We start from the raw sequence: 72089 nt of genomic DNA on the forward strand, positions 1-72089 counted from the left end.
GGGGAAAGACGACGAAAATAAGAGGCAGCCAAGCAAGACCTTTAGGGCAGACTCGTGGGGTTTATATGGACCCCCCTGACGGCCCAGATCGACGGGGTCGGTTCTCATCCCCCCGACCGAGTTGCGCCACGTGTCGACCTCGGAAGCCGAGGCACCGTATTCACTCCGGTTTAATAAATCGGATACGAAATCGAAGCGTTGTCCCATCGGATCTCGGGGCCTCATCATGGGTCCACAGAATCAAATCGTCCTGAGGAACGAGCGGACGTAACCCCCGCTCCCCTCGTTTAATAAGATCTGGGACACGTGGAGCCCCGATGAGGCCTCCACTTCTTCGGAATTATGATCTAGTAACATGAAATCGAAAGCGTCCGACCTCGGGTCGCGCCAAACCCCGTAACGGCACACTCATTAATGAGCCAGAAGCGTCGATTACGGAATCGAGACATCGCCTCGACGAGCTCGAGGTCCCCCCTCATTAATCCGCCGTAAAATGATCTTGGCGATTCAAGAAGCATGATGATACGAGCCCCATCATTAGCTCACCGAATAAAGCAGCCTCGAGACGAGGGCGCATATCTCACCATGAAGACTCCGGAAAGCACAAGGGGGCGGGCGAGACCTTCCCCCCAACCTTAGTGACAGATTTTACTTCCCACGTCCGAGCCCCACAAGCCGCTCGAACTCGGAAGTCGGGGGGTAGTGTTGGGGGGAATAAAGTTTCCCCCCAAATGACATAAATGCCCCAGAGAAGCCGTACAACCTCCGACCCCGGACAGCAGAAGTCGGCGTCCGACCTCGGAACGCTCGGCCACGAGACGACCGACCCCGAGACCTCCGACCTAAGAGAAACCCCGATGTCCGAGGACCGTACTCTAACATCCCTCCGGCATTTATTGCGCATGGCCGCTGTAATTTTCCGGCACACTCAACAATAAATGCGGATCTCCGGCTTACTCCACCATTAATGCGGATCTCCGGCTTACTCCACCATTAATGCGGATCTCCGGCTTACTCCATAATAAATGCGCGTAGCTCCTGACATCTACGGATCCCCAGCTCTCCACGGCAAATCGACCCAGCAGGGTCTAGTCGACTATGATAAGTCTCTGATCTCGGCCATACCGCCAACATCAGTGCAATGATTCGCCTGACCGAGCACCGACCTGAACAACATGCCGAGCCATACTACGACCTCTCCCTGTTACATCACAGGTAAACCGACCCCCGCATATAAAAGGGAGCCTTGGCCTCTCAAGAGGGAGGGAACATTGGTACCCCAAAAATTCACTGTTTATCTTCCTTCTCCATACTATTTGCCCCCCTCACTGACTTGACCGTCGGAGGGCCGGCGCTGGAAAACCCGGCCACCGGTTCGTGTGCAGGCACCCAGACAGAGGACGCCGCCCGCCGACGGACCACCGCCCCGCCGTGAGAACTCACATCCGCTCCCTCTCTTCGACCGAAGATTGCCCCCGGGTCCAATTTCCAGCAACAGTAGGCACTAATTGTTGGGACGAAGGCTGCACTTACTTATTTTGCTTTTGTTTTTGATATAATTTTTGGTTGGACTAGATTCATTATTGAGTTGGTGGATCAAACTAATTATAAAGCAACATGCACAAATACACGTGTATCACGCTTTTTTTTCTTTTCATCTGTCATTGTGCATGTTGCTTTGCAGTTAGATTGGTCCACCAGTTGGGCAGTAGATCTAGTCCACTAGCTGGGCATGTTTATTTTAACTCAATAAAAATAGACATGCAACAAAAAATAATTAAAAAATTTATACATACTAATGGTAAATTTGTGATGGTATATTTGCAAAAAAAAAAATATATAGCTTATAGGATATACATGTAAAATAATAAATTTATAATACAATATATGCAATTTCAAATATTTATGATGGCATATATATTAAAAAGAATAATGTATAAAGATGCCGATGTAAATAGTAATTTTATAAATATATGTATACATATGGTTGTAAAAAACTCTTTTGTATTTCAATCCGAATCAAGCCGACCGATAAGCCCAGGCTGTTGGTTCCTTTCAGCTTTTGAAATAAAAATAATTACTTATGTAAAAAAATAAGTACCAATGCCCATCCCCAGCCAATTGCAATACTTTGGAGCGGTTAACTTCTCTCAGCTTTTTTTTTCTTTTATTCCTGTCAGTACTTGAGAGTGCTTTCACGTGACTTGCTGTGACGTTGTGAACAGCTAATCAGTACCGTACCCAAGCTGTGCTGCTGACACGATACCCATATCCGTCCCCACGGAACAGCAACTATGATTTGACTTCCTTGCGATCAAGAACGAGGCCTATGACGCCAAGCATACCCAATCAAGTACGTGGGACCCACTATGAAATGAGATACACCGAAGGAATCCTATTCATGGCACGACATCTGATCCTTTCCGACCCCGTCTCGGTACCACGAATCTTAGTACGTGGGGCCCGATATCATCTTCCATGCAAGTCCCCACCAGCCTAAAGTATTAGAATTCGGTGCATAAGACTTCCGGTTGGCTGTCCCTGGCCGACCTCCAATGAGGACCCTTTACGTGGTCAAGAAGCTGTCCTCTCATGTCAATTTGCAAAGAGTAGTGCATGAGGTGGTAACCAACCTAAGAATCCATTGACTTTGACTAAGAAGCCGACGACACTTTCTTCTCTCTAAGGAATCTTAGATTAATACACAATATGTCTAATTATTTATTGTCCAAAAAAGTTGATAGATTATTATATTATATCTTGACATTTCTAAGGTTCAATTATCTCTAAATTTAAACCAAGTTTCTTGACCGTTGGCAGACAAAAGTGTAATCCATTTGCAAAGAGATCGAGTGCGTATTGATGCCTAATGCTCCTGTGGACTGGGTCCAAAAGTTTTTTTTAAAAATAAGATGCAAAGCAGACGCAGTATTTCTAGCTATCCAAGAAATATTCTTCAAGAAAAGTCCTCTCCTGGCTTCCAATACGAACAGGGCTTTTTAGCAAGAAGGATATTATATGGACTCCAACACAAATTCGAATATCCATGCCATTTGAAATCATTGGATGGAGCACTTATCACTATTTGAATTCTCTTAGAATGGAGCCCGAGCCAAAGATGAAGACCTAAAGATCTAATGATAGGCTGCTTACTATCAAAAGTTATCAGACAGTTAACTAATTATCATTTGAAGTTTCCGATGACAGCCATCTCACTATCGAAATTAAAGATATTTCTTTTAGAAGCATTTTTTTTAACTAAGATTGCTTAATTTGGATGCTTTAAGACTCTAATTGTTGAGTTTTGTTCTAGTTGCATGAAGCATCTGAGTTTTCTTTGATAAAGGGGGCTTAGAACCCATAAATACCCTTTATTTATTCTTATCAATCATTGAAGCATTGCTCAATTTTTACTTAAGATTCTTCTAAAATTCTTGAGTGGTGAGAGGCTACTTGAGACCCAACAATACAAAGGCACGATTTGAAAGAAGGCCTTGGTGGGATGCTAGAGTTTTTTTGCCATGGTCCCATGAAGTTTAGAGGTGTGAGGTTGATAATCTAGTAGGGAGATAAGATATGAGGTCTTCTAGTTTCTTTAGCTTAGGTCCATTTTTTAATCCATTAGCCTTATTTACTTCCTTTAGTTCTAGTTATTAGTTTAAGTTTGTTTCTAGTTTATTTTTCTACTTCTAGTTCTAGTTTATGTTGTAGCACTTTAATCTCGCATGAGATAAGAAATCCTATAAGTTTCCTTATCAGATTTGGTCTCAAAGCTTGCTCTTTCCTTTTCCTTTCAATTTAAGATTTAAAGAAGTAAAAAAAGAGAGAAAAAACCAAAAAAGTTTTCTTCAACTCCATTTTCAAATCCAATTCCATTAGATTTAGTAGCAGAGCTGCTTAGGTTTGGAGTTTTTCTTATTATTACTACTTTTTCTTTAAATCTTTGATTGTGATGCATGCATTCATAAAATAGGAATCTGAAATCTTTTTCAAACTTCTACTTTGCTTCAAAGTCTTACTTTGATTTCAAATTTTAGCTACTTTCAAAGTCCTACTTGCTCTAAGATTGTCTTAAATTTTAATTAAATTCGAGTTTTCTAGTAGAAATAAAGTGTACTACATAGAGTTGGACTCTAGATCTTAATTGTTGATTTAGTTCACTAGATGAATTAAGTCTCAATTGATTGATCAAGTTTCTTCTTCTAACAGAGGTTTAGTATTGTCAGGATTAGTTAGTATCAACTGCTACTAAATTAACTTCATGAGAGATTTCTTCCTAACGGAAGAGAGTTGTTAGGCAGCTCCTCCTTTGATTGTTACTTTACTGCTATTGAGAGTGTGAGGATAATCAATATTTTTTTTATCATGTCTAAATTATAGTAGGCCATGATTCTATCAGGTTTAACCTAGTAGTATCTATCCTCACTCCTCAATCACTTGTAAGCATCCCTCTTCCCGCACTCTTCTCCTCCCCTATCTTGCAAGCTGGAATTCAGTGAGATCCTAAAATTTGGTGATAGCAGGAGGAATTTCTCTCCAAGTACAAGCCTCTTCTCCTACCAATAAATGTTTGCCTCTTACAAAATGTACAAGTGATCAATAGGATCCACCTTGAGAGGGAGCAATGATGAGGGGATGCAATCATTCTCCTCCACCCCCGCCCTACCCTCCTGCCCCAAATAGGTGAAGTCCGATGGTGGGATACGCAATAGGATTGCCTCAAACTTATTAGATTTTAAGACCTAAGTGCGGGAGTGGAGAGTAGCTCGGTGGTTGAGCTAGAAAAGAGGCCCGGAATGTAGGATCGGAAGCTTGCGAATGATAGGAAAAACATTAGCATTTTATGAATGACAGGAGTGACAAATCAAAATGGAACTATGTAATTTAGGATAGGTAAAGGATTTTGTAAAACCCTTAAGAGGCTAAGGTATTTTCATCAAGTGGAATGATGTAGTAATGATATTGGATAACACATAGGGTGCGGGATTACATTAGTTCAATCAACTAACTTAAAGGACAATTAAGAAGTCCTAAACCCAAGGAGGGAAAAGTGCAACTTAGGCAAAGTTGAGGGGGGTCAAATTACTCTATACTATCTGTATTTTGGCTTCTCTCCTTTGGATTCCTCGATTCCTCTGATTGAGAAATTAATGTTACACCTAGCTACATGTTGCATCCATACCTAAATAAAAAAATAAATGGCTCAATTATATATAGTCTCTCCTATTAGATCAATTGTATTTTAGTAAATTTTGGCTCAAGAGATTAGCCAAAAATCTTAGATCTTCTAGATATGAATATGCAAATGGGTGTCATGTTGGTTCATTGGAGCATTTCTTTTTCTTATGCAGGATGACTACAAGATGGATGGGTCCGCAAACTTTTCTAGCCATTATAATAATTCATGCATAGATCTGAAAGTAGATTTTGTGCCTCTCAGCTTGCCTACATGTTAATATTTTGCCATGTGCTTTCGTTGTAACATATATAGTGCATTATACATGTTATATACTACTCTTGGCCCAGCTTATTTTGTACAAAAGAAGGCTTAAATATTACCCTAGCTACTTAATTGCACATGTATACTGCAGGAGAAAAATTAATATCTGGAAGATCTTTAAAATAATATATCTCTATAATGGTAGCCATATTTGTAGTGCTTGTCCAAGTTGCGAGGGAACTAGAATTTGGAGACTTACTCCTCAATCAAGTTCTAAAAAATTCTAACACTATTCTTCAAAATTTATGAAGTAAATAAAAAAATTTCCTGAATTTTCCCTTTTCAAGTTTCTCTCAGTTTCCTCACTTCTAAAGATTGCAAATTAGAATGTTTTCTAGTACCAAAATTAACAAAAGAAGAGAGAAACTCAATTTTTCCATAATCATGATATAGCTAAGGTATCAGGGCAACTTTATTTGCTCATCCACAGCAACGATGTCGTTTCTAGACTATTAGCAAATATCTTTTGGTATAAGGAAACACGTCAAGATTACTAAGAACATAGAAAAAGCCATTTATAAATTAATATTCAATGTCATTGACAATTCTTCTAAATTTTGCAGGGAACTAGCAATTGAGGAAGCATCCTCCACCATTTTCCCCTTCATTTTCTTGTTATTCTCACATCTCCCCACTTTGAGAAACCAAATGGAATTTTTCTTTTAAAACTGTAAATGCCAAAAATCTTGCATGAAGAACGCGTTTTCTAGTAGCAATGAAGTTGAAATCTTGGAGGACAAAATTAGGTGCCACTCACACACACACGTCACAAGTATATAGGTGTCATTTTCGCCAAAGGAAAAAAAGAAAAAGTATATAGATGTCAAGGGCTTTTTATTTCAAAGAGAGAAGAAATCCATACCGACTCAACTAGGGGCCACATGAGTTCAGACAGCTCCCTTACAACTAAGGAAAGAACTCGATTCCCAGTCCAACTTGGCCAAGTTGGACGGAATGGGAGCAGTTGTTCTGTCCACGTATAACAGTAACACCAACGGTCCTCTCGGCCTTCCCCTCTCCCTAGTGGTGGTCCATGCATCGAAGCCCCCGCCACTTCCATCAGCTAATCCCAACCCAGGAAACCTTTGTCTACTTCCTATATCATAGTTTGAACCGGTTGGATCGCCCGTTCACAACAAGGTTTCAATAGTGCTATTACCGTAACAACTCGGAACCTCATCCAAAATGGCCAGCTAAAAAGTATTATTTGAGTTCCTTAATTATATATAAGTACCCAAAATTTACCCAGCGAATAACCGATGTAGAACTAAACACACGCTCGCACGGATCCTCACATAACCTCCCGTTCAAGCCATGACGTCCTCGTCAGATTAAGAGTTCAAATCTAATCACAAACACCATGATCGGCTCGTTATCAGCTCCAACGAATTTGTGCTACAGTATCCCCTAGTTCACGTAGGTTATAAGCCGGGTCTGCTCTGATACCATTTGTAACAACTCAGGACCTCATCCAAAATGGTTGTTCGAAAGGTATTATTTGAGTTCTTTAATTCTGTATAAGTACCCAAGATTTATCCAGCGAATAGCCGATGTAGGACTAAACACACGGCTGCATGGGTCCTCATAATTACTGATTGTTATGATGATAGTAAGTTTTGTTATTTGTTTCATTAATATGATTTTAAATTGTTTAATATTCAGATAATATCTATTATAAGTTATACGAGTCGTTGTAAAGGTATTAGTACAAAATGATGAGCAATAAGAAAAAGTTAATGATGTTATTGCTCAAATTGCCATTGTTTAACAATTTTTTTAATACGATACGAACTATTTTGAGGATATATTTGATAAAATTTTATATTTTCTTCAGGAGAAAAATTTATATCTTGAATATAAAGATTGAAGAAAATAAAGTACAAATGCCAAATCATAATTTCTGTTAACGTGATAATAGTTAGGTAACAACTACTCCTTTCTATTATGAATATGTATAAAGCAACGAAACCGTCCTCATAATCTTTGTGATAGCTACCAGTATTATCATATCCATTTATTTAAAACAATCTTTTCATAGAGTACCTACTTAATTATCAATTTTATAAGAAAGATTACTTTTCTTGTTTTTCTTATATAAAGAATAAAGCATGTTGAAGGGTTTCTTGATGATTTTATCTTTAAAACTAAGTATGAAGTGGATGGTAGTTTAAGTAAATGTACTACACATAATGGAAGCTTCTAAAATTGACCCAGTAAAGCCAAACTTTAAAAGTACAATCTTGCAGGATCTACATGCATATAGTCCCATAGATATAGTATTTTTCCTTCTCTTATGTCAAGCCAGCAAAATATTTGGTAGTTGCATCCAAGTAACTTGAGATTGATTACCACCTTCATCATGATTTGAGACATTAAAAGTATTTGAAGAAAAATTATTCCGGTATAGCTTGTTATTTCCAAGCCCATCAATCAAAAATAATTCCACCAAACTTGTATCTATTTTTTTTCTTAAATACGATATCTTTTACTTCTCTCAAAAATTTTTCTAGCTAATCCCATCTCTCTCTCCCCTCCCGCGCCCACTTCTTTCACGCGTGTGCATAACATGTGAGAAAATACTAGTTATTACATATATTAAATGTACATAAAACTAATACTAGATGCTAGTAAATATGTAAACATCAATTTTAGAAGGATATACATACAAAATTCGATATTTAGAAAGATATCTATGTAAAAAATTTTATTATATTTAGATCTAATAACCAAAGTTTTCAAAAATTTCTATATGCATACCAACATTAGAACACTAGATCTGATCTTTTTCTTATGAAATCAATAATCAAATAAAAATTCTCGCATAACTCAAAAACTGCAGCTCAGAAATTCATTCAATTGGCGTGGTGCACTCTAATTGCTCCCTTCAAACTGGCATCGTGAAATGTGCCATTGAACGAAGCAAAATGATTGGTGCAAGGCACTCTAATGTTTTTTTAACTGAGTGGCAATCCACTTCTTTAAAGCATGGTTCACACAAGCCGGTTCGGGTGAACCGGGGAGAAGGTGAGAGAGGAAGGAGGCTCCTGGTCAGAGCGAGGTCTATAAAATCCGCGGCTCTCTTGATGATTTGAGTGCGGTCTCCTGGGAAGTCCTCCGCTTTATTCGATTTCTTCGTTCTTATTCGTCCCTCTTTTTAGCTTAACGGTGTTCGGAACTGGGAGAAGGGTAAAAAGAAAAAGCATATTCTTTGCCATCTCGAGTCCATTTTTCCTGAAGGCCAGCCTCCTGACCTGAAGCCGGAGAAAAGCCTTCCCCCCCCCCCCCCCCGCCCCTTTTTTAGGCCATTTTGTGACAAAAAATCTTTGAGTTTACCCTCAGGAGATTCCTGAATCCCGAGATCTCAGTTAGATCCAGGTGTTCAGTTTATTTTCGATGTTTTGTTGCGATTTTTCGGGATTCTGCCAACGGGTTTTGATTGTTCTCCAGATTTCTTGGTGTTTTTGGCATGTGCCGTTGTTGCTATTGCAGAAAAAATATGTTTTTTCCTCCCTTTTTCTCAATTCTTTTCTTCTCTCTGTATTTATTCTAAAGCTCTGTTTGAAGAAGATTCAAGCTGGATTTCTGTTCAAAGTTGGATGCTTTGTTCTAATGATTAGAGCAGATTAAGATCTTTTCGTTTTCTAAAACGAAAAATTTTGTGGCATTGGATCTTGATTATCTTCATTTTGGCAATGACTTCATATTGATTTCTTACAAATAAAGAGTCTTCGAGAATAGACATGAAGATGTTTGGTTTCTTTTTGGTATGGGTTGTTTCTCTTTCTGGTAGTATGCATGTTTTTTCTCACACTTGGGACTATAGATCTGGCTTTTTCCGTGTATCCTCTGTCTCTTTTACGTGCAAAAATTATGCAACTTCTTTGCTTCAGTATATGTATGTTTGAGGATATTGTCTATTTTATATTCATTGTATCTGTTTATGCTTGTGAGCTCTATTAAGGGATTGCACTTGCTTTTGTTTTAATTGGTTTTAGCTATGTTTTCCTTTTTGGCAGGGTAGAAGATTGATTTGAAGAAAAGGGACATCCTTTCATGGTGATTTGATTTTTATTATTTGCGGTTGTGCTGCTTTCTCTGTTATGATGGCTTTGTGCTTTAAGACCTATGTCCTTGTTATGATCTGAATATTTGTCAAATAACCCTCTGGGCTTTGGCTTCTAGATATGTGGATCAAGGAAAGTTGATCTGTTTGAGATTTTTTATCAGGGGGAAGAAGCACCCGAATACCTTCTAGATGGACTTGATAAATTTTCACCTCTTCGGTGTGATTTAGAATCCCAAGGCTATCAGACAGCTACGACCGTAGGCGACAAGATAGTGAGTGAATGTGATGGATTAACTCTCATTCTTCATTAGCTTAATGTATATGGAGTAGTTTAAATCTTGCAAAAAATAATTGTTTGTATTTACATGCTCAGTATGTTATTGGAGGATCTGATGATGGAACCAAGTTGTCGATGAATGTCAAAGTTTTTGATAAGTTAACAGGAATATGGTGAGATTTCCTTGTCGTTCATTGTTCTCAGCTTGTATTTGGAGTTGGAATACCAATTTTGCTTGAATTGATAGGTCGATTCCTACCGTATTGGGTACGAAACCTGTGCCATCTAAAGGTCACTCAGCCGTTCTTTTTAATAATGATCGGATATTGATTCTTACGAGGGACTCTCCACTGGATGACTGCACCTGGTTTCTTGAGGTTTGAATTCTTCAGACTGTTTTCTCATATGTAGGAATGTAAAACCTCTATTACATTTGTGATGCTTATGAGATTTTGTCGGATGGAGCCTTTCATTCAATTTTTATAATGCATCACATTGTTTGTCGTTTCTTCTAGAGGAAACACAGAATTTTAACAAGCACAGGATCCTTTTTTGTTCAGAATTTTGTCTTCATTGGTGTGTGGACATGTAGTCTGTACTGGTAATTTCATGAGCGACCACTCCAAGGGACCAAATACAGAACATGATGCTGATTAATAATCTGAATCATTCTTCAGAACTCTGACTGCTTGAGTGCTAGTATACATGATGAAAAATGGGTTCTTAAGGGATTGAATTCCACATTCACAAACAATATTATCAAAATGGCATGTGGGGCATATCTTATACATTTGGTGTGGGTCAAATCAATTCAGAGTTCATTTGTATCCAACACTATCACCAGTTAATAGGTTTATGAATGCTGATATCTTTGTATTAGTGACAAGGATTTGAAGTTTTGTGCCAGAAGCTTTGTCACATGACAATCTCCGATGTCTTTAATCTACATATAATATATAATACAGTTGCTTTTTTTTCTTTCTACATATTCAACCTTCTTTGCTTATGAATTTCTTTTCTATTTGTATAATCTGGTAGGTGAGCACCCCTTTTGTTAAAGAGAAGAATAAGATACTTGGCACAGAGGTGGTTGCCTGGAGCAAGGGGGTCAGAGGTGATGGCCCAATGCCAATTGTCATCAGTGGCCCTTCTGGAGTTGGTAAAGGTACCCTAATATCCAAACTTATGAAGGAATTTCCATCAACTTTCGGGTTTTCTGTAAGTCACACGACACGAGCTCCAAGAGAGAAGGAAGTAGATGGAGTTCATTACCACTTCACAGAAAGAAGTAAAATGGAGAAAGAAATAATGGATGGGAAATTCCTTGAATCTGCATTAGTTCATGGAAACCTTTACGGAACAAGTATTGAAGCAGTTGAAGCAGTTACAGATGCTGGGAAGGTATTATCAGATCCATTTACTCTAATTGTGAATGCATATGTGCAAAAGACTACTACATTTGCTGCTTCTCCTTCTTCTCCTCCTTTGCTTATTCTCCTTGCAAGTTGGATGTACTTCTCATTTGATTTTGGGCCTTTTTATCCTTGTGAATTGGATGTACTTCTCATTTGATCTGGGGGCCTTTTCAATTACAGAGATGCATTCTTGACATTGATGTTCAAGGTGCTCGATCTGTGAGGTCTAGTTCTCTGGAAGCAATATTCATCTTTATCTGCCCCCCATCATTTGAAGACCTTGAGAAGCGCCTTCGTGACCGGTATGTTAAAAACTCTAAAAATCTTTGAGATTATGATTTTGTTCTTTGTAACTACCAAAATCTTCTAATTGTTACTCCAAGGAATCAGGCTATCTAATGCTCTCATCTCGTTAACATTAGAGGAACTGAGACTGAGGAACAGGTACAAAAGAGACTGAGAAATGCGAAGGCAGAGCTTGATCAAGGAAAATCTCCTGGTCTTTTTGATCATATCTTAGTGAATGATGTTCTTGAAACATGCTATAAGAATCTTAAGGTGCACTTTACCCCTTCAAGTATATGTAGCTACTTTTCACTTATTTGCAACCTGGATTTCTCTTGTTTTTAACGTTTAGCCAACCTCCAACTATTTGTCTCATCGAATTACATTTTCATGTAGAAAATACTTGGTTTGGATGAGACTGCTGATGCTTTGTATCAACAATGTATGTTCAATCTGGTGCAATTTTTCGTTGTATTTTGCTCTTTTGAAATTACAATTACTAATATATTTTGTATCACACAGCTATGAAGAATCACAAGATCCCTTTATGTTACTCCATATCTAAAACAGATCAAAAATTTCTGATACATGGTGGAAGTAATGAGCTGGGAGCGGCAACCCCTACCTCGTAAGCTATTCGATTCTGAGCTTTTAGTATTGAATTCCTGTTGAAGGAGTCTGACTCCTTTCCTCTGTATTTTGAATTGGATAGGTTCATGCTCGATGCATCCTTGCTTAAAGGAGGTGCTCCTGGCCGGACGAGAGGACTGAAAATATATGCTATTGACCCATTAACTGATAGTCTAAATTGGATTGAACAACTTTAGCAACCAAAAGAAATGAAAAACCTAATCAAGATATATGCATCGGTACTGGCTATCTCAATTTTAGATCAACTTGGCCTAAAGTTATAAAAGTTTACACTCAGACGTAGAGCAATGTGGTTGTCGAGTTCAAATTGCATATTAAATAGGTACTGCGTGATTTGTACTATTGTTACAGCAAAAAGTTTTCTGGAGACATTATTTTATGTTCTTACTTTGTAGGTGAGAACTAAATTTATTATTCTCTTCACTGGGACATAGGAGACAATAAAATGCATGTCTTAATCTATGCTATCTCCAGGGGTCTGTTCTTGATGCATTAAAATTTCTTTTAGTACTTTATAACCACTTGGTGCTTTGTTCTTAGTGATGCTATCTTGATCTTGGCAATTGAATTGTTTCAGTTGGTGGTAAATCTTTTAAGCCATTAATTTGCATCACATGTTCTTGTTTTATATATTATTTTGTTCAATGTATCAACGGCCAACTTTGAAGAATTTAGGGAGCCACCAGTTCAAAGCATGATATGTTTATATTATATATATATATAATTATAATTATAAGGGGTGAAGAATGTCTGAAACTTCAGTAAAATGTCATAGATAATACAATGAAACGAGTTTGGTAAGATTTATAATATGGTAATACCCAAAGAATTACTATTTAACAATTTTATTGTCAATGAGAAATGTTATTTGGCCTTAAAAAGAAAGAAGAAATTGAACAGTGCCTAGCATTTTAGGCCATGGGTTATATCATTTGCAAAGTTGTAAAGGTTACCATGTCAGCATCCAAGGTGATATACGATGAAACTGAGATGCCTATATGGATGTTGATATGGAAACACAATTTGATCAGCCCCATTTGAAACAACAGTAGCAGCTAATTAATCGGCATAATGAATGAAGACATACAAGACTTTCAAGTGAAGCAGAGATTTAAGTTGTGTAGCTGTAAAATTAATAATAATTGTATGTTACTAAATCCAGTGATCAGGTTCCTAGTGAAAGTGCTATCTTTCACATGGTATCTCAAATCCAGTTATATGATTGGGCCTATCTCCATTATCCTTGTAGGCAATGAGGCTTAATTTTCCCTGTTACACTTCAGCTGGAATTTTTTTCATTGGCTACTGTTGGTACTTGAATAGCTCCACAGATAGCTATCAGACCAAAGCCCTCATCAAAATCTTTTGCCCTAATTTTTTTTTTTCTAATTAGATGCATCAACTAAACAACATTAAGATATCAAACAAACCTAATCTTTGACCCTGCATTCTTTTTCCACAAAGTCTGCCCTAGGACCGATCCAAGCCCAACGCTGGACTATTTCCCTCTCTCTAGCTTTGGATTAGCTGCCAGTGTTTTCTCCTAAATAAGTGGATTGGGACTGCCGGCCAACAGGGACACGAATTTTCGTTGGTTCTGTATGTCATCAAACTTAGATGTCTGCATCAGCCTTTCACATGCATAGTTTGCAGAAACCTACCACCATTTTCGGATAAAGGAAACCTACCGTCGATTGCCAAGTAAATCCTGCTCCAAAAATGTGGGACAGGGTTTTGCAGAGGGATTAGAAAAAGGATTACATACCAACAATGGTTATGTTGTGAGAGAAAAAAGAACTAATACTTAAGAGATGCACCATCCAAAATCTTTTTGAACCCAGAACATCTAGTTGAGCAAGGAGGTACGACCACTGGTTTAAGCTCTAGTTAATGCCAATGATATGTTATTGGAGGAAGGAGAAAGAACCTCAAAATAAGTTCTAAGATACAAAAGATAATAAAGCCCAAAGTTGAGGAACACTAATCAGGCAACAGGGCTCCATCTTCTCGGACTTCTCACGCCATCCATGCCTTCACTGAGTGCACCCTCTTGCACCCTTTATCCCAGCCATAAGTTTTGAATGTAACCTTGCTTAACTTCACCGCTCGCTGGGTGCTGAATTAGTAGGCCAGCACCTCAGAATACACGAGCTGAACTTAACTTGCAGCAGATGAACCCTCAACAAACAACCATCAAAGAATACATAGCTGAACTTCATGTCAACTTGCAGCAGCTGAACCCTCAATGGACACCCATCAACCACCAAACGCCAGCAAATTGCCCATGAGAGCATACGCACGAGATATCCAAAATCACCGGAGACTACATCTCATAACAGACGAGTGAATATAGAAATGTTTGCATGAACAGTTGAACGTACCATTGATTCGGATTGCTGTAATCTTCAAACCAATAAGGTAAAAAAGGGGGCATGTTCTTGTTTGTTACAGTTACTAATAGATTACTTCATTCTACCATCCCTTTTCATAGTACAAGTATTTAACAGATATGAGAAGACGCTAAAACAAAGAGAAGAATAAGACCAGCTGCTGCTCTCTCTCTCTTTGCGTGCTTCCTCCCACAACACGAAAAGAAAATAAAGAAAGAAAAGCAAATGGAAAAGCCAAGAATGAATTGCCTTTGAACATCAGACCTACCAATGACATCCCTCTTGAATTGGCTCCATGCCTCCAGCTTGCCCTCTTGCCTTCACCTAAATCAAGCAGTGGAACAAGTAGAGGAGACCCTCTCAAAAGTACCGCCAACATAATCTGGGAGTGAATTAAACTAGAAAGTGACTTATCTATATCAGAATTGACTAGGAAACGCTGGAAACACTAGCCATGCTCACAAGGGGTAATCACTGGATGGCGACAGCCCTGTTCGGAGGCCGATTCACAAGGATGCCACCACGCTGCTGTCCCGAGCAATCCCCTTCCTCCACCCTCTCACCTGATTTGGAGTGAAAAGATAACTGGAAGCCAGACTGCTGTTGGTAGCCATCATTACCATTAGCATACGCCTGTGCTTCACAAATACCTTGCACTACTGGCCTTTTTATTTCATTCGTGTTGCTTCCTGGACAGCCGGAGGGCAGAACTTGGGAAGCGGAGGAGCTAGCTGACTGCGTTGGAAGTGATGCACCTGCATTCCCCCCATTCTCAGGGTTAGCAATAGAGGCACTAGCTTCAGCTTTCTTCGTGTTGAGAAAACGACCTCCACAACCCCTTGCCCTCCTCATTGCATGCAGGTGACGAGATTCATGAAGATATGGCTGCAGAATGAAAGATACATCCATGTATTGCGTCATTGGATTTTCAGACACAGATCACTTTCATACTCACTAGCAGGATGGTACTGGTGTAGTCATAATTATCAATAACCATAAACACTGAATAAAGTAAACCAGTCACTCTTAAGTTGAATCCCTTATCAAAAACTCAGGTGGCTTTTCATCTAAATAGCAAAAAATCAATAGGAGCATGAATGACATGCAGAACATTTTATATGTTTTCTGGATCAAAGATGTTGGGCAATGAAATGAATTAAGCAAAGAGTTAGCCCAGCAGCGTAGAGGATGCTGGATAGATAATGCACAGATCAGAAAGAATAGATATACAGATGCCTATGGACGACACTGGCTCCAAGACAAGTAGAAGCAGAAAATGGTGAGATGGTTAACAGACAAACAGCATTAAGCTTAGGTAGGGTTCAAACAAGGAAAACAGGCCAAAAAGTAGATGATATGAAAAGCTTGGATGTACGAAAACAAGACTGACCCAAAAACTTCTTATTTCACAGGCTCAGGTTTGAAACAGAAATTATCGTTGAATATTAAGGCTTCTTTATATTTATAGCAATGTCAGCAGAACCATCCCGAACCAGCAGTTCGGAGAGTACCGAGCTGTACCAGTAACGGACTAGGACGATTCCGGCAGCCGAAACGAAAAGCATCCGATGGAGGGGTAGGAGAAGGAAAGAGACGAAAAGAGAGCGAGTGGGGGAGGGAGGAAGAGGGAGGGGAAGGAAGAGCTAAGGCTGGCGGAGGGCCGGCAAGCGTGCAAAGGGGGAGAAGGAGAAAGAAAGAGAGGAAAAGAGAGAGCGCGCGGGGGAGGGAGGGAAAGGAAGGAAGAGCGGAGGCCAGCGAGCATGTGGAGGGCCGTAGAGAAGGGGCGCCACCTCTGGTTCCCTATTTCGTTCGAAATAGAGACTCCAAAGGAGGCCCTTTTTTAAATTTGACAATTTTTAAGTGAAGTCAGCAAATCACAAATTTAAAAAAGGGTCCCCTCCGGGGGCTCCTATTTCGAACGAAATAGGGGACCGAAGGTAGAGCCCCTCCTCCGTGACCCTCCGCGTGCTTGCCAGCCTCTGCTGCTCCTCTGCCGGCCTCTTTCTCTCTCCCTCCCTCTCTCTCCCTCCTCTCTCTCTCTCTCTTTTTCTCTCTCCCGTTCTCTCTCTCCCCCGTCTCCTCTACTGTATCAGCACGGGCCTAGCACGGAACGTTATAGGGGCATACCAACCTGTGCCGCTAGGCCCCGGTTCTGGCATGCAAACTTTAATTTATAGTGTTTAGACCTCAGATGCCTTCAATGTTTGCAGTGAAAAATGCTGAATAGGAGTTTAACTGTTGATAACAGAAATAAGGAAATAGAAGTAGTTCTAAGAAAAAGTCAAGATATAGGAATATGCAAGTATATATTTATCACACATCTACGACATCATTGTCATAGAAAGCATACGCTTCAATCCTATATAATAATTGAAAAGAAAATTTTTTTTTGAGGTTAGAAACTAAATTGCTCAAAAAATATCAACCTTCAATTCTAAAGTTTGTGGATTATACACATCATATGCTCTGAGGACAACAACATAGACATCTCAAGTATCCGACAAGGATGACACATAGATCACAAGTATCAGATCCGACAATCTTTGGTAAATGTATCAATTCACAATAATTTTTATTTGCTACTCTTTTAGGATGAGTTACTTCTACAATATAGACATATGGGCAGGACAGCGGAAAACAATAAACCAATACCAGAGAAAAAGAAATGGTCTTGTATCTAACGCTACCAGGATCTTGCTACATTATGTTCACATTGCCTAAAGGATCTAATTCAGAAGGTATAAATGCATATCAAAAAACATGTAGATGTGCATTGAGAAACACAATCATCCTTGAATTGAATCTATCATGGTGACCATTTTGGATTTTCTGTTTTGGAGAATGGAAGGAAATAGGAAATGTAGAACACGGAGTTTTCCTCGGTCAGGGAAAAAACATCTCAAAGCATCTTTCTAGCTTGAACATTTGTGTATCTTGGAACAGCATCAGGCAGATAAACAACTGATGTACTTTTTTCCTTTTCTTTCTGATTTGCCTCTGTCTAATCTCTCCTCTCGCTCTTCTCTGTAATTCTCCCTTACCTCTGAATAAATTGCAGGTGACCTAGCATCTTTTTCTTTCAGAAAAAGAACATCTGTGTGTGTGTGTGTGTGTGTGTGTTTTTGCATGTGCATAAAATAAATCAATAACAGAAATAGCAACTGGAATCATACTGAAATTTAGTTATTGAAGTTTTAAAATAGTTATAATTCAACTTGCTCAAGAATCCTCAAGCAGGTCCTGAAAACCAAAAAGTTGTTATGTTCAAACTTCAAACTAGAAGTTAATGTCCAGAGATTCAAGTTAAACTCGCAAAATATAAAGGCACAAGTATTTAACATGGTTGACATAAATATCATATCTAAATTAACATGAACAACAGATCAGGACAATTATATAGGTGTTAGGTGTCAGACAAGTACTAGCAACATTTATTTATTTTTTTAAGAATAATGCAATAATTCCTAATATAACATAAAAAGATAGCAAAGTCAAAAGAAGCAGAGGAACGAATGTTAGTGTGCCTATGATAATTCACTATGAGAAAGAATCATGGAATTTATTGGCATTTAATGTATCTAAGGTTGTAAATAAAGGACAACATAAGGAACAACACAGACAATATACTATCTGAAGTGGCATACAGGATTTCATGTATTATTGATACATATAAAAAAACTCCAATAATTCCTAATATATCATAAAAAGATAGCAAAATCAAAAGATAAAGAGGAACAAATGTTAGTTTGCATATAATGCCAGATATGAGAAAGAACCACGGAATTTATTGAAATTTAATGCATCTAAGGTTCTAAACAAAGGACAGCATAAGGAACAAAAAGACAATATACCATCTGAAGTGGCATACAGGATTACATGTATTATTGATTTCTAATGTATCATAAAAAGATAGCAAAATAAATTCAACTGACGATATCCATAAGACTCGAGCATCTGACACTAAAGCTAAGAAACCTTGACATGTTATGCATTTATGCTAGCTACAATAATTTAACATGCAATTGCTGAAAACTAACAACTCGCGAAGGAGATGCTCTTCAAAGCCAAGTATTCAGGAAATGCATATTAAATATTGAATTGAAGGAAAGAAAAGAAAAGCTGCACACGATGATATGATCATTATACTGGTAGTTTTACCAGATTTGATAGGTATATAATAAAACCATACATATCACTATACACATGTAAGAAGGCAAAGCAATGAAGTATGACTTTGTACAGGAGGTCCAAAGCAAGAGAAAGCAATGAAGACATTGATAGGAGATGCTTGCCTATCTCAAGAAGATGAATCAAATTTCCAACTAGATGACTTTTAACATTATAATACAAAGCAGAAGTGAAGAAAAGCACTAATTGTAACAACAAGTTATCAAATCAAAGAAACTACAAAATGGTGGCAGTGATATCCTAGCCTCAGTTACTTGAAAAGGAGAGCTGAGGGTTTGAGGAAGCAGAGCTCTTAGAAAAGTAAAGAAGCACTGTAGATGTGGGTGATGGAAATAAGGAATCATTAAGAAAAATAGTATGTCTAATAGTGAAATCCAATCAAACACTCCATAAAGGATGGTGTTTAAGTGGAAAAGGAACAGGGAGGCAAAATGCCTGAATGGTGGTTCCAAATAGCAAGTAATTATCATAGAAAAATAAAGGGCCATAGAACAAACGGGTTATCACAATATAAGGCTTAGTAAGACACGTCACACCCCATTCCAATAGCACGAGCTAAGCACATGACACAGCCGCACATCCATATGGTTTAATCCCATAGGACATGCAAGGCCTGCCTTTAGACACACACACGTCATGTGATGATCCATGCGGGCATGTGTTTAGTTCCACATCAGCTATGCACTAGGTAGATCTTGGACAATTATACAAGACAACCGAATCCAAATAATACTTTTCCAGTAGCCTTTTAGAGTGAGGTTCTGAATTGTTACAAATGGCATTAGAGCGGACCCGACATATGGCCCATGTGGACTAGGGAACACTTCAACACGAGCTTATATGGATTGACTGGGCTGATCAGAATGTTTGTGATTGGATTTGAATTGATTTAGACCCTTAATTTACCAAGAACACCGGAGTTTAAATGAGGAGAGTATATGAAGATCCATGCGAGCATGTGTTTAATTCTATATCCGCTATGAATTAGATAGATTTTGGATACTTATATAGAGCCAAGAAATCTAAATAACACCTTTCAACTAGCCTTTTTGGATGAGGTTGTAGGTTGTTACAAATGTAAAAAATAGAAAGAGATATAGACTTAGTAAGTTACCTATACCTCTAGTTGAATCAAGCATAATATGCAAGAAATATGAATTTTTAGAATTTGAAATTGTAAATACAGTAGTTGAACAAATATAGAATACAAAGTGTGGTGTGTACACATTTATCAACATCATTTCTTTCAAGATATGCTATGCATCAGATCAATAAGTTTTTTTCTTTCCAAATCAACATCAATATACCATCAACTCTTTCTTATCCTTTACGACTACAACCACAATCAACTCCGTAACAAGGCCCAAAAGAGTCTAGTCCTTGAATACAGAATATGCTATCAGCATGTGCTAGTTCCCTCAAAAAAATTTCTTAAGGAAAAAAGGCTGGAGCCCTTGTTTCGTTTCAAAACAAGGGCTCCATGCTTGTTCTTGTACGCTAGAGGTGATAGGGGCTCAAAAGCCCCCCCCCTTTTCTCCCTCTCTTGACCTCTCTCTCTCCCTCCTCTTCCTCACCCTCCCTCCATTTTCTTTTCCCCCCTCCTTCCTCACCGGCTTTGCTGTGTTAATACAAACCCGGAACGGAATGGCACGATACTGTACTGCCAAGCAAGTAGTACAGGATTTGGTCCCGGCACAGCAAACCTTGTCCTGATGTACAATTGAACATTTAGACGTGTAAGATGACTATAGTGAACGGCACTATGAACTATTCCGGCCTAATTTTGACTAGGGAGGATAGAGAAAATAACAAGCAAAACCAATAAGAATATGCTCATATAATGACTGGAAAAGGTCAAAGTAATTGAATAGTGAGAAATGAAATTAGAACATTTCTCCAGTGATTGCATTATATAAATCTATATGAGCTTCGAAACCCTAAAACAAGATGAACAAGAGTCAGGGTGTACAAGTTATACGAACCATTATTATAAAACAGAATATTGAAAGTTAAACAAATAAATACAAGGCATAAGGGGGAAAAAAATCAAAAATAGCTATTTAGTATGATATGATATTCTTTTCATTTTCCTTTTGTTATATGACCCATATAATAGAAATAGGAGCAAAGAATGGTGTTTTCTACATAACAGTCTGCCAAAATGTTCTTTGATCTTTTTTACCACATATGGTTCTAAGTGTTGTGTCCTCAGTAAAATTGTTGGCTGTCTTGTTTCTAAGAAATCTGGTAGAAGTTATAGCCCTTTCTTAGCATTTCCATTTACACTAGGGACACAGTAGAGGAGTAAAGACGTGATGAAACTGACGTTTATTTGAGCGATTTATAACAATTAAACCCCTTGTCTTTTAAAATAATTATGCAGTTTAATAATAATTTCAGTACTTTCTCAAAGTTTTTTAAATTCCCAGTCCTTAGCAGCTGTACACACTTATTCTCTAATATGCACAGTTACAAATAATTGTATACACACAGATAAAAGTGTGTGCAGGGATACTAAAACTGCATATAGGGAGAGTGTAACTATGTATAAGAACTAGTATAAACGTGTACAATATAAGTCTAAGTGTTTGCAAATCTTGTATAAGTGTGCGCAGGACTAAAAGTTAAATGATAATGGTCAAGGGACCTTATTTTAAAGTAGGGTCAAATAAAAGACTGTGCACTATGCTCCCCATTTTTTTTAATGTAGTTTTTCATAATTCAACACAACAAAATAAGGTAACTTTGAGATCATGCTAAACAGAACCAGTTCCCAATCTAATTCCCAGAGACTTGAAGCTTACCAATGTCTAGAACTAGATATGTAATTGAATGTATGCCTTTTTTATTTCATCATATCAAGTCAAGACATCCTTACCAAAAGATATGATATGATTTCTAAATGTATATTACCATGTAAAGAGTCTTTTATTTAATGCTTTGGAAAACTCTCACTTGCAAACATGTATTAATATTTGAACCAAGGTTTGCAGTATCGGTCAATACTATACCTTACTGGTACCGAACCTGGATGCAGTCTTCTACTATACCGACACTCGTATGCCTCGTCGTCTCGTACCGTATTGTGTACCGATACTGTAATAGGATCGTAATGGTACGGGGTCCGGTACGAAGACATTGAACCTTGATTTGAACTTAACCACATCATCATTGGAAGCAACTTTGCTCCCACTTTGTGACATCAGATTAGGGGCTAAACAACCTTGAGCTCAAGCAAGCAACTGTTATCACTGGGCCAAGTTCAATCCTTCGACCCGCCATAAACAGGTTCGGGTTTGGTCTAAATAGGTCCGAGTCATAAACAGGTTGACCCGTTTAACCTATCTATTAATTGGGTCGGATATAGATTTTAAATGTCTGACCCGTTTAACCTGTTTAACCCGTTTAATATATAGGTCGGATTGTTTCAGACAAGGCGGCCCAAGCCTTGGCCCAAAGGAAAGCAATAACTACCTATCTCCACAGCCCACAGGTTGCTTAGCCCACAGTCCAGCGTGATTTAATGAGATGGGACGGGCCACGGGGTCAGGGACGGAGTCAGGCCATCAGGGAAGTGGGAACCATCTCTCCATCACGTTTCCGTCCCTCATCTCTTCCTCCGTCGCGTCAAACCCTCCAGACCTCCAATCTTCCATGGATGATGGACCCGGCTCTCTCTCTCTCTCGTCGTCGAAACCTCCTGGCCTCCCACCTCTCCGGCTCTTCCTCTCTTGTCGAAAGAAATCCCGAGTCCCGATCAGGAAGGCAAGCGGCTCGGTAAGGCGGTGGAGCGTTCGATCGGGACGGCGAGGGAGCGTTGGATCCGAGCGGTGGAGCGGCAGAAGCGGCGACGCTTGACGGAGGCAGCGACGCTCAGCGGTGGCGGCTCGGTGCGGCATTGCAACGGCAGCACAGCGGCGGTCGCGGGCCTCGCGGTAGATCTCGAATTCGATCGGTGAAGCTCCGGCGGCGACGCGGCAAGACGAAGGCTGCGGGCTGTGCGGGGTGGTGGCTCGGGCGCAGCCGTGGCGAGGGAGGCCGATCAGAGAAGATGAGCAGTGATTTTTTTTCTCCTTTACCCTCCCGCCTCTCTCTCTCTCGGTCTCTCCTCTCTCGGTCTCGATCTCTCTCCTCTCTCTCGATCTCTCTCTCCTCTCTCTCTCTCTCGGTCTCGATCTCTCCTCCTCCTCCTCTCTCTCTCTCTCTCTCTCTCCTCTCTCTCTCTCAGTCTCGATCTCTCCTCTCTCTCTCTCTCGATCTCTCCTCTCTCGGTCTCGGTCTCTCCTCCTCTCTCGGTCTCCCTCTCTCTTCTCTTTCCCTCCCATCCAACCGGTCCCCACCCTTTCCTTTCCTTAAACGGGTCTTAAACGAGTCGGGTCAGGTGACCTGTTTATTAAACAGGTCGGGTTCAGGTTATAAATCCTGACCTGTTTAATAAACAGGTCAGGTTCAGATTTATAATTTTTTGACCCGACTTGTATCTGACCCAACCTGTTTATGCCTGACCCGACCCGATTGCCATCCCTAGTTGAGATTGAGCTTATATATAGCTCCCATATAACTGATGCCCCCATATAGCGAGCATGACATTGCATATATTTTGAGCTAAGATTAGCTGTTAGATTAAGGTCCAAAGGGCTCACACCTTTTCAAGTATAATAGTATTCACTAAACAAAAATGAAGGATAAGTTTTAATTAATAAAATATAAGAAAATATACATTGCATATGCATCAATTCATATTTTTGGGCTTAGATGAGCCACCATGAGCAAGCTAGGAAAGCCTCAAGCTCGACTTGCACATTTAGAGCGCTTATCAAACCAAATTCCAAGCCAAACATGAGTCACTCATGAATGTATAGCTAATATTGTTAATGATAAAACTGCTAATTTTGTAAAAATCCAATATATATCTCCAAAGTGCAAGAATCACAAGAAGGGGGAAAAGGAGGCGGTCCATATTCCTAAATCAAGTACTTTGAGGACATTCCATTTTAAAAAAAATAGGAATAGTCTACCTAAATCTCTCCATACACGTTATAACACATGATCCTCAAACTAATTTGCAGATAAGATAATATACAAGTCAGTCATAGCATATTTTTTGTTCAGATTACAAATATAATAAATTATCTGAGAAAATTTTAATTAATACATAAAGCTTTTGATGCCATAAAAAATCAAATTTGCATAAAATGCATCAAGGAACCTTGATGATATATGCACACAAGAAACTAAATAAAGTTATATATAAAATATGTCAGATGAGTTTATTTGCATCTACCTTTCTAACTTTTATAACTTTCTTCTCAAGTTCAGCCTTGGCACGTGATTGCCTTCGCCTCAGAATTCCATGATATTGCTTGGCATTTACATAAACAGGCTCCTCTGCCATTTCAAGAGGCAAAGGCATGCGAGTATAAGGCATCCCAAGTAACTGTGGATGCACCTGAAACAACTCCCATGAAGATCAGGTTAAGTTAGCCAATTTTCACATCATAAGCAGGAAATTTGCAAACAATTCATTGCCTTTTCTGCTCAATATAGTGATGCAGTTATCCTATAAGTTTATAAATAAAAAATGTATGATTACACCCCAACCAATACACATAAATTGTATGTCAAAAAAAGAAAAAAAAGGAAACAACAAGCATACTATAAAATTCCGATAGTCTTACAGGGACATGATGAAATTCAGAATATGGGACAGGGTTCCACTACAAGAGGAGAAGTAAACTTCTGATGCATATGAATGAGAATAATATATTCATCATATATAACAGAAAGTAGGCACCATTACCCTTGAAATATGCCCTTAATATATTCATGCAACTTACATACCAGTGCTTGAGTTCCATAAGGAGCCATGATGCGAGAAAAATAAGGATCAGAATATGAATATGTCGGACAAGCCTGTACATATGAGACAATATAAATATCAGCAGGTAAATAAAAAATATTATAAAAAATTGATGACAAAAGCATCACTGGGAATATAGCATAGAACCCTTATAAAATGATCAAATGATTCGAATTACACAGTGCAATTCAAATAATAAGGAAAATAAAAAAAAAGCAAGAAATCTCACAATTGATTGACCAAGCTCCAGCTGGGTATGTGGTGCAAGGTATTCAGGCATCATCGGAGGCATGGCAGATGAGACAGGCTGCAGATGCTGGTGTTCCTGTCCCAAGCTTCCATCTGACCATACAAACAAGACTTTTATGAGTAAAAATTTATCGTACCCAGTACTAATACCCACTTCATAATTACATAGAGTCCAAACAGACACTTCAGGATATGGAATAGTGATTGCTGATATTGCAACTGATACAGGTGTGATAAACATGCTCTTGAACCTAAAGAGTAAAAACTGCATGAAATCACAAAATAATATAACATGGATGCTACCAAGTACACTAGATGAATACTCCGCACTTATATCTGCTTGAAAGGTCATATAGTGAGCATAGTTTTACCATACAATGGAAAATTGGATTCATATCAACAATTAAATCGACAATCTATCACCAAATCACAGTAAACAATTGTATATGTACTTCATTCTAAGAAGCACCATGCGCTGTTCAATTGTTAGAACCTTATAACTATCCCAAAACATCTACTGACTTGTTTTTCCAGTGTACACTAAGATAGGAAAAATAGCAAGAGAATACAGCTTTTGTTTCCCCTGTCATAAACCGATTTAGTCATAATGGCTTATAATGATTCATGAGCCTGCATTTTGTTAGGCTCTTTAGCTTATTCATGAGCAAGACAAAAACATGGCTCCATATGGCCAAAATAACACCTTCCACCTTCTTCTAGACTCCCTTTAAGCCTAGCCTAGGGAAGTTGGAGGGTCAGTCCTTGGTTGGAGGAGCTTAAACTGCAATAAATAAGTTCTGGTCCTTCACCTGGCAGCTGGCCTTATAGGTTGCATCACAAGCCCTTCTCTTGCCTAAATCTCTCTTGTCTAAAAACTTGGCACTTCTAGAGGACCGACAATAAGTTGACACTAGGCAGCAAAATTTGTTCAGTCCTTCCATAGGTTCTTATCAACTAGACTTGTGCTCTATTGCCAACCACCTACTTGATGAGAATAGAATTGGATGATGGTGGTGGTGGTGACAATGGTTAGTCATGATCATTAAAACAAGGAACTACTATAGTTCTAGCAGAGAAGTGTATCACCCCATTTGTACTACTACCATCACCACCTTCAATTTCTGTTATTCTGCATAAAATAGTTTTAAGGATTTAGATGAGTGACCCCACAAACAAGCACATCTCAATCTTATGAGTGATCATGAAACCCAGAAGAGTAAGGACATGTCACTTTTTGGGCTATGAGCAATCATCTTGAGAAACAAAGACCAAATCAACATATAAGCGAACAGAGTAATGCAATAAGTTCATTACAATGAGAAAAAGATGCATAACATATGATCTAAGAAAGAATAACCTCTTTGTGTGCCAATGTTCTGCATCTCTTTACAAACATCACCAGTGCCATCTGCCCGATCGTGCGATTGTGCTTGGCCACCCTTGTTCCCGGCACCTCCCACAGGGAGGTTGACTGAGGCTGACTTAGAGGCACTATCTGGTAGCATAGCCGGTGACATAACACCGAATCCAGGACCACGCCACCATGGCTGAGCATTAATTGTGGATGGCAGAGTACCTTGCCCATTGGCATCTACTGTATTTGTACCATCAGCTCGTGATTCCATGCTTCTAAAACTTGATCTTCAAACTAAAACTTTCCTAGCCAAATATAAGCAAAGATAACGTGGATCAGCAAAAGATTTGCGTGCACGTAGTAAGAAATATTAAGCTCATGAAACAACTTCAGAAGGATCATTAAAAATAATCGTCAACTTAATTAATATGATATTAACTAGAGTTAATGATGCACGAGAATTCCCTAATTTTAAGACATGGAAGGAACTCAGTCATTCTCAAACTGAATAAAAATCACCGCCATAAGTCTAGCAAGATCCCTGATACTTTCAACGAAAACGCTAATTTTAACAAGTAATCGAGGAAGAAAAGAAGACACTAATTTTAACAAGTAATCGAGGAAAAAAAGCAAAACCTGGAAAAATTCGCTACTGAGGAAATATTTCAAAAATCAGAACAGCAAAAGCTCAGCTGAGGTACAATTACTGAATTCCCACATCCAAGCGACCAGCTTTTCAAAGATTCGACGAATAAATCCGGAATTACAGAGAAATTACACAATCAAAACCGAGAGAATCAGTAACTCATCAACTTATCACTTCTCAAACCCTAAAAACCTCGAGACGAAAGATTTAAACCCGAAATTCCTCACCTTAGCCGCCACACAAAATCCAAACGAAAGACAGAATCTTTCAAGTAAGACTCACTTTCTAAGATCAAAAACGCCAATTCGTCAATAGAAAAAACAAAATTCAGCGAAACCAAAACTTGGTTGATATGAAGGAAACAAGCTGCGAGCAAGCACCTCCCCGACCGAATCTTCCAAGCTCTTCAAGAATTCCAGAAGACCAACCGAGAAAAAAACCCTAACCCTAAAAGGACCCCTTTGAATAGGCCAAGCCACCAACAGTGATCAAAAGCGGAGCGAGCGATCGAGATAGGGATTGGGGAACAGCGACTTCGAACTCAACTGTTCCCGAATAAACCCTAGAAATTACGCCATCTCCGGCCACCTTCATCTCAAAGAATCCATTCCCTCTACGATCAAAATTCTAAAACTTTTCTGGAGGACCCAGAAAGAAAAAATCCACTTCGAAAAAGGGAGACAAAAGCGATCAGTTCTCACTTCTACGGAGGTCTCCCACTAAAGTCTGTAGAACTCGAAACACGAAATACAACCATTTTACCCTCCGTACTCTCCGGGCTGTCATTCTCCGAGGGATAACCGCATTTTTGCACCGTCGGATCGACATCGGACGGCTACGCAAGGTCCAATTATCATGGCCCAAGAATCTGACCAGTAGCGGAATGAGGGGTATTTTGGTCATTCAGCAGCTGGTTTGCGGTAGATTTCCGCAAACCGCCAACCGGAGTTAATGAGATTATTTTTAACTACACGAGGTAAATTTTTTTATATCGGACCTTACCCTTTCGGGTTAGAGGTCCATTTCCGGGAATTTGGTGGTAAATCTGCTGACCAAGACAGACCGGAACACTAGTACTTACTGCACTAAAAGACGAATTTATCCCTTATACCTTTTCTGAAATACACTTATTTTATAAACTAGAAGGGTAATTACGTCATTTTGGCCGAACAATGGTAACCCAAGGGACAGTTACGGCCCAACCACCCCACTTCGTGCTCTGGCCTTCGGGCCACGCGTCGACTGCGTAGTATTCCGGGTGGGGACCACGTGTACTAGCTTTCCAACACGTGGCGGACGACGCGGGCTCGATGGGGACCGTAACGGCGGAGAGACGGCGCCGTTAGCGCTGTCGCTGGGCGGGGTGGCAGCTAGAATGTAGGGGGACACGGGGACGGGGACCGCCACGTGGGTAGAACGGGCAGGGTCGGGACCCGGGCGGCCTCCAGAGGCAATAGTATATTGACACGTGTGCGAGCTGGGTCCTCGGGAAGAGGGGAGACCGCTCACGGCGGTGGGAACCCCGGGGCCGCTAGACGACAGTAGAGGCGACGTGCCGGTCTCTAATAAGTAACGCGTGTGGTTTGCTGGATTTGGTTTGATTTTGTCGTTTAGCGGGATCCGCGTGAGCCATGCATATTGACTTGGATGCGGATCGAGGGAGTTGACCGCGTAGATTTGGATGTGGACGGGGACTCGGAAGTAAGCTTGACTTGATCATTGATGGGCATTTGATTAATTGCAAGTTGATGAGGTTATGTAATCGTGTTGCGTTAAGGTCAGATTTGAGAAATTCAAAAGTGGGATTAAATGATATGAATGGAAGAGTCCAGCTTGATTCATAATTTAGTTATGGGGGTAGCCAAATCTAGGTTAAGCTATATAATTCAAAGTTTAGTTGGGAGCATAAGGGAATTGAACTAATGTTACTGGATATCTACTAATGTTGCCTAGAATGTTCAAAGAATAACTAAGTTCATGCTAATAGATTATTTATTTTTGGTAGAGCAAGCTACTTGACTTCTTCAAAATATTTTTTTCCCTGCATTTACAAAATTCTTGGAACTCATTAGTGCAAAACCAATAACTCAAGAAACTACCGCACAATGTTGGGTGTGATTGATCATGACCTAAAATATCTAGGTATCTAACTTTTTAAAATCAGAATTATGCTAGATCTTTCATTATCATATCAAATAGATGAAAGATAGAGGCTATTGTAAAAAGTTAATCAAATTTAGGAAGGAAGCATAACAACTGAGAATGCACATTTTCTGTTGCCATATAGCTAAAGTCCAGTGAGTTTGAATGCTTCACAACTACAATTCAGATAAAAAAAAATAATTGTGAAATCAAAGTCTTTTGTCATGTACTCAGTTGATGCATAAGAGACCTCGAAAATATTTATTTTTTAATGTTGAAAGAAAATTAAATTTATTTAACATTAATTAGAGTTTCCTCTATGAGGGAGCCTACTGCTATTTCTCTATATTTTTCTTTCTAAGAAAGATCTCTCTTTTCGGTTGATAGAAGTTGAGGCCAAATATAATTACCATGTTTGCCACCAAAATAACAAAATATTTCATATAACGCACCACTATGTTTTAGTTTTTTTTTTTATAATTAGAAGCATCCAACAATGTTCAAATTTTCCAAGATCAAGATCAAAATATCAAGGATCTGAATTTATATAATATTATGTTGCATTTTAGGATACTGCCAATATGTTTACAGTTTATTTTGAGAAAACTTGACGCATACACAATGGCCGAGAAAACCATTCCAAGTCCTTATATTGTTTATCTTACTGAAATTGTCAATCACATGGGATGTTGAGAAACCACTTGAGCTCTTGATTTTCTCTAGTAGTTAGTACAGCCAAGGCTTAAAGAACATCATCGAATTGATAGGCATAATTAAACCATTTGTTCTAACCATTACGGGAATGAATCGCATATGTTGGTTTAGAATTGCTCCGGAAATGGAATGTATAAGGGCCATTTGGTTGTTTTTCTTTGTAGTTCTAACATGTGATAGCCACCTTTGCTTCAACTTGAAAAATAATTAAGGTTCAGAAGGATTTTGATCAATTGCTTGTCCAACTTCATTTCCAAAGTCACCTGCATCAAAACTGAGAACATCTACCAACTTTATTTTCATTAATGTTGTTTCTTTGCATCAAGCCTTTCCAAATGAATTGAAATGAACAAAACCACCTTTTTATCCTCTTTTCTTTTTTCATTTTCAGAATTTTGTTCAATAAAAAACATTTGAGATGAACTATGTTCTAAGCCATGAAGATGACTGTGAGCTTCATGACTTTGAACAGACTGTGTCATGGTAAGAAGGGACTAAAATGCTTAAGCATCTGTTGTTACAAAGTTCTCGTGCCAATATATGCTTGAGACCTTGTAACAAAATAAAAATTAAAAGCTGAAAGAGCATCATATGTGACCACATATTTTAAGATATACTCATTTTTTATCTAAAAAGTCATTCTTTTTTAAAGCAATAACATTTGTTGTGTCGATTGAGATTCTCTTTTTTGGAAGAGCTTTGATTGAAGGCTTCTTCCAAGGCTATCCAAAAATCATCTACCCTAGCACCTAGCAAATTGGGCCCAATCCAATTGACCGGCCCAGTCACTTTGGTCCAACTAAAAATAATATTTGGCATGTGCTGTGCACGTGCTTGAGAGAAGAAGAGTCCCAATGGAAGTGTTCTTTCTCCTCGTGATAGTCGAACAGAATCTGACTCCAGGTTGGATTCCGATCGCATCCAAGCTCTATTTAGAGCTCCTCCCCCCTCATCCCTCTTCCACTTCACTAAAGAACCCAGTCATCGTCGGATTCCCCTTTGATTTCTTCCACGACCGTCGACCATGTAGTCAATGTTGTTACCGCTGCCATTCGCCATCGGAAAGCTAGATAAGAACTCGGAAATCCTTCGATAACCCTTCTCTCCCTCTTCCATGACCTTTAGAGGCTTGTTTTCGGCCAGTCATCACCAAAATTTGGCTAAGAAGAACGGATGCTCTGTTTCCTCTATTTTTTGTGAAAATCTGTCTTCTTCTTCTATTTTCTGGCAAGTTCCGCTACCGGTTCTTATCTTCGAGGCCTTCCTCTGTTCTTCCACAATGACCTATGGTCATGGCCGGAGATCCGACTGTCGGATTTACTATTTTGTGACTTGAGGGGTTGGAACCCCTGTTTTTGACGATTTTTTGATGCTGCTGGCTGCCGATCGCCATCGGCCGCCGACCGCCTGTTAGCTAAGCCTTGCTGCCTCCTGCCGTTGTCGGGGCTAGCCACCACGACTGCCCCTTGATTTGATCGAAGAGGATAGATGGACTCTCTTCTATTTTGGGGAGGAAGAAAAGTCACTTTTCTCTCTCCCTCTTCTCTCCTCTCTCCTCTCTCTTACTCTTTTCTTACTTTCTCTCTCTTATTTTTCTCTCTCTTCTCCATGATTTTTCTCTCAACAAAGTTTTTCTCTCTTGATTCATGTCGAGACTTGTTAATTGATCTAGGTTGATCGTGCCATTGACAACCAAACCCAGACTCCTAATTGAACTTAGACTGAGATTCTTATCACTGAACTTTCTCTCACTACTAGATTTTCTCTCTTTTCTCTCTCTAGGGTAGTTGGATCCAGTAGAACTTGTTCATAGTGATTTTAAATTGACCTTGGGGAAGGTCCTGATTTAGGGTCGTTGGGCAGCGTATTAGCCTACGTTGGCTCCTGCCAAACACTGCTAGATTTGATCGTCCCAATCTTTATTAAACCATTTGTACCCTAATTTGAGCATGATTTGATGAATTTCACTTCGATCAGACCGACCGGGATGTCGGGCACTCCCTTTTGGTTAGCCCTATAAGGATGTTGGAATTTAGAATTTTTATTTTCTTATGATGAAATTTCAATGAAAGGTATAATTTTGAAATATTAGGCTATGGAAGGATTTTCGAGATTAATAGATCTGCTAGTTGGATTGCGTTCCCAAGGTAAATAATGTATTACTTTTTCTAAGTTTATTAGCAATCATTAAATTATTATATTCATGAATTTGAGTAGTATTATTCATGATGCACGAATTTGATATATAGTATATTGTTATGCAATATATTATTTTGGAAGGTTACAACGAAATGTGATCTTATTATAGATTTGATCGATTGATTTTGACACCTCATGATTTTAAAATTGAAATATAAAATCTAGAATTTTATGAATTTTGACCTAGCTATGTTGAGGACCCCGCCAATGAGGGCTAATACGTTGGCACATAATTTTGTCTTGAAGGTCGTGTCCAAGATGATTGTAACATACCATCAGCAAGCCAGTGGTTCTGAAGAACTTTGTTGCAAGATGATGCGCAACTCACCACAAGAAGTTATGTCGGTGTTATGACGCTACCACATAAAATATGTGGTCATAGCTCATGATCGATAAGATGAATTGACTATTTGAAAGAATATAAATTCATGATGAACAGAATTTAATATTTTAAGATGGATTTGATTTATATATTAGTACTACATATATGCTTATTTTCTATAAATTATTATCTATCTGATTGTCTAATTTATTTAGCTAAGTGATCATTATTTACTAGGCTGTTTAACTCATTATACGATTTTTTATTTTTTCTTACAGATTCGGAGAACTAACCTACCAGAATTTTTAATATGGAAGAGCGCCTAGAAAAAATATGGCAAAAGTTATCTTAGATTAAAATTTATTTAAATTAATATTTTATTCTAGACTAATGTTAAAATTGTGAGACATCATAAGTTGAGTTAGTTAATGAAATAAAGTTTGCATATTATTAGTTAAATTGTTTCACTGCATATTTATGATATTATGTTGAGATGTTTTGTATGCTTGTGGGGAGAGTTTTTTATGAGTATGCAGCAATTGATGCAACCTCCGACTCACGATCTCAAGTCGGGGGTGTGACAGTTAAAATGGTACCAGAGCATAAGTGGATAAAATCTAAAACAAAAAAATATGACATAGAATGAGCGTAATTGGATAGACACTAGGGATATTGGGACGTACAACTATATCAATTGCATCGTAAGCTACTTTAAAGATATTTTATTAAGCCTTGTGATTATGTATGAAAAGGTTACTAGGGAATCATGATAAAATTTATTTATGAGGTTTGATACATGATGAAAAGTTGGGCAATATATGAATCAAGTTATAATTAGTTAGATTTGGATCTAAATTAAGTGCAAGAAGATTGACCGTGGAATATTATCAAGCATTGTGATTATTTGTTATTTAAGTGAACTCGAAAACTCAAAAATTAATATGGAGCTATACTGTGATATTACTTAATTTTGAAGATAATTTTTAAAGACAAATTAAGATACATTTATACGAGGTTATTTAAGATTTGGGACTATGAAATATTTTTTTATGGTACCCTTGGAATATTCTTCAAAGTTTGAATCTGTATGTGGATTATGAATGAAACTAGCATGTAGAAGAAAATATGCTGGGTGATATCGCAAAAAAGATTATTTTCTTATTGAAGAATTGATTTTATGTTGAGATCATTAAGTATTCATCTTGGTGGATTATTAATAATTTATATCACCATCTTTGGATCCAAATAATAGATCTTATTTATGTCTATCGTATGTGGTGTGTAATAAACTTCAATTCAAAATTTGAATTTATAGGTTAGTCTAGGGATCTTTTACCCAATGTTATTGAGATTGCTGATGAAATCTAATTTTATAGAAAGAATTTGAATTTTTGAGGTTTCCATAATTATCATAGAATATTTTTGATAGATGCTAAAGATCTCGATGAAGAAAACTCTAGAAAAGATGATTGAGTCAATTTTACTCATATCTATTGATTTAAGGTCTTCTAACTTAGTGGAGCATTGAGAAAATTCTTTTGGTTGTCTTTACTTGTAAGAGTTTGACTTGGAATTGTCTAGTTGAGTTGATAAGAGGATTAAGATTCAATTGGCTCAAAGGTTAATCTAGATGGATGTGCTCGAGGTAAGTTAGGAAACGAGAATCAAAGGTTCCTTTTTAGACTTTACCTAAAAATTAAAATTTTGGATCTTTTTAGTTCATAATACAAAGTAATATTTTGATCAAAAATTATTAGTGAATCCAAAGGATTTGGTGGATTAAATCAGAGTGCACAACGAAAATATAGTGGACTAAATTATTTTTTTGCTAAGTTGGTCAGAAGTAGTATCTCATTAATTTGGCAAGTTTTAATAACAAAAGAATTGATTTGTTTTCTGGTATAGTAGGATATTCCTTGATAAATGAAAGGACAGTGTTTTGATTTTTTTGGATGCCGCTGCACTATCTTAGGTTCCCCAATTTTACGTTGTGCTAAGAAATTTATTAGCATCTTGAGACTAGAATTAATGGATCATCAATTTTTGATCTTAGATCTGGAATATCTTAGTGTATACTTGTTTCCTCCTAAATCTGAAGATTGCACTTCGTCAATTAATATCAACCTTCCATCTGATTGAAAAAATAGGGTTATCAAACAATTTTGATGAATATTCTGCAAGGGGTGGATTAGAGTTGTTTATAATCTAATCTTGTGATAGATCAATTAATCAAGAGCAATTGATATTTTGACAAAAAAACTTGATATTCTTATTCAGAATTGAGATGTTGATAAGAGAAAAGCCTAATTTAGATCATCTACAAAAGGAATCAAATCTCGAGATATTGGACCTTATTCTTATTATAAGAACTAATGATAAAGTTGTATTGATAATTAGAATTATTGAAAACTTGAGGATGAGATTAGAACTAAGTATCTATAACTTTTTGAAAGTGCAAGAAAGAAAAATTTTGTGGATGAATTTCTTTTTAGGGGGGAGATGTAAAACCTAGCATACTGAGTCCGGCCCACTTGACTGGCCCAATCACTTTGGCCCAACAAAAAAAAAAAAAATTGGCGCGTGGCACTCATGTGCTTGGAGAGAAGAGGACTCCTAATGGGAGTCTTCTTCCTTCCTGAGATGGTCGAACGGAATTTGACACCGGGTCGGATTTCGTTCATGGCCGAGCTCTACTTAGAGCTCCTCCCCTCTCATCCCTCTTCCACTTCACTAGAGAATCTAGCCATCACCAGATTCCTCTTTGATTTCTTCCGTGGCCGTCGACCGTGTCAATACTGTTGCTGTTGCCATTTGCCACTAGAAAGCGAGGTAAAATTTCAAAAATCCTTAGATAGCCCTTTTATCCCTCTCTTGTGACCTTTGGAGGTTTGTTTTCAACCGGTGATCGCTGAAATTTGGCCGAGAAGAATAGGTATTCTGATTTTCCTATTTTTGTTAAAACCGGCCTTCTTCTTCTATTTTTCGGTAGGCATCGCTGCCAGTTCTTGTCTCTAAAGCCTTCCTCCGTTCCTCCACAACAGCCTGTGGTATCCGACCATTGGATTTGCTGTTTAATGACTTGACGGGTGGGAATTGTTTTTGACTTTTTTTGACGCTACCGGCTGCTAGTCGCCGTAGGCCGCCAATCGCCTATTGGCTGAGCCTTGATGTCTTCTACCATTGTTGGAGCTAGCCACCACAGCCCCTAGATCTGACCAAACAGGAGAGACAGACTCTCCCTATTTTGGAAAAGAAGAAGAGTCTCTCTAATTTCTCTCTACAAAATTTCTCTCTCTTGATTCAAGGCCAGACATGTTAATTGATCTAGGTTGACCATGCCATTGACAACTAAATCTAGACCCCTGATTGAACTCAGACTGAGATTCTCTCTCTCACTGGACTTTCTCTCTAAACAGAACTTTCTCCCTCTACTGAACTTCCTCTCTCTTCTTTCTCTAGGATAGTTGGATCAAGTAGGGACTCTTCACAATGATTTTGAATTAAGTCTGGTGAAGGGTCCTAATTTAGGATCGTCGAGCGGTGTGTTAGCCCCGCCCTGCCCATGTCAAATACTGGTAGATTTGATCGCTTCGATCTTTGTTGATCCATCTGTACCCTAATTCGAGCATGATTTGATGAATTTCACTTTGATTGGACCGACTGGCATGTCGAGCACTCCCGCTTGGTCAGCCTTATGAGGCTATTGGAATTTAGGTTTTTTATTTTATTATGATGAAATTCTAATAAAAAGTATAATTTTGGAATAGGGGGGAGCCTGTCTCTCCCTTTTCTCTTCTAATCAAAGGGCGCAGTAGCCATGGTGGCCAGCCCTAATGACGGTGGCCACAGGTGGCTCGTCGGCCGCTGCCTCGCCGGCGATGGTGGATGGTTGGCATAAGGAAAAAGGAAAGAAGATCAATCTACACCACCCACCTTTAAACTCTTCAAATCTACCCTTTACCGTGGCTATCTCCCTAACCACAGTCACACAATTACAGGGATCCTCAAGGGAAGTGCAACTCGTCCTATTCTGGAGGCCTGCAATGGCGAAATCTGGAAGATAGGATGCCGAAACACGGCACCCCTATTTCGGATAGATCCCAGCGACTCGTTGGCTCAATTTCAAGGTTGCAAAGGCTAGAAAATTGGGAAAAGAAAGATAAGGAATAGACAACACTCACCTCGGTCCGGCAAGGTTTTGACTGCTCCTTCTGACGACGCATCGAGGAAGAAGATCCAAGAAGAATGCTTGGAATTGGCAGCGATCTTTGGTGATTCCAGTGGTGGAACTCAAAGGAGGAGAAGAAGGCCTCAAATAGATGATTCTCGAGGTTTTGGATAAACTCAACTCGCCCTAGGACTCTTAGAGTCCGACGAGATCGGAGGAGGAAGAAGACTCTGATGGGGAGTCTTCTCCTCCATCCATCGCATGCAAAAGGCACATTCAATGCTAATTGGGCCTGGCCTCTTCAGGCCAGCCCACAATTCTAAGGGCTGGGATGGGCTGCTACATAGAAATTTATAGCAACTCCAAACTTTCTTCGGATTGTGTCATGGCCCTCTTAGAGAAGTCAAAACTATCTTAGCTAGTAACTCCTCTATGCTCTTTTCTCTAGCCAAGAATAGTCAGAGCATTGGGGTAAGCAGCAGTGAGTAGCTATCGCAGTCAACTAGCATAGGCGAAAGACAAAGAGTTGGAAGTGGATCAGTAGTCTTCTAGACTCCCTGATTTGGTGTGGATAGGGAACCCCCATCTACCCCCCTTCTCTTTCCTTCTCCTAAACCTATCTCTTTCTTTCCTTTATCTCTTCTCCTTTCTTCTTCCCCCATTTCCCTCTCTCTCACCCACTCTCCTCCCTTTTGTTCCATCCTGCATCATCCCTATCCATCCTCTTTTCTCTTCCCTCCTCTGCCTTTTTCCTTTCCTTCCTTTTAGGTTCCCTCTTGCACCTCTCTCCCCTTGCTTCCCATCCATTCTCTCTTCTCCTAATATCTCTTCTCTTCCTTCCTTTCCTTAGATTATGGCCTACCTATTGCCTTACTTTGCTAGCGTCTGTGCAAAGGTGAAATCCAAAAAGATGATGAGCCTTCATAGGGGGCAGAAAGGATTGTCCTGCTTAGGACAGGGGACTACCCCATTCCGGCTAAGCAGACCTCAGCACTGACCAGGTCGAACCACGGTCCCTCTAAGAGCCAGTCCGATCTCGAATTTTGCCAAAGATTCAGCCGACCTCATTCGGATCTCTCCAACCTTTTTCGGATCTCTCCACTGCTACGACTTGCAGCAACCTCTTCTGGTGCTTATAATGACGTTCCGGGTTCAAGCTCAGGGCACCCTGCTGCGTCGACTGCAGGGATAAATGACGACGCGCCCGAGCCCGGGGCGCCCCATACGACAATGAGCCCCAGCCAAGTTCGGGGTGCCCCATACGGCGATGCGCCCTTGCTCGAGCTCGGGGCGCCTTGCTGAGCAGACCTCAAAGTCAAGGAAGCCAAGCTGACCTCATCGAATATTTGTTGTGGCCCCCATGTCGGCCGGACCTCAGCGCCCTGCCAAGTAGGCAAGGCCGACCTCAGCCCCCGTCGAAGGCCGAGCTGACCTTGATCCCCGCCAAAGGCCTAGCTCATCTCGCCCAGTACGCATCGCGGCCATACCCTGCAGCAATCTCACCGCACTATGCTTTGCTTGATGGCCACGCTAAGACACGTCGATAAAGGACTACGCCTTGCTGCCCTAGCCATGCCTGCTGACAAGGGCCATATCCTGCGGCACACGCCAATGCCATACTTCACGTAGAGACAGCTCAAACCGTATGCCTCAAGTAGGTTGTGGCTGCGCACCACCTGGCTAGTGCCATCTCCTTTCATGATGAGGACGGGTCATATCTCCGCCACCTAAGCACCTATGCGGGGACTATAAATAGCCCCATCAGGTAACGCTTGAGGACATTTTAGCTAACAAAAATTTCACGCTAACTTAAGCATCGGAGGACCCTCACCGAAATCACCGGTGAGGCTTTGTGCAGGTTTATCGGCGTCCAGCAGGCGGAGTCCCTTTACCGACTCAACCAGCAGCTCCCCTGACTCCTCCGGCGTGGTCACCCTCGGGCCAAATTTGAACCACAACAAGCCTGGTTTGCAAAGACATGGGATGAGAGGTAGGTTGAGGTAGTGAGGGCATCAAGGATGATTATTTTCTAAAAGACACCAACAACAATAAACTAAAATTTCTTGCACAAGAATTTATGGGGACGAAGTGGAAGGGGAGGAGGGTGATGGTCAACAAGCAATCACACCAAATAAACCGCACAAAGGGAAGTAAGTATTGTAATGGAGTGAAGTCATCGGTAAATATGAAGTAGTAGGAGAGGGGAGGGATGATAGTGATAGAGTAGTTGCTATGTTGAACCTTAATTTAAGATAGAGGACTAGCATGATTTTATGAAATTCAAATTTTGAAATTTGAACTTGGTTGTGAAAATAGTGTAGCGTTATGCTACTCGATGTAGATTAAATGTGCCAGTCTAGGATCTAGAATAAACACTAATTAATTCAAGCAATGGTAGTGGAAGAAAGAATTTGAGAGAAAAAAATAAATTTATTCAAAAAAGTAAAGGTTGAAATAATAAGTCCACTTTTGCTCTCACAAAGAAGCCTCATGCATCTCCAAAACTTCTCTCTCCACTCTATGATGTCTCAAAAAATTCTTTCCTACTGTTCTTCACATAACTCTCTCCCCCTCTCAATAAAACCACATACTCTCTTCCACTGATAAACAAAAACATCACCATCTCTCACTAAAAAACAAACTCGAATATATTGAGCTTGTGGTTCAATCTAACTTAACATAGACTTGAATCCTAAAGTCATTAGAACTAATGACCAACTAAACACAAATCCTAATAAGACTAGGACTTGGCAATGAATATGAAAACTCCCCCTTATTGCAAAGTCCATACTGATAATATTGAATATAGCAATGTTGTGAAAAGCTACAATAGCCATTACTAATATTACCAAAGCAACAACAAAATGCAATGACTTGTCAACAATTAAACAATGCAACTCCTTTATTGGCTCGAAGAATAAACCTTCACCAGCACGTCCCCTCTAATACATGTGACAAAATGGATGATGTCCTCCAGCTCTTTAGTGCCAAGATTCTATCGAGTATCTAGCTTACACCATTGAATATTCAGTTACCAGTTGCAATCACACCTCTTCAAAGTATCGGCCATTACCTATACACATGAAATCAACAGCAAACAACTTTAGCTCTATTCACATGCATCCAGTTGAGTAGCTCTCTATATTTGCATGCAATGGGCTCTTACATGTGAAATCAAATCCTTATATACTAGAGTCTTCTAACTATTCGAACACTAGAGTAGTTTTAAAATTAATTAGCGCAGCAAAAGCCTTGTCGAATACCAAGGCATAATATGAATCATCTATGCCAAGCATTTTCTTTTGATGCTTGATCTCCAAAGCTGCATCAAAAGCTCTTCAACCGCATGGATGACAATTCTCCCAAAGAAACATCAATATCTTGAAAAGCTTCAGCATAAGACTCTTTTAATTCCTCAATATAGAGCTCTATAACTAGATCAACTGCAACATCCCTTGAATCATCGTGAGCAATTTCAAAATCAACTATTCTTCAATCACAATCTCTTCTAAACTTGATATAGTATCTATCTGCTCGAGCTTGTTTTGCTTCATTTTTTTTTTAGACTTGATTAATCCTTGAGCTAAGTGACCTTGCCATTCTCAATATCTTCCAAACTTGATCCAGTGTCTAATTGATTAAGCTCCTCTTACTTTAGATCTTTATCTTTGAACTCCTTTTTTTTAGATTTTCAGAAAAGTTTCGAACTAAAATCCACTTTCTAGGTAACTTTTGTTTGAGATGTCTCATCTTGCTGGATCTTGAATAAATAGCTGTAAGAATATATCATACTTTCTTCAGCTCTTTTATATTGTGAATATGGAGATGATTCTCTCTATCAACTATAGCTTGAATAATCCACATTGTTTTCTTAAATTTCAAGTTCTACTTTTTTCTCACAACTTGTTTACCAAAAGTATCTCTCGGCATCATCTCTGATTCTTTCAAGATATTCCACAAAATTTTGTTCCATTAGATATACTTTGACTATAAACTTTCAAATTAGATAATACGTGTTGTTCACCTTAGGGAGATAAGTGGTGGCAGCAAAAGTTGATGAGGTCAACCATCATGATCCGAATATTGAATCACAGTAGAGTTTACATGTTGCAAACACTTGCACAATGAATTACTGGAAGCTTTAAAATTATGCTGAATTACAAACACACGAACTACTTGAAAGTTAATCCTTGGTTTTTCGGTGTTTAGCATGCTGATTTTTTTTTTTTTGAAAACCATGGCTGAACTTGATCGAGTTGCCTACGTACCCCTTCACAAGGGGGATCAAGCCACACATAGTTCCTTTTAAGTTTAAAAAATGCAGCAGAAAAATGAATCAAACAATTTAATTCATGCATGCTTACAAGATCAAATCTAGAAATCAGCACACTAAGAGGATTATGCCAGAATCGTTTAAACAATTATGCTAAAACTTTTATGCATGATTAACTATCAGATCTGAAACTTAAGAACTCTATTCCAATTAATCTCCGAATATCCATCGAATAGATTCTGGAGATATCTCTGTGAGGAGCCCCAAAAGAGGGTAAAACCTCGGAAAATCGGACCTAGACCTTGACACCATAATGATTAATGCTAGATTAATACCTTTTATGATGGATAAAAGTTGTGGATCTGATCCTTGACTTCGCAGCCACGCACATGATTGGCCTCTACGAGAAGTACACGTGAAGTCCTGAAGGATTTTCTTCCTCAACAGTGCTAGCAGCTGCAGAACACTTGAAGGCTAAAATCTGCTCGCCGGGATTTAATCAACTCTTGATCAATCGTCTTGAAGCAGATGGAGATGAGCTTTGTAAGAAAAGTAGAGGACTCAGATATGATCTTGAATCTTCTAGATATTCATCCTGAAAAACCTAGCTAGAAGGAAGAAGGAAGAGGAGATGTGGCATGTGGAAGAAGAAGGCAGCATTCCTTGTTATATCCGGCCACCATGTTTTGATCCCTTTTAATGCCAATCATCAAGGCATTCAAATTCGAAATTCAAGTCCTCTAAATCTCATTTAGTTGGCGCATGATCAGGATAAGAACAACCCAAATCAGATCCTAACTAAAAGGGCTATTTGAATTTAAATTCAAATTCATGCGCAAGAGGGAGTGATGCAGAATTCCATGCGGCAAGGCAAAAGACTTCATATTTTCAAACTCACCTCTTGAAATTCGAATTTAATCCATTAAAAACTCATACGCCACCTTGGCTGATGGTTTGAGTGATTAAAATCATTTAACACATTGCTTAATGTTTGAATTTAAATTCAAACACCAAGCAATGTCGCCAAGTGTCAAGCAATGGGTTCATGCGCCATGCATTAATTTTGGGTTATTTAAAATTCATGAAATCCAATTCCATGTCACCACTAATTGCCACGTCATCTGAGCCTAATCTCCTTGGGTTGTACCTAATCAAATTTGGTCAAACCCGGATTAAAACAAAGCAATTTGGTTGAACCCAATTTAATCAGGTCAGGCCCTGATTGAGCTCAAATTGAATCCAATTAAATTTTGGCTCATCCAAACTCAATCAAATTGAATAAATTACTTTGTGTTGGACCTAATCCAATTAGGTCAATCCCCAATTAAGCACAAATTAATTTAAAATTAATTTGATCAGCTTAAGTCCTTTTGGTTCTGACCTAATCCAATCAGGTCAAAATCCTGATTGAGCCCAAAGTTGATCCAATTCAATTTGGCTCATCCTTAGCGCAATTACTCAATCAAATTGAGTTTATTAGTAATTTAATTACTAATTAATCCTCCAATAATTACTTTAATTATTTTATAAGATAATTTGCCAATCAAATTGACCAAATTATCCCCGAATGATTCTTAATCATTCATCAACCTTCTTAATCAATCAGGAAACTTCTATGCGTGTGACCTCATAGGTTCGAACCTAAGTCGGAAGTACAGGAACGACTTTCTACACTAATCGATGTGACTATCTAGCAATGGTACTCGACGTCCGGATAGGCCGAATATATGCGAAACAAATATTCTAGAACCCTGAACAATAGTTACTGTATAATTCATCCCTTTGACTCCTAATGCCAGGATGACTTAGAGCTCACTGTCAACCCTATAATTAGTACATCCATTATGTGATTAATTTTAGATATCCCGTGACTCTTCACTGGGATTACCTTGGCCAAGTTTTTGCTAAATTAATCACAAGATATTATCTCTTCTTTTCAGGAGTGGTCAATTTCATCTTGACTCACAACTAACTACGCAAGTACTTGACTGCACCCAGTGACCTTCCGTCACTGAATTAGAAATTCAGATAGTCCGGTACCAAAGTACAGTGAGTTGCTTGCTAATCACTGTAGTGATCTCAGGTCTGAGGGATACTTATACCCATATCCACTCGGAACATCTCTCGACAGTAGAGTGTTCCAAAATTGGTCATGTTCAGTGAAATGTACTCCTACACTTCATCTGTGTGGTATATCAGTATCTCCACACTTCTTGGTTAAGAGGACAACCAACGTATATGTCACACAACGACCTAATCTCGATAATGCTGTCGTTCTTGTAACAACATATCATTTGGTCGTGAACTGGTTTAAGGACTCGAAGATAAATCCTCCTTTATCATTAATAAGTCCTAAGTACTTCATCATGTAAGAGTTCATTTGAAGATGTAAAATGATGAATAATGCTAAAAAATACTTTATTAATTTGTCAATTCATTTACAAAATTCAATCACCAACATGCTGACGATTGACATTTAGGATATAATTCCCAACCACTCCCACTTAGCCTAAAGCCAATCGGCACAGTATCTAATACCTATCTTCGACTTATGTTCGTTGAACTCTTTGATGCCGAGGACTTTGGTAAATAGATCAGCTAGATTTTCTTTTGTGTCAATCTTCTTAAGATCAATATCACCTCGTTCGACGATCTCTCGAATCAGGTGGTAGCGACGTAGAATATGCTTGGTCCGCTGATGTGCTTTGGGTTCTCTTACTTGAACTATGGCTCCAGTGTTGTCACAAAATACAGGCACTGGACCATCAATGGAGGGTGTCACTCCAAGCTCGGTGATGAACTTCCACAACCATATAGCTTCCTTGGCGGCATCAGATGCTGCGATGTATTCTACTTCACATGTAGAATCTGCCACTGTATGTTGCTTGAAACTCTTCCAGCAGATAGCCCCACCCTTAAGAGTAAAGATATATCCCGACACGCTCTTGCTATCATCTTGATCTGATTGAAAACTTGAATCGGAATATCCCTCAAGTTTTAAGTCAGAATCACCGTAGACAAGCCACTGGTCTTTAGTATTTCTCAAATACTTAACGATGGTTTTTACAACCTTCCAGTTGCTACCTGGATCAGACTGGTATTTGCTCACTACTCCTAATGAGTATGCCACATCTGGTCTAGTACATGTCATGGCATACATTATAGATCCCACTACCGAAGCATATGAAATTCTATCCATACTCTCTCTTTCTTGAGGAGTTGTCAGACAATCCCTCTTAGAGAGGTTAATTTCATGGCCCATCGGAAGATAGCCTTTCTTGAAATTAATCATGCTGAACTTCTTCAGCATAGTATCAATGTACGTAGATTGGGATAATTCGAGCAATATTCTAGATCTATCTCTATAGATCTTCATCCCTAAAATGTAAGATGCTTCTCTCAAATCTTTCATGGCAAATTGAGATGATAGCCATACCTTTATTCCTTTTAACGTAGGAATGTCATTTTCGATTAAAAGAATGTCATCCACATACAAAATAAGGAATATAATAACTGAACCATGTGCCCATTTATAAATGCAAGGTTCCTTTTCATTCTTAATAAAGCCATACGTTTTGATCACCTTATCAAAGCGTATGTTCCAACTTCGAGAAGTTTGTTTTAATCCATAAATGGATTTTTGAAGCTTGCACACCTTAAATTTATCTACAGATATAAAACCTTCAGGTTGCATCATATACACCTTCTTTTCTAAATCTTCATTTAGAAATGCGGTCTTTACATCCATTTGCCAGATTTCATAGTCTAAATGTGCTGCTATCGCAAGCATAATCTGAATGGACTTGAGCATTGCCACGGAAGAAAATGTCTCGTTATAGTCAATACCATAACGTTGGCGATATCTCTTGGCAACCAGCCGGGCTTTATAGGTCTCTACATTTCCGTTTGTGCCCGTTTTCTTTTGAAAATCCACTTGCACCCAATGGGTTTAATCCCTTCAGGTGGATCAACTAATGTCCATACATCATTGACCTTCATGGATTCCATTTCGGATCGCATGGCTCCAAGCCATTTATCAAAGTCATACCTCTGCATTGCATCCATATATGTGATCAGATTCTCATCGTTTTCATCAAGCTCGATAGGATCCCCGTTCCGGACCAAGAAACTGTAGTATCTGTCCGGCTGACGTGGTACTCTACCCGATCGCCTTAATGGTGCGTCTAATATGGGTTCTGGATTTGATCTAATCAAATCCAACTCGACTGATTCAGTAGATGGTGTCGGATCTTCTACATGTTGAACTTCTCTAAGCTCAACATTAGAGCTATTACTTCCTTCTTCAAGAAATTTCTTCTCTAAAAATACAGCTCTATTGCTTACGAACAACTTTTGTTCTTCAGCAAGGTAGAAGTAATATCCTTTAGTTTCTTTAGGGTAACCAACAAAAAAATATTTGACAGACTTGGGTTTAAGTTTGTCTGTCTTCAAACATTTGACGTACGCCGGACACCCCCAAACCCTAAGGTGAGAGAGTACCGGTTTCCGTCCCATCCATATCTCATGTGGTGTTTTATTCACAGATTTACTTAGAACCTTATTAAGTATATAACAGGCTGACTCAAGTGCATATCCCCAAAAGAATATGGGCAGATCAGCAAACCCCATCATGGATCGAACCATGTCTAATAGAGTTCGATTTCTCCTTTTTGACACACCATTATATTGCGGTGTACCAGGAGAAGTCCATCAGAAGAGAATCCCATTTTCTCCTAAATATGTCAAAAACTCACTGGAGAGGTATTCACCTCCTCGATCTGATCGAAGAGTTTTAATACTCTTTGCAGTTTATTTTTCTACTTCATTACAATATAATTTGAACATTTCAAATGATTCAGATTTATGTCTCATTAAATAGACATAACCATATCTAAAAAAGTCGTCTGTAAACGTAATGAAATATGAATACCCACCTCTAGCATTTGTACTCATTGGCCCACATACATCAGAATGTACAAGGGTCAATAAATCACTGGCTCGTTCACCTTTTTCAATAAAAGGTGATTTGATCATTTTACCAAGAAGGCATGATTCACAGGTTGTCAATGATTCACAATCATTAACATCGAGGATTCCCTCTTTACTTAACATGTTCATTCTGTTCTTGTTAATATGACCTAGCCTATGATGCCAAAGGTAGACATCCGTGATATTATATATTCTAGGGCACTTATTTGATTTATACATTACATGAACAGGCTGTAACAAAATGTAAATGCCATTACTCAAAATTCCATTCATTACAACAACACCATTCCAAATGATATTGCAATAATCCTTTTTTATTGATATTCAATAAAAAACTTGGACAATAGTGACAATCACTAAGGATATTTATATGAGAGCTGAATTCAAGTTTAAGAATTCCTAAAGCTAGAACTGGAATTGGTCTTCCATCTCCAACATTCAGAAACCTTTCTCCTTCTTCAAATCTTTCACTGACTTGTATCCCCTCCAACGAATTGCAAATATTAAAAGGACTACCGGTATCCAATATCCAAGTCGAATTATCATAAATAGAAAATTTGCAAGGTGTTATCATATAAGTACCTTGATTGACAACTGATTGTCCACTTTTCTTAGGCCGGTTCGAATCGAGGGATGCAATGTAAAGAGGACAGTTCCTCTTCCAATATCCTTGCTTCTTACAGTAGAAGCACTCTGCCTTACTTTGATCAGCCTTCTTCTTCTTAGTCTGATTCTACTCAGCATGATGCACCTTTTTCTTTCAATTTTTATTTTTCTTCTTTTCTTTCTTAAAGGAACCATGACCCTTGGATGAACCTCCCACTAAGTTCACCGTCTTCTTAAGAAGTTGGTGATCATTCTCAAACGTCTGTAGTAACCCCAACAATTGGTGAGAATTCACTACAGGTTTTGTCATACGAAAATGAGTGAGAAAAGGACGGTATGATCTAGGCAATGAGTTTAGTATGGCATCCTTCCCTAATTGATCATAAAAGAAAAAGCCAAGAGAGCTTAGATGCTCGATCAACTCAATCATGTACAGTACATGATCAGTTATTGAGGTCCCATCTTTCATTCGGGCGCTGAAGATGGCACAACTAGTTTTGTGCCTCTCAACGTCGTCAGAAATGCCGAATGATTCATTCAACACTTGAATGATATCTTCCGGTTGCGTATTCTCAAAATGCCTACTAAATTCATCCCTCATTGCTGCCAACATGATGTATCAAACAGTGATCCGGTCACTGAGCCACTTCTGATAAGTGTCTCTGGCCGATCTTGATGCATTAGCAGCGGGCTGCTTTGGTGCTGGATCCGTTATCACATAAAGGATCTTCTCATGCTCTAGCACTATTTTCAGTTTCCTATGGCAATTATTGAAATTTGGATCAGTCAACTTGTCATTGTTCAACAATGAGCGAAGTGACAAATTAGTGACCATTTCTACATAAAAAGAAAATTTGGCTATTAATATATGAATTGATTAAACTCAATAGGCTTGTACTTTAGTCTAAAGATACTCCCACTATTTTATACAAATTAGTAGCCTCTACCTCCTATTTGAAAAATTATTTCTAATTCTTTAGTGGGCACTAGAATCCAATATATCGCATATAGGCCCGAGTGTGGCTCGGCTAACCCATATGCACCTATTGGTAGGTTATAAACCAGTTGCTTCACCAAGCAACTTCTAGTAATAATTTTGCCCCTAGGTTCTTCGGCAGGCGTGTGGCGCCTCCACCGAATACCCTAGTCAGGTCCAACCATTAAATGATAGGGTTAAGTCTAATCAACTAATAGACGACCAAGCCCGAGTGTGGCTCGGCTCACCTGACCGCCTATTGAAGGTACATTTAACTCATCATATATTGAATGACAATTCCAATGCTTGATAAGTACCAGGCGTGTCGCGCCTCCAATAATTATCAAAACATTGGACCCATTATCACCCAACTTAATGGGAGGTTATGACCTAGTTATCTCCATAACCATTTCATTTTAAGGACCTAATAATTTTAGAGAATTTCATAATTAGGATAGATGAGAAGATCCAGTTAGTCTAATTTCTCCCACTGACTTCACCAAATCAGATTAGACTCAAACCGGTTAAGGAGGCACCTAAATCAGTCAAACTGATTTTCCTTATAGGCATGGGCTAACTCGAATCACTAAGTGATCCAATCAAAATGTGATTGACCATGTCAGCGAGGTAAGTGAGATCGGTGGAAGGGATATGCCATTAACTCGACAAAGACGAATCAGTGCGAGTAGCTCTCAATTAAAAACCACCGGTCAAAACTGCCAAACTTACCTTAGACACCGACTGGTTAATCAATTTCGATTAGATTACTCAAATGACTCGGGCTACACCTCTGAGCCTAAATCAAGTTCCATCTTGGTCTAATCAAAGACATGGATTTGATCAATCTACAACTATTGTATTTGACCTAAGTTTTCTTGACCTAATCTAGTTACTACTTAATTAGATTTGATCAATTAACACTAATTAGACCATGTTTGATTCTGACCCTAGGTCTAACCCAATCCTAAGAACTTGATTTGAGCTAACCCAAATGCTCCATGAATTATGCAATTGTCATTCAATTGAGTTACAATTCTAGATCTATGTTTTCATATCACTTAATTCTCAATTAAGTATAAGCTTATGAAAATTCAGATCATTGCATAATTCTTAATTGCATATTAATTACAAAGTTTTAGCTCTTAAAACTTATTTTCAGATCTGAGTATTTGTAATTAATCATATGTAATCAAATTTAATTCATGTTTAAGTTATTATGTTTTATGTTCATGCATCACATATACATAACAACATGAATTAACACAAACAACATACATCTTATGTATTTATTTTTTTACTTTTATTTTCAGATCTGATTTGTTCATTAAATCAGAGATCATATGAATCATAAACTTTATTTAGATCTAATTTAAACAATATTATGATTTCAGATTTATTCATGTTACTAATCCTAACACAAACATGCATCATATGCATCTAAAATTTCAGATCTACTTAATCATACATAATCAACAATTAAATCAATCATAAAAAGTACTTTAGATCTCATCTAAACATGTTAATGATTTCATATTTTAATTACAAGAATTAAAACATAAAAGTTTAAAACACGAACCTGGCTCTAATACTACTGAAAGTGCATCCTAGGTTCTTCGGTGTTTAGCATGCTGAATTTTTTTTTTTTTTGAAAACCATGGCTGAACCTAATCGGGTTGCCTATGTACCCTTTCACAAGGGGGATCAAGCCCACACGTAGTTCTTTTTAAGTTTCAAAAACGCAGGCGGAAAAATGAATGAAAACAATTTAATTTATGCATGGCCTACAAGATCAAATCTAGAAATCAGCACATTAAGAACACATAGGATTATGCCGGAATCGTTTTAAACAGATTATGCTAAAACTTTTATGCATGATTAACTATCAGATCTGAAACTTAAGAACTCTATTCCAATTAAATCTCCGATATCCATTGAATGGATTCTAGAGATATCTCCGTGAGGAGCTCCCAAAAGAGGGTAAAAATCCCGAAAAATCGGACCTAGACCTTGACATCATAATAAATGATTAATACTAGATATAACCTTTTATGATGGATGAAAGTTGAGGATCTGATCCTTGCCTTCGCAGCCACGCACACCGAATGGCCTTTACGAGAAGTGCACGCGAAGCCCTGAAGATCTTCTTCCCGCAACAGTGCTAGCAGCTGCACAGAACACTTGAAGGCTGAAATCTGCTCGCCGGGATTCAATCAACTCTTGATCAATTGTCTTGAGCAGATGGACGATTGAGCGTTTGAAAGGGAAGTAGAGGACTCAGATCTGATCTTGAATTTTCTAGATATTCACCCTGAAAAACCTAGCTAGAAGGAAGAAGTAAGAGGAGATGTGGCATGTGGAAGAAGAAGGCAGCATTCCTTGTTATAGTCTCCGGCCACCATGTTTTGATCCCTTTTAATGCCAATCATCAAGGCATTCAAATTCGAAATTCAAGTCCTCTAAATCTCATTTAGTTGGCGCATGATCAGGATAAGAACAACCCAAATCAGATCCTAACTAAAAGGGCTATTTGAATTTAAATTCAAATTCATGCGCAAGAGGGAGTGATGCAGAATTTCATGCGGCAAGGCAAAAGACTTCATATTTTCGAACTCACCTCTTGAAATTCGAATTTAATCCATTAAAAACTCATACGCCACCTTGGCTGATGGTTTGAGTGGATTAAAATCATCTAACACATTGCTTAATGTTTGAATTTAAATTCAAACACCAAGCAATGTCACCAAGTTGTCAAGCAATGGGTTCATGCGCCATGCATTAATTTTTGGGTTATTTAAAATCATGAATCCAGTTCTATGTCACCACTAATTGCCACATCATCTGAGCCTAATCCCCTTGGGTTGCACCTAATCAAATTTGGTCAAACCTGGATTAAAACAAAGCAATTTGGTTGAACCCCAATCTAATCAGGTCAGGCTCTGATTGAGCTCAAATTGAATCCAATTCAATTTTGGCTCATCCAAACTCAATCAAATTGAATAAATTACTTTGTATTGGACCTAATCTAATTAGGTCAATCCCCAATTAATCACAAATTAATTTAAAATTAATTGGTCTGCTTAAGTCCTTTTGGTTCTAACCTAATCCAATCAGGTCAAAATCCTGATTGAGCCCAAAGTTGATCCAATTCAATTTGGCTCATCCTTAGCACAATTACTCAATCAAATTGAGTTTATTAGTAATTTAATTACTAATTAATCCTCCAATAATTACTTTAATTATTTTATAAGATAATTTGCCAATCAAATTGACCAAATTATCCCCGAATGATTCTTAATCATTCATCAACCTTCTTAATCAATCAGGAAACTTCTATGCGTGTGACCTCATAGGTTCGAACCTAAGTCGGAAGTACAGGAACGACTTTCTACACTAATCGATGTGACTATCTAACAATGGTACCTCGACGTCCGGATAGGCCGAATATATGCGAAACAAATATTCTAGAACCCTGAACTATAGTTACTGTATAATTCATCCCTTTGACTCCTAATGCCAGGATGACTTAGAGCTCACTGTCAACCCTATAATTAGTACATCCATTATGTGATTAATTTTAGATATCCCGTGACTCTTCACTGGGATTATCTTGGCCCAAGTTTTTGCTAAATTAATCACAAGACATTATCTCTTCTTTTCAGGGAGTGGTTAATTTCATCTTGACTCACAACTGACTACGCAAGTACTTGACTGCACCCAGTGACCTTCCGTCACTGAATTAGAAATTCAGATAGTCCGGTACCAAAGTACAGTGAGTTGCTTGCTAATCACTGTGGTGATCTCAGGTCTGAGGGATACTTATACCCATATCCACTCGAACATCTCTCGACAGTAGAGTGTTCCAAAATTGGTCACGTTCAGTGAAATGTACTCCTACACTTCATCTGTGTGGTATATCAGTATCTCCACACTTCTTGTTAAGAGGACAACCAACGTATATGTCACACAACGACCTAATCTCGATAATGCTGTCGTTTCTTGTAACAACATATCATTTGGTCGCGAACTGGTTTAAGGACTCGAAGATAAATCCTCCTTTATCATTAATAAGTCCTAAGGACTTCATCATATAAGAGTTCATTTGAAGATGTAAAATGATGAATAATGCCAAAAAACTCTTTATTAATTTGTCAATTTATTTACAAAATTCAATCATCAACATGCTGATGATTGACATTTAGGATATAATTTCCAATACTACTAATAAGCAATTCGTCGCTTGCAAACTGCGCTTTGGATAAATCTAATCAAAGCCGCACATCACTTGGTTATGCTCCAACCTTGTTTTGATAATATAGAGAATGGTATGCTACTCAATATAGATCAACCATGCTAGCCTAGGATCCAGAGTAAACATCAATTAAATCCAGCAATAGTAGTGGAAGAAAAAATTGAGAGTAAAAAATAAATTTATTTAAAAAAAATAAAGACCGAAATAATGAGTTTAATTTTCTTCTAACAAAGAAGACTCATGCCTTTCCAAGATGCCTCTCTCTCCATCTTATGGCATTTCAAAAATTTCTCCCTACTACTCTTCATGTAACTCTCTCAACCTCTTAATAAAATCACATACTCTATCTCACAAAAAGATAAAAACATCACCATCTCCTACTACAAGATAAACTCTAATATATTGAGAAAACCTAACTTAATATGGATGTGAATCTTAAAGTTATTAGAACTAATAACCAACGGAACATAAATTTTAATAAGACTAAGACTTGGCAATGAGTCTTAATAGATGGTTGGGCATTAGGTTGGCATTAGACCAGTTTTTGGATGTGTCCAAGCAAATGTTTCACGGATCGTTCTTTTGATTTATAGGCTATTTTTTTTTGTTGCATAGACTTTTGGTATTGGCTAGATATTGTCTTTGATTTTCTCTTTCTTCTTTTTTCTTTCCCTTTTTCTTTTGTTTCTCTTCTTGTATACTTTCCTTGTGGCATTTTATAAAGCAATAAAATATGTCTCATGTTGCTTAAAAAATAGATCTATATGAAATTTTCTAAATTTGGAAGATGGGTAGTAGAAATAGGAGGAGGAGAAAGTGTGTAAAATTAAGGAGTCATGGGCATCAATGGTGGGGGTGTTCTTATTGGAAAATCATGATCTATGGTTTTAATGAAAGATTATTCAATACTTTTCTTAAATAAGAGGCAAGTGGATGATATGTTACTACAATTTTGAAGAATAGGATTGGAGACGTTTTCTCTCAGAAGTTTTTTTTTTTCAAAAAAAAAAAATTCAAAAATTGGTTCTCTCCTCTTAGCTTAGTGTAACAGTAAGATAAGAAGATGACATAAATGACTCTCTTCACAGTTCAGTAATTGAGCTATGTAAGTCATCTTAGTCTATTCAGTACACTCTTCATGATGAGAAGAATTGAATTCAAGATCTTGTTGCCATCCCATTTCACAATTTTTTTGTGCTGTGAGGATATGGCAAAAGTTATTAGTTCTTTTATCTACTCTACAAGATACTAGAATTGAAACTATATAGTAGATAGAAGTGTGCTTATAATGTCTAAAACTCATTTTTAAAAAGCTAAAGATTTGGAGTTGATTTTGCAATCCTTGCATGTTTTCAAGCATGCGACGAGTTTCCTCTAACATGGATAGCACTTGTCTAACTAATTGATCAATTTAAGTACAGAATTGATTATACAAATTGTGCATGATAACAAAGTTCACACTTCCATTTATAAATATATTCAAGAACAGTTTGTGAATACATCCATGAAAGAAAGGCATGGTTAGGATGTTCCATTATTTATGGCTGCTCTCTTACAAAATCTTGTAGATCAAAACCTCAAAGTAGTCAACTATTCAGTTGTGATGGATTTAGCTTATTTAGACATAATTACAGGGATGTTGAAAGGGATTCTTACTGTTTTATCTCATACCATAGTAAGATCTATAATTATCTCATCGCAATTTATATCCCGAGAGAAGCAGACCATTATAAGACTACCAAGCAATTAATCCTGAGAGTGATTACGAATTTTTCATACTTGGCATGTTAAATAATTATATCCAGTTTGGCAGAAATTAAGATAAGGTGGAATTTTGTTTTTGGGAGCCAATAATTCAGTATTTTGGCCCTAGGCTGTTACCAATAAATATTTCCCTTCATCTTGCAAAATTCTTGGGAACATTTTTCTAAAAGGTTGGCTTAGGCAATACGATCAGATAATTCTTATAGGAGGTGCATGACAACAGCTCAAAGTATACTCGAAAATCTGTAGTCACACCAACTAGTTATCTAAAACTGCAGAAAAGATTTTCTGTGGTGCACTAAGCATGGTTGAGAAGGTCTATGCTTGGATATGAAGCTGAAGGCAAGAACAAAGTTGAGCACATTAGAAGGCCCATTTGAAAGCAAGAAGAGGCTGACATATATATATGGATGTTCAAAGAAGCCCATTAAACTTTTATGATCAAGTTGTTAGCTTGCGTATCTTATAACACTGGACATCGTGTGGGTAACAAATGTTTGAAAGGTGTCAAATAGCTCTGCTTTCGTATTAAGATTATGAAGGAGCTTGGCAAGTACCTGAAAAGCAATTAATTGTGTACAGTATATATATATATATGCAGGTCATTCTATGTTATATATATATATATATGTGTGTATGTGTGTGTGTGTGTGTGTGTGTGTGTGCATGAAGAAGTAAAGCAGATTAATCTTTTTTACTATGATTTGATATAATGTTGAAATAGGAGCTTTTGGGCCTAAGATGGCCTTGGATTAGGTGTTTGAAAGCGGATGCTGCTTGGGCTGTTCTCCAACCTGCTCAAGTACAGTTTGTTTCTCGCTAACTAAGAAGGAACTAACCAAAAGGAATGCAGTGATGAAGTCTATTTGCAACCATGTATAAAGCTCATCTCCTTTATATGTTGGTGAAGATTTTACTAAAGAAGCTTAGCTCTGCAGTGATGAAACTTGTTAAGATTATGAAGTAGCTTAACAAGTAAAAGCACATCAGTGTTTTCTAATATGAGTCGATATTATATTCAAATAGTTGGGCTGTTTTGGGCCCAATCTAGCATTGCATTAGGTGTCTCGAAGGGGATGCTGCTTGGGCTATGCTCCAACCTGCAGAAGTTTAGCTTGTTTCTTCCTAACTGACAAGAAAATAACCAAAAGGAATGCAGTAATGCAGTACATATGCAACCGTGTGAAAAAATCATCTCATTTTTATGGTTGAGGCAATGCCTTGGCAGCTCACTTTCCTTAAAATTTGGCAAATATTTTACTTAAGAAGCTGGTTCCATTCTACATCAGTAGAAGTTAAAAAATGACATTGTATTAGCAAGTTTTTGGGATGGCTCCCATTGCGATTGAATCAAATGCCCCGGGGGCTGAAGACCAATAGACAACAATTTAAGCACATTTATATCTTTCTTACAACCAAAAAAAAATTAAAGAAAAATCAAACTTCTGGTGGCCCCATCTACACAGCTTTAGTGATATAGCAAACAAAACCAAACATTCCCATTCACACATCAAAATCTAACAAAACAAGAGACTACATCACAGGGGGATTGGAGTCCTTCACACACACACACACACACACACAGAGAGAGAGAGATAGCAATCATATAGAAAATAGAAGGCAATATGTTGACACATATACACACAAAAGGGAGTTGGGCTTATTTTTAAGACATGAGAGTATGCCCACTTGTAGCAGACTCTAATAATTGGTCCACAGCCCAGATTTGTCTGGGTGAAGACATGTCATGAAGTGGTGCATACTCCTGCAAGTAGCAGTGAAAGACAGCATATCATTCCCTGCTTTTCCCTGAAACCTTTGTTTCTGCCACCCAACTCAATAATTCAGCAACCAACCAAATGGAAACCAAACAATAAACAAATAAAGAAAGAGAATGAAGCCATCAAACAAATGAATTTAGCTCTAACAGCTCCTTTTTCTCTTTAGGCTTGTGTTCCCCTTCATGATCTTCACTCCATTATTTACCTCCATTTTCCTGATCAGTTCCTCTGCGCTTCCTGCTGAAACCACAATGTGTCTTGCTGACTCCTCTATGAAGCCTTCCTCAACTCCTTGGTCAAACAGTGCAAGCAAATTGTCGTAGTACCCATCCACATTCAGCAACCCCACCTGCCCAAAAAATTTAAAGCTAAAGTCTTAAATGAAGCATGACCTAACAAGTCTCAACTAAAAATATCTCTAGAAGTCAAGAAAGACAACAACTGACTGGTTTGTCATGGATTCCAAGCTGAGACCATGCTATTATCTCTAGAAGTTCCTCCATGGTTCCATAACCACCTAACAAAGGTTGGTATTTAGACATAGATTGGGAGTGTATTAGAGCCTAATTGACATTGGAGTAGACGGTTAACTTTGGTTTCACCTGGAAGAGCAATAAAAGCATCAGCATGTTTAGCCATTTCTGACTTCCTCTCATGCATGTCTGCAACTATCTTTACCACTCCAATGGTCTCTCCTGATATCTGCCCAGGGGTTTGGAGCTTTCTATGATTATCAGGAAGAAATAGCTTCGGCTGAACTCTAAGAAAAGATAAAAGCCGAGAGAGGAGGATTTGAAACTTCACCTCATGTGGAAGGAGAGCTTTAGGAATGATTCTGTGATGAGAGAATGGATTAGAAAGAAACTTTATCTTCTGTGAACCATGAAAATCTAACAGAAAAGTATTACATGTAACAAAGAACAGAAGTAGATACCCAAGAACATGGCATCCACCATTGTAAACAGTCTGAGATATTAGGCCCATCAGGCCTGCACTTCCACCACCATAAACTAGGTCTATTTTTCTCTGAACCTGAAAGAGAAGCAATGAAAGAAACCAATTTATTAGAGCGAAGAACACAAGAATAACTAGAAGAGTCAAGCTTACCAAGTGCTAGAAGACCATAAAAATAACATTTATTTTAATAAAACAAAGACTAGAACTGAAAGAACAAAAAAGAAGCATCATTCTTCACATGGATGCACCAATATTCTCATTCCCCAGAGGTTACCAGAAGCAAATAAATCAAACTAAATGAAGAATCCCAAAGGTAAAATAAGGTTTATGCAGTGCTTTTTCTTCACGACCACATCACATTATTTTGATCTTCAACCCAAAAAAAACTGGAACAAACTTCACAAGAAGAAGAGAACCCAACATAAGAGTAAGAGAAAACAAAGAAGGTGTCTTCTTCTTCATATAACTCAATTAAGTCAGTTGGTGGCTTGCTTTCAGATTTGTCTCCCAAGTTTCTCACCAGTTGCTTCCCAAGGTCAAGAGTGGCATCGCTGAATGAAGTCCTGTTTCCTGATCTACTTCCACAGAAGACACATATCCTCCTAAACTTCCTCTTGTTCTCACTTACGATTGCCTCCTGTTTGCTTGCTTCCATCCTCTCAGGAATTAAGAAGATGACTAATGTCACAGGGAAGAAGCAATGCCTTCAAACACAGGCACAAGGAGGAAGTGGGGGAGGGTGGTGAGGAGGCAAAGGCAATGAAAGCCAAGAACAATGGATTCAAACCATTCCAGCAAAACAGAAGTATCTGACACCCTTTCCTATTAAATCTCCCTCCCTCCTTTATCCCCAACACTTCCTTTTGTCTGCTCAAGCTACAGGTACTAGGTGTTGGAGATGAGCCCAACAAGAATCCACCTCCATCCTCCCTCCTTTATCCCCTCCTCTCTAACCTCATTCTTTGCCCGTCTCTCTCTCTCTCCACACCGGCACCCACGGATACATGGACAACTAGGTTCTCTTTTCTGAATCTAAGTGAATAACCATACAAATATCTTTGCTTTTGTGCCCGTCCAATCAGTGCTTGGGTGTTGGAATGTCCTGCTACAATATGCTTGGATATCTTTTTCCTCAGTCAAATTTACTGCCAATTACCACTGACTTTCTGGATAATCTCATCCACATCTTATCGCTTATTCAACACTGTTCTCTTGCCTGCTCTTTCCGGCCTGCTGTCTCTTCTTGTTTTTATCTGCCCTTTTAAGGATGAATGCTTTTGAGGCATGTGAGACAATGAATATCCAATAGAAATTTGGACGGAAATATGGACCGGACCAGCTCGATATGATTAGTAAAAAAATTAAAACAAAATCAAATAATGTTTAAAATAAAAAATTTTAACCATCAAGAAAAAAAACTGCAAAATTAGAACCGAAACTGAAAAAACTGAAAACAATTTAATTTTTTTATTCCTTTCAAAATTTTTTATATATTTAAATGTGATAGAAGCTATGATTATTTGATAGCCATTCTTATGTGTTAGTAATTTAAATTTATATTAAATATAAAAATATTAAATATTAAATATTATATAGTTTCGAGTTTGATATCAGATTCGATGCTGGGTTTGGTTTCGAATTGAGAAATCATCAAAACCATAACCGAAACAGAAATAGAACAAATTTTAAGTTTTAAATCTATTACCGAAACTATCTCATTAAATTTGATTAAAATCATCATGTTGGGTTCTAGGATAGGTCAAATATTGAGATACTCATTTCTGTTAACATCTCAAATATCCAATAGGGCCCTAAGCCTTGTTTACTTTGTTCGCAAAAGAAGGATTGGGTAGAAAATTATGTGCCATCTGACCAACTAGGTGCATGGTTTCAGTTTGAAACTTAGCCTGTCCTAATATGTATATAAATTTCCGTGATACAATTCCTCTATAGTGATGATAAAAAAAAATCCACTTAGTGTATGTTAAAAGTTTGGAATTGTATCAAGGCAGTGAGGATAATGCTGGAAAACTATCACATCTGGAATGGTCTCTGCTAGGGCTCATTGATCCACAGCCGCTGATCCCACCAGAAAAGGCCAGCTACTGCCACTGTTACAAGGAGACCATTCACCTAAATTAAAATCGCATGTCGGTGCAATGCGTTGGTAAACCACCCAATCCATTTAATATATGTTTTAGCTCATCAGAAATATAGTAATATTATCATGCTTGTAAGTCTTCTGGTTTAACTTGTCCCTATCAACAGGGGCTATATAGAAGAAGAATCAGACTTATGGATTTCTTTTTATCTTGGTATTATTTGCTATCTTGTTACTGTCTTGATACTATATTAGTCCAAATATGATTAATATTTTTTTATAGTTTTGGTACACTTTTGTTACCAGCCACATAGCCTATATATTGATGTGCACATCGGTGCAATAGATACAAAATATAATGAATAAAATATATATGTTCTCTCTTCTTTCTTTCTTTTTTATTTTAACATGGTATCAGAGCTACCGATCTTCTAATGTTCTAGGGGTTTTTTGGTCCCTCACAATCATGCCAATCTTTGCATTCTCCAGTAACATTTATCGAGTCCACCAATTCCTAGCAGCCAGAAGTTGTTGTTGCGAAGCATTCGAGGTCAAGTGGAAAGCCCATGACCAACTAGCCGCAAACCCGCCCAATCCTTCCCTTGTTGGGAGAGAGAGAATGGAAGAAAATAGGAGAATAGGAGGAATAGAAACGAAGAAAACGAAGATGGCGATGGAGAAGAAGATGAGGATTCTCGAGGATGAGTTGTTCCTATCGATACCAAGGAAGGTGAAGACTGAGCAAGCCCACAGGATTAATCGGCAGTTCCACCTATGCTTCATGTCGACAAGCACCATGTTCCTCTAAGTGCTCTTCTTGATTGCCCTTATGGCATTGTACCTAAGCTTCCAAAGCTTTGTTGACACTTTGTCCAAGTATTCCTAGGTGTTGTGGGGTGGCTTGCATTGGGAGAAGCAGATTCGGACATTCGGTGAGGTTCGGCGGTCATAGGAGATCTTCATCCTTATCATCCTCGTTGTCAATTTTGTTGGTTCCCATGTCTCTATCGCTCTCCACAAGCACGACAATGGCGTCGTCGGCCCTGACAACTTCAATTCCTTCGACGCCCCTCTCAACGAGCGGTAGCAATTAGGGCATCAACCCTTTTGCAGATCTAGGTTCAGATCCATTAGATCCGGCTCATTTCGGTCTTGATCAGATTCATTTAGCTAAAGTCGTTGTAGATTTGGATTTAAATCTGAATTCAATCAGAACTATAGACTCGGGCCTAGATCCAATTCACATAAATAGATTCTAGTCTAATTAGTGCCATATCAGTCAACTATGTCATTAGATAAATTAGTTAACCATGTTAGCAGATACGTCAATTTGCCACCTTAGTCGATCATGTGGGTCAACATATTAGTCAGCAACATGGGCAAGCACGTTAGTCTGCCATGTCAGCCATGAACATATCATTCTGTCGCTTTAGTTAAAGGCATTGCCAAACATATTAGTTTGCAACATTATCTCTCTGATCTACCACATCAGCTTGATACATCAATCTACTACGTTGACTTATATGTTGCCCTATCAGCTTCTGATTTGCCACATCAACTTTTAAGTTATATGTTAGCTCATAATCTACCATACTAGCCTCTGATCTATCACTTCAGTCACTGCCTCGCCAACTCCAAATCTACTATGTCAGCTTCTGAATACTTTCGTGATGTGATTTCGAAACTCAAGCTGGATTCTATTTTACCATCTTGAGTTTGAAGGGAGTTGTTATGCATATCTACTCTCTAGTTACTGTATTAATCCAAATATGATTAATATTTGCTTATCAGTCTCGGTACATTCTTCTAACATGCCACATTGTTAGGTTATTTATATTAATGTGCATATCGGTATAATAAATACAAGATACAATGAATAAAAGATATACTTTCTCTCTTCTTTCTCTTCCCTTAGTTTAACAATTATGCTTCTTGTTTAACTTGTCCCTATCAACAGGGGTCATATTTCTGATAAATCAGAGTTATGTATTTCTTTTTATCTTAACAATTTGTCATGGATGCATGTTGTAGACAAACTAGGGGAATGGCTCACGGTATCAATGATAACAGCATCTAGTTTTGGACGGATGTGAGGGTTGAAAAGGCTGGCTTCATAGAGGGCCCTGCCTCTGAGCGGAAATACTTCTTTACAGTGCCTTTTTATAGCTTTTTGCGTTTGTTGGTTGTGCTTGTTGTTTGTCTTCCCAGTTAAAGAGGGTTGGAATAAAGCGGACCATGAGCAGAGACATCTGCCTCAGGCGAGAAAAGAAAGGAGCCAGTCTTCTAGAGGATACTAGTTTTTGTTGGATTTCTCTTGGCCCCTTTTTTGTCCCTCTGATCAAGATTACAGAAGATTTATGAGATGTCCCATTCCTTGGTCCACTTTTCTGAGGAAAGGATTAATAGTGGTTAAAGCACTCTAGTTTGAAGATTCGATCCCTAATCATGTCGTTCAATACTCACAAAAAACAATCCATATCTACCCCTCTTCTACTGGTTCCAGTCACAAGTCATGCCCTTTCTCATAGAAAATGCGAGAGAGCCTATGAGTCCCTGATTGCCACCTGTTTAAAACTAGTTCAGAGAAGGTACGAATCTCTTTCCAATATCTGTGCAGTCCTTTCCAAATATTGAAATGTAATACACCATTTGTGTGGTACTTAACAGGGAATGTGGACATGAAAAATATTTAGTCAGATGCACTGATTCGTTTTACAAATATTCTGAGCTATTTTGCATTGTTCTTTGTTTTTTTATGCCTGTAAATTGATCATGTTCACGATTTCCAAAGACAAACTAAATTATTGGTGGCAAGCATAGTGATGATTGGCAAAGTCTGATTGTCTTGGTCTAGTTTATTACTGATGGACTGTTACCAAGTGGTATCCAAGAATAATGACTACGACAGCATAAAACAATCCTGCAGTTGATTCATGCATGTGAATCCAGCAAAGATGCAATAGTCTTAAAGATGTTATGAGACTCCTTCCTCTGTACCTTGATAAAAGAATGTTCTTCCTTGCATGAAGGAAGGTCTTAAAGACCAAAAGTCCCTACTCATGTTTGATGTTGCCTTGCCTTGCTGGTGGGTCTCTCTGATAGAGAACATGTTCATCTACTCCTGGCTCTGCCTTGGTCCCACTTAAATCATTGACAACGAGAAAGAACTTCCTCCTCTTTATATTATTGGATGGAAGTAGATTTTGTGACTATTTCTTCTTCACCTTCTTCTTCTTCTTCTTCTTTTCTGTTTATCACTTTAATACTTATGTGATCATTTTTATTGAATTCCTTTGGTTTCCACTAATCTGTTATTTCTTTTCTTTCTTCTTTTCCCCGATTTAAAGGTTGGAGAAAACCTTACATAAATCTAGATTATTAACCTTACTTATAACTACTAAATAGCAACTAGTTCAAAAAATCTAAGAGAATCTTTTGCAAAGATTTGCCATGGAGTAAGATTTGGAGATCATTAACCAATATTATATGTTAATGATAAGCATCACCCGATACGCCATCACTTGAATTTGATTTGTTATTCTTAAGCCAATAAAGTTATTATTATAATAATGAGGATTTTACGTGTCATTTGATGCACGATGGCTCAAGCTATGTAGCAAGAGCCAATGGGGACCGGGGCTGCCTCTTTCAAATGAAAGAAGGACAATCCTTCTTTGTGCGAATCCACCGTAGGACCACACAATAGCTGCTTTGAGATGTGTGCAGTTGGATGAATGATGGAGTTCACAATATTTTGAGAAATATGCATATGGTCAATGCCACGAGAGAAGATCAATTATTCTTTTGCATGAAAGATACAATCCAAAACCAAATAAAGGTGGCTGATCTCGCCATTGAGGGCTACCCACCACTAGTAGCACTAATTTGTCGGGGCCCCCCTTCTCTCATGACGAGCAACTGTTGTCACAGATCCTGCAATCTTATTTTAACAGTGAGAAAGATATGGTTGGGCAAGAGAATGCATTAATTAAGCTCATTGGAAAGCATGGGGGGAAGGAGGTTAGTGTGGGAGGTTAGGTTCCAGATCATTGTGGCAGTTAAAGGCGTGTTTGTGTTGTAGGATATAGTATGCTTTGGACTTGGAAGTCAAGGACAATAGATCAATTAATCCTTCTAATTTATGAGCGCCAAAAGGTTCCATCACCAAACATAGATTCCCGAATCTTTGAGTAGATAGGCCCTTGGAGTCAAGCTCCAGAAGGTTTCATCAATTGCCCCACAGGTAATCACATGAAGGATGTAGGTCCTACCATGCCTTATTTCAAAATTTCGAGGCTTTTATTATTCCCTGAGAGGGTCTCAGGCCACACAGTAGAATTAATGAAGCCATTTGACTGTCTCCTCTATTATGAGAGAGAGAGAGAGAGAGAGAGATATTGGGAATAGCCTTTTTTGAGGTGGTCCATCGCAAACAGAAACGGTGAGACCTCAAAACCTGGCCATACAATTATGAGACCAAGCATTGGTTGCATGGTTAGCTGTGGTGCCACCTACGCCTACAAAGTTGGTGGTTAACTAGGGCCCGCACCAGCCTTCACATGCTTTAGTAACAGTGAACTACAAGCTTTACTTAGCACTGGTTCTATTGCTTCCATGGCTGTATATATTCACCTAAACTGCCTATTTGTATTGAAGTAAACGATGCAGCAGTATTACTAGAGCCTTTTTATCATCTATATGTGTCTGCATGAATTCCATGCATGTTTATTGGGCATGGATCCAGACCAGGTTCAGTAATTCCAATAAGCATGGCTTCAAGATACACCAAACCATAATAGTTAGTTGCAATGCATCAATTTATACCATTAATTTGTTTTGTGAAATAAATGTGGGATTTTTCATGAACACGATGTGGGAGATTAGAGTTATCACGCCTTCGACCCAAGATTGCAAGCCATGGATCGCGGCAACCCCCGTATATTTATAAGGAGCTCTCCCTACAAGATCAGTAATTAAGGAATACCCTAACTAGATAATTCATGTAATAACATAAGATACAACAGTAAAACACAAACTACCACAAATCATTATAAAGGCATAATTTCGTTTCAAAATAGAAATCCATTAAAACCCATATCTTTCAAATATTTATATTCGTAATCATAAATCTGATTCGAAATAAATTATATTTAACTCAACATCCTTTAACTATGATTACATTTATACCATGTAGCTAGGCCAGAAATAGAATCACATTTATATCCTACGGAGTGGTCTAAAATACCACACTTATACCCTATAGCGGGGCCAAAAGTAGAACTAATAAGATCAATAAGCTAATGCATAATCCCCAATTGGCAGGGTCTAATACATAGTCAGACAGAGAGCTAAATTTGACACATGTCAAAATTCTTTTTACAAATAACATATATATTATAATCCATTCAAAATATGTATATATGATGTAAAATCAATAAATAGTATAACAATAATCCAAAAAAAATATTACTCCGAATTATATATCTATTTTCTATTCAAAACACCATCGTATAAAATGCATAAATCATATATAAATCGTTTAACAATTTATTTATCGTAAAAATAATATTATATAAATAAAAAATCTATAAAAGGTAAATTATTACTTACCTTGCAACCGAAACTAAACTACAAGTCTAAATAATTGCAAAAATCTCTCCCATGACCTAAGACTTCAATGAGCGCTCAACTAAAATCTACTACTAGCACCGTAAGCCAAGAGCATTGGATCCCAAAAGAAGAAAGAGAAAGGACCTGACAGTGATTTAGCAGTGGCAATTGGCAAAATTTTTAGGCGGTGAGGCAAAAGTGGGTATAGGATTTTTAAATAGTTGTTGGAGGCTAGGTTTTTTAGCTTCCGTAGGAAATCAAAATGGAGAAAAGATTCTATCTCCTACTCCAAGTCGAATAGGGCTCTATCTTTTTTTTACCATCTCCTACTCTAAGTCGAATAAGGATCTATTTTTTTTTACTTCTCTTACTCTAACTCTTACATCAGGACCGGTAAAATGGACTAGACCCGGTTTCTTACTAGAAGGGTTGGGTCTTACAAGAATATAAAAAAAACATAAAATAAACCAGAAAAGTGAGGCATACCTTAAGAGCCCTAAGTAGCCATTGATGATCGTTGTGATGAGATTCGTTAGAAGAAGAAAGCACAAAACGGATAGATCTTCCTCTCCTTCTCCTTTCCGATGCTTATCTCCTCAATGGAATAAGTACCCCTAGGAGCATAGAAACCTAGATGCTCCAGGATTTCTTTAAAGATAGATATATATATAGTAGTGGAATGGAGATCTAGCTCAGTTAATAATGCTAATGTAGCCATCTATTACATAGTCTATTAACCAAATCAAGCCTACATATATCAATACTCACTACATCACAGGGCTAAGACAATAGGGTCCAAAATAACTGTATGACTAAAATTAGTTATAGGCTTCTCAAATATACATTCAGATGATAACTTAGCCTATAATATATAATAAATCAAAATAGAATCAGTCCATAATCAATGAAAGCCTACCTTATGAGAAATTCCAGAATTCTCCCACTTGAGCAATATTGATTAGGACTTTAATTTTTAAAGAAAATATATTTATTCAATACATATATGTAGTTCGAAAATGACTTTTGGGCTAAGTTCACCTTATGTGGACATATATACAAATATCCTGAATGGGCAACATCTTAAGTCAAAATCTAGTCCAACAAAACCGCTAACATCGAATCATAGCAGTCTTCATATCATTTATTGATAGAAGATTCTTCTATGGTTATAAATATTAGTAATTTCACCGACATGGATTTTAGTGATGTAGTGCATGTAGTGTGAACATTTTATCTTTATGTGATCAAAATAAAACATACAAAATTCATCATCAGTTCACTTTATGGTTTCAAATGAAACTCCTTTATGCTTTTGAATGAAAGCTGCTACAATTACAATAATTTTAAGCTTCTGTCATAATTTCACCTTTATATCTTAAGATGAATCATAATATCAATTATAACATGAGAAATACCTTTATGCTTAAGCAACACCTTTATGCTTAAAACTTTTATTTAAACAGCATTTGCAAACAACCATATGTGCACAAGTGTAAATAGGGTTTTCTAATATAAAATAATGGAAAAGATACCGTATGTAATATTTAACAAAATAATACTCCATATCTAAATTTATCATATATCTGCCAAGTACACTAATAGCATACACTATATTTGGTCTAGTGCAGACTTATGCATACATTAAACTACCCACAACACTAGATTAAGGCATATTCTTCATGAATTATCTTTCTATATCATTTTTAAGACACTGGCTTCTACTAAATTTATCTCCCTTAATCACAAATATGTCTCTAGGTTTGCAATTATGCATATTGAATCTACTTAGTACACGATCAATGTAAACTCTCTGAGATAACCCAAATACACCACAACCTATACCAAGTACAAATAAAGCTTCTGCAAGATCCTTCATATTAAAGACCTTAGATAGCATACGTTTAGTCCTATGCAATAACTTAGAGTCATTACCAGCAAGCAAAACATCATCCACATACAAGACTAGAAAAATAAATTTATCCCGCTAACCTTAAAGTATATGCATCAATCCACTTTGTTTTTCACAAATCTAAGGAAACTCGCAATGTCATCAAACTTATGATACCATTGTCTCAACGCTTGCTAAGGACCATAGATGGATTTCTTAAGTCTTCATACCATATGTTCCTTTCAACTCTTGACAAAACTTTCTGATTGATTCATGTAGAATTCCTCATGAAGAAATCATTCAAAAAAGTTGGATTAACATTAATCTAATTATGCTCTAGGTCAAAACGGTTTACCAACGCCATAATTACTTTAAAATAATCTTTGCAAAAGATCAAAAAGAAAGGTCTCATTATAATCTATGCCCTCATTTTGTATGACCTTTTTGTAACCATTCTAGTCTTGAACCATTTAATATTACCATTAGAGTATTTCTTGGTTTTAAATATTACACCTTATGGACTTAAATCTTTTAGGTAATTCCACTAGATCTCATACTTCATTTTGACTGCATCGCATCACGCATAGCTTCAAGCCACTTATCTAACTAGGGATATCTAATAGCCTGATAATATGAGACTAGGCCAACAAATAACCAAAGTCAATGTCATTTTCACCTAAATAAACCACATAGTTATTAGGAATGACAGGTCTTCTTTTTCTAAGTTATCTCCTTACGGATATTTCATTAATTGGCTGTGGAGGTGCATATTGGTTCACCTATTTAATGCTGCTCTACCATTGTCCTACCAATAGGATGAAATATGACTTTTTTTTGGAAAATAGGAATAGAAACAATAACCTATCATTTCTCTAATGTCACATCTCTAGTATGAGAGCATCTGCAGTCATCCATATCACTCTAAAAAATCTCGCATGGATAGACTCAACAATCATTGTACCTCTGTCAAAGCAGTATAATCTATATCTATTTAGAATTATCTAGATAGCCAATGAAATAACAAGAAGTGTGTCACGCCCTAAACCCATCATCCAGGTCAGTCACGTGACACGGCCACATAAGCCCTAAAGCAATGCCCTAAAGATCATACAAGGCTTAAGGTGAACAAATATCTAATAACTCAACAATGAATAGCTAAATAATTCAAATAAATAATTTCTTCATATTCAAATAACTAGTTTAGTTACATGATCTTCAAATGTTCATCAGTATCAAAAAATATACTAAGTAACAACTTATAAATCTGGTGCTCGAGCTCCATGCCCAATGCATCCGAAACTACGTATCCTGTGACTCTAAAAGAAGAAGAAAAGAAGTGGCGTGAGCTTTACATCTCAGTAAGAATTTTACATACTCACACCAATATATATATATAATAAACTTTAAATAAAGATTAACTAAAAACCATGTCAAAATACAGACAAAAATTATAAAATCTCACATCGATTATCCATCACAGCTCAATAAAATTCATGTAAATATGCATCCATAAATATATGTCATCAAACATATAACCCATTTCAAAAAATGTGTAAGATATTATCATACAGTGGTTTTATATTTTTAACCTTTGAGATTTTTGATTAACCATTATGTTTCTCAATTGGACTATTCATGGGCATGCTTATGATTGCCCGTGGTGGTAAACCAAAATATCTATACTTCAGCTAGTGGTGGCAAACCAAGATAACTGTGATTCAACTTGTGGCAATCTAAGTTAACTGCACTTCGGCCCACAGTAGCAAAATCAGAATATGTCATGATTCACCTCGTGACAAGCAATCCATAACATGTCTAGTCCTTATTCATCAATCAAATTATTCAATTTCATCCATACCAAGAAAAATATAATTTTATATTTTATGTCATCCTCAAATTTCAAAATAATTAGCATTACTTCTCAATAACCAAAACCATAATCCAAGCAGCCATAATCACCAATTTTCATATGTCTATATAGTAATGAAATATATATGTTAGAAATTATTAGACGATCATATAGAAAATGATGCAAACCCCAAAATCATCAGCACATGCTACAAAATATATATTATCAATAAAGATGATTGTGTACAAGACTTCTTACTTCTACTAATGATAGACTCAAATACTAGGTATATCGATCCTCTCCTCGAACTACGAATTAGAGGGAAAAGTGGTATGCTCAATACCTTTCTGCCTAGTCGATTGTCCCACTATAAGATCAGGCCTAATCATCAAACTAATCACAACAACCACGATCAATGGTACAAAATTATGGAACGAGATTAAATTTTAACATTGTCTGCTTGGACCCCCTGGTCGTACAATACCGACCCAAGACCTCTGTTCGCACAATACCAGCCCGAGACCCCTCTTAAGGTCCACCTAGTCAACTTCCCTATACCTAGATATTTGGACTGTCTAGTGGTCTATAAAATATCTAGAGAGAGAAAGAAGAAATAGAAAAGTAGATAGATGAGAGAGAAAGAGAAGAAAGAGGACAAAGAGAGAAAGAAGAAGAGAGTTCAGAAGAAAGAGGACAAAGAGAGAAAGAAGAGAGAGAACTATCTTCTTCTCCTTCCCCAAAATAGGGGAAATGTCTCTCTCCCACTCCTTCTCAATCCCACCAAGGAAGAGTCGAGGGACAGCGCCCCACAGCAAACCCAGGTGGCAGCGATGGCAACAGCCCTGAGCAACAGCCCACAGGTGGCAGTGGTCGGCGACAGTGAACAAAAATCAAAATAAAGAACTATGTTCTAAGTGAATTCCAGTGACTTGCCAACTCTAATCAAAGAAAATCAATGGCCCAAAGCCAAAGAAAGGAGGAGAGAGAAGTTGGAAAATCTTACCTTGTTGACGGCAAGATCTCATAGCCAATCGACAATGAAACCCTCCACGGAAAGCTCAAGTTTTTCATACTCTAATTAAGGCTTCAAGGGAGGATTCTAGAGGGGAGGTGGAGATCTCTTTTTATAGGTGAAAATCGGAGCTTTGCTGGAGTTCTAGACGCACTTAAACACCCCTTTCTCGTCAGACTTGGGAAGGAAGAAAACTTCCATCGAGAGTCTTCCAACCTCGACTCACATGCTGGGTGCACGTTGAGTGGCCAAAATGGCTAGCCCAAGCCACTCCCAGACCGGAACTAGACCGACCCAAGCCCATTTTAAAATGGGCCCTTACAGAGTGGTTCTAGGTCCAAACTTATTCTATGATGGATTATGAATCTTGACCTTTGCAAGGAAACCTCAATCATGAAACTGCTAACCCACAACTCAAAAGGTGTCTTAGGAATTGCCTTACTAGGAATTCTATTCAAGATATATAAGGTAGTCTTTAGGACCTCACTCTAAAGATGTCTTGGCAAATTACACCTACTCATCATGGTTATTGATCTTGGATGGTGCAAAACTATTTCAAGCAAGCTTATTCTGGATTGGCAGACAAGAGACAAAATTTTGGTGGCTAAATCTTTTAGGAATGCTTGCCTAACATGGGTGATAATCCACAAAAAACTCCTTGCTATTTGTTCTAAACTACAGATGACTGCTTTTAGGACAACAATACTAGTCATCATATAGACTTGCATAGCATAAACCACCGACTTGATTAGGATCACCCTACCCATCATTGACAGAGATCTCCACTACCAACCCACTAGCCATCCTTGCACTTAGAATAAGACTAAACAATCTTCTCTATTCGACTTCTTCTCCGTTACTGGCACGCCCGATTAATGCCAATTGCTGATACACACGGCAATGCCTTGATAGTCCTTGATTTTCTACTTCTCCACAAGTTTGATCCTTAGGCTGAATTTCATTATATGTTTTTGCAGATTCACCTATTGACCCAACATAAGGCAGTATCTCAAAACAATGTTCATAAATGCAGGGGCAACTAGGATGTAATCATTCACAAATAGAAGTTGAGAGACTAATGGCGCCATCGGACTGAGCTGGGAGGTAGTTAAGATACGGCTATGAACATAACAAGTTATAATTCTATTGAAAATAAATAGAAACTCAAACCCAAGATTACTGCTCTTCTCTCCCCACCCCACCATATTAGGAATAACAAAATGGAGTTTGGAAGCTCAACCTATAATGCGATGCAACCCCCCAACTTATCCGAGAGAACATTTCTTCCTCTCTTCTAGCATATGTATTTTTTCTTAACATAACTACCAAATTAGTCGGGACTTGATTAGAATTCTTGTTGGCAACTAGGATAGGCTTAACAATCATACAATTTTAAAACAATGACACGTCAGATATCAACACGAAGGATTGATAAGATTGACAAGGAGGTAGGGTACATGGACATTTTGGAGATAGGTTTGATCTAGCTCCAAGTTCCTTAATTGTTTATAGAACTTTTAGAATCACACTAGTAGATGAATAGAGAGTTGAAGAAGAATGCTATTTGTTGGCATGATCCAAGAATTATATGTATGCATGTTTCTAGAACAAAAAGAACATCTTTTGAATATATAAATTGCAATGAGAGTGCATGGATAAAATAAAGCAAAATGTTCCAAAGACCCCTCTATATAACTCACTGGTGATCAGAAACAAAAGTTCTATTTTGAAATTTTTGATGGGTAGATAGCAATGAGGTTGAGAGGCTTTGTTTGGTATCATTTTTTTCTTTTTCTAAACAAAAATGCAGAATCTGATACAAAAAAAGTGCATTGGTTACTTTATTTTTATTTTTTTAAAAAAACTTTCATTATTTCTTGAAAAAATGGAAGTGAAAGATTTTTACCTTCAATTTTTTTTTTTTAAAATAGAGGGTTTTCATAGCTCTCCTCTTGTGGAGTGATTGATTAAAACCCCATTTGATTTTGATGAGCTCAAAGCAATTGAGTATATCTTGTGATTACTAATGAATTCAATTGAGTGTTTCAGTGAAAATCCTGTCCAAGTGTTTCTAGACTTGGTTCATAGTATTTTGGATAAGTTAAGAAGTCTGCATGAACCAATGTCTGAGACTCGAGTCGACTCCCGAGTATCACGAGTCGACTCCAAGCGTATCAAGTTCACTGGCACGAGCTCGAGTCGACTCCAGATTAGTACGAGTCGACTCCGACTGAGAACAGAAAGAGGAACAGAAAGCTTCATCTCAGAACCTGTCAACGAGTCGACTCCTGAAGTGCGCGAGTCGACTCCAATGTTCACCGAGTCGACTCCAGGGAAGTAAGAGTCGACTCCAAGCAGTCACAGGCAGAAAAAGTCAGAGAACGATTTTCGGACTCTGAGATTCGAGTCGACTCCCGCAGTACACGAGTCGACTCCGAGACTGAGCGACCATCAACAGACAGAAGACCATGTTACTGCCTCTGAGATTCGAGTCGACTCCCAGACAGCTCGGGTCGACTCCAAGACAAGCTACACGTCAAAAGGCAGAAGACCAACTTTCGGAAACTGAGAGCCGAGTCGACTCCAAGGAGGTTCGAGTCGACTCCAAGACTGGATGAGCCAAACGACAGAGAATCGAGAGTTCGGACTCTGAGATTCGAGTCGACTCCTAGGACAGTCGAGTCGACTCGAGTGGACAAAATTCAAATTTGGATCCACGGACTTCAGTGGATGAGCCGATTCCAAAAATTGCCAGGACAACTCCAGAAGTTGGCGAGTCGACTCCAGGTCAAGACGAGTCGACTCCCAGTCAAGACGGCAACTTTAATTCAAATTTGGAACAGTTGCCGAGTCGACTCCGGAAAAGCGTGAGTCGACTCCTGCTACAGCCGAGTCGACTCCTGATCGCGCGAGTCGACTCCAACCCACCAACGGTCATATTGTCAGGCTGCGCAGAGTGTGCAGAACGGCCAGAAAAAGCAGAGTAACGGCTAGTTTCCGTGGGGATTGGCTTAAATAGCCACAGAGGACTGTAGCAAGGTAGAGAACAGATATTCCACTCCAAGCATTCAAGTTTTCAAGCTCTCCAAGTGCTCTTAAACGAAAAAGGGGAGATCTGCATTTACTGCTCCAACAACTTCTTCCCAACAATCAAAGCTTCCTCCTCCTGCATTCAAGTCGACCACTCTTTCAAGAGGAGACCGGAGTTCCAGAAGCCATACCTCTTCACCAGCTTAAAAGCGTTTGAGGGCTTCTAACTCCTTTACGATTATATTGTCTTAAATCTGCTTTTTGAGAAGCTATTTTCTGTTTTCTCCTATCTCTTGTATTTACTTGATTCAATCGGGGGATTGAATCAAGGGGTTTAAGGTTGGTTGGTGAGCCAAGTTAAAACCAACGTGTGTAAGGGTTTGATTGTGAGCCCGGAAAAACAATCGGGGTTGGTTCTAGTCGGTGAGCCTGGGAAAACCGACCGAGTTCGTTGTGAGCTCGTAAAACAACAAGTTTGGTTGTGAGCTTGCAAAACAACCGGCTGTAATCCAAGGGGGTTATAGTGAAATTCCCAAGTGAGACTTGGGGAGTGGACGTAGGAGCAAGGGTTAGCTCCG

The 72089-nt window shown here is 38.2% G+C and overlaps 3 protein-coding genes across 9 annotated transcripts; 1 reads left to right on the forward strand and 2 right to left on the reverse strand.

Moving 5' to 3' along the window:
- Positions 1-8585: 8585 nt before the first annotated feature.
- LOC120103998 (guanylate kinase 1-like) lies at positions 8586-12715 on the forward strand. Of its 3 annotated transcripts, none has more exons than XM_039127438.1 (11): positions 8586-8875; positions 9517-9556; positions 9728-9838; positions 9940-10016; positions 10091-10220; positions 10882-11244; positions 11439-11560; positions 11681-11816; positions 11940-11985; positions 12066-12171; positions 12256-12715. In XM_039127438.1, the coding sequence occupies exons 2-11, from the start codon at positions 9554-9556 to the stop codon at positions 12368-12370; spliced, it is 1209 nt and encodes a 402-aa protein (XP_038983366.1). In that variant the 5' UTR covers positions 8586-8875; positions 9517-9553; the 3' UTR covers positions 12371-12715. The 3 variants fall into 3 exon arrangements, with proteins under 3 accessions (XP_038983366.1, XP_038983368.1, XP_038983367.1); XM_039127440.1 differs by having other exon boundaries at positions 8587-8686; XM_039127439.1 differs by lacking the exon at positions 8586-8875 and having other exon boundaries at positions 8892-9556.
- Positions 12716-14552: 1837 nt separating this feature from the next.
- Positions 14553-27595, reverse strand: LOC103707866 (nuclear transcription factor Y subunit A-1). Of its 5 annotated transcripts, none has more exons than XR_604198.4 (7): positions 27262-27594; positions 26239-26540; positions 24862-24974; positions 24614-24685; positions 24057-24221; positions 14999-15469; positions 14553-14920 (listed from the first exon to the last, which is right to left on the reverse strand). XR_604198.4 is itself a non-coding variant. In XM_026805154.2 (7 exons), exons 2-6 carry the CDS (start codon positions 26504-26506, stop codon positions 15056-15058), a joined length of 1032 nt encoding a protein of 343 aa, XP_026660955.1. In that variant the 5' UTR covers positions 26507-26540; positions 27262-27595; the 3' UTR covers positions 14553-14908; positions 15047-15055. The 5 variants fall into 5 exon arrangements, 4 of the variants coding, with proteins under 4 accessions (XP_026660955.1, XP_008790792.1, XP_008790783.1 ...); XM_026805154.2 differs by having other exon boundaries at positions 14553-14908; positions 15047-15469; positions 27262-27595; XM_008792570.4 differs by having other exon boundaries at positions 14553-15469; positions 26239-26535; positions 27262-27595.
- A 27161-nt stretch (positions 27596-54756) lies between these two features.
- LOC103707889 (probable cytokinin riboside 5'-monophosphate phosphoribohydrolase LOG4) lies at positions 54757-57061 on the reverse strand. The gene is made up of 6 exons (XM_008792590.3): positions 56542-57061; positions 55999-56096; positions 55869-55899; positions 55667-55766; positions 55511-55581; positions 54757-55413 (listed from the first exon to the last, which is right to left on the reverse strand). Exons 1-6 carry the CDS (start codon positions 56674-56676, stop codon positions 55207-55209), a joined length of 642 nt encoding a protein of 213 aa, XP_008790812.1. The 5' UTR covers positions 56677-57061; the 3' UTR covers positions 54757-55206.
- Positions 57062-72089: the final 15028 nt, after the last annotated feature.

Source organism: Phoenix dactylifera, chromosome 6 (assembly GCF_009389715.1).
Source record: "Phoenix dactylifera cultivar Barhee BC4 chromosome 6, palm_55x_up_171113_PBpolish2nd_filt_p, whole genome shotgun sequence".
NCBI lineage: Eukaryota > Viridiplantae > Streptophyta > Magnoliopsida > Arecales > Arecaceae > Phoenix > Phoenix dactylifera.

Bases quoted from the DNA above. Each gene is read 5' to 3' on its own strand.
- LOC120103998 (XM_039127438.1), top strand. The intron at 10,017-10,090 runs GTGAGATTTCCT...TTGAATTGATAG, and splicing joins GATAAGTTAACAGGAATATG to GTCGATTCCTACCGTATTGG. The intron at 11,817-11,939 runs GTGCACTTTACC...ATTTTCATGTAG, and splicing joins CATGCTATAAGAATCTTAAG to AAAATACTTGGTTTGGATGA.
- LOC103707866 (XM_008792570.4), bottom strand. From the start codon at position 26,506: ATGGAATCACGAGCTGATGGTACAAATACAGTAGATGCCAATGGGCAA. The intron at 24,975-26,238 runs GTTATTCTTTCT...TTGTATGGTCAG, and splicing joins GAACATTGGCACACAAAGAG to ATGGAAGCTTGGGACAGGAA. The intron at 24,222-24,613 runs GTATGTAAGTTG...GAGTTGTTTCAG, and splicing joins CTTATGGAACTCAAGCACTG to GTGCATCCACAGTTACTTGG.
- LOC103707889 (XM_008792590.3), bottom strand. From the start codon at position 56,676: ATGGAAGCAAGCAAACAGGAGGCAATCGTAAGTGAGAACAAGAGGAAG. The intron at 55,767-55,868 runs GTGAAGTTTCAA...ACCCCTGGGCAG, and splicing joins AAGCTCTCCTTCCACATGAG to ATATCAGGAGAGACCATTGG. The intron at 55,414-55,510 runs GTCAGTTGTTGT...TTTTTTGGGCAG, and splicing joins TTGGAATCCATGACAAACCA to GTGGGGTTGCTGAATGTGGA.